At 44.1% G+C, this 71,639-nt stretch overlaps 3 protein-coding genes and 2 non-coding genes across 6 annotated transcripts in view; 3 read left to right on the top strand and 2 right to left on the bottom strand.

Moving 5' to 3' along the window:
• The window catches only part of COG3 (component of oligomeric golgi complex 3), a 48,791-nt gene extending 43,335 nt beyond the window's left edge, over positions 1-5,456 (bottom strand). Inside the window, exon 1 of one of the 2 annotated variants that reach the window (XM_034758458.1) lies at positions 5,205-5,456. In XM_034758458.1, the coding sequence (XP_034614349.1) occupies positions 5,205-5,363 (159 nt within the window). In that variant the 5' untranslated portion in view covers positions 5,364-5,456. The remainder of the gene's footprint in view (positions 1-5,204) is intronic. The other variant, XM_034758457.1, reaches the window with a different exon arrangement.
• A 6,428-nt stretch (positions 5,457-11,884) lies between these two features.
• SLC25A30 (solute carrier family 25 member 30) lies at positions 11,885-35,982 on the bottom strand. The gene is made up of 10 exons (XM_034758456.1): positions 35,823-35,982; positions 33,717-33,798; positions 32,120-32,267; positions 30,563-30,657; positions 30,120-30,205; positions 27,665-27,760; positions 18,567-18,691; positions 17,843-17,978; positions 15,376-15,456; positions 11,885-14,364 (listed from the first exon to the last, which is right to left on the bottom strand). The coding sequence occupies exons 2-10, from the start codon at positions 33,778-33,780 to the stop codon at positions 14,323-14,325; spliced, it is 873 nt and encodes a 290-aa protein (XP_034614347.1). The 5' UTR covers positions 33,781-33,798; positions 35,823-35,982; the 3' UTR covers positions 11,885-14,322.
• A 17,441-nt stretch (positions 35,983-53,423) lies between these two features.
• TPT1 (tumor protein, translationally-controlled 1) lies at positions 53,424-58,684 on the top strand. The gene is made up of 6 exons (XM_034758455.1): positions 53,424-53,585; positions 53,867-53,940; positions 54,865-55,052; positions 56,042-56,147; positions 56,679-56,795; positions 58,452-58,684. The coding sequence occupies exons 1-6, from the start codon at positions 53,558-53,560 to the stop codon at positions 58,452-58,454; spliced, it is 516 nt and encodes a 171-aa protein (XP_034614346.1). The 5' UTR covers positions 53,424-53,557; the 3' UTR covers positions 58,455-58,684.
• Positions 58,260-58,391, top strand: LOC117871452. Its single transcript, XR_004644248.1, has one exon. It is a non-coding gene; the product is annotated as a small nucleolar RNA SNORA31 (small nucleolar RNA).
• A 796-nt stretch (positions 58,685-59,480) lies between the features above and the next one.
• On the top strand, positions 59,481-59,615 carry LOC117871453. The gene has a single exon (XR_004644249.1). It is a non-coding gene; the product is annotated as a small nucleolar RNA SNORA31 (small nucleolar RNA).
• Positions 59,616-71,639: the final 12,024 nt, after the last annotated feature.

Raw genomic sequence — 71,639 nt, 5'->3', positions numbered from 1 at the left:
AATAATTTAATTTAAGTATTTTTAGACTGGAGACTGCCTTGGAATTAGATGCTGTATGTTATCCTTGAATAAAATTTCACAGCTAACGAGGCTGTTCTCACTAACTATTCTAACATAACCTCCTCCTCTTTGACACATTTGCACAATTAAAGCTTACAACCAGGAACATAACAAAAGAGCACTGTACACAATTAAAAAAAATCATATTACAACTCTACACAGAACAAGTTATCTGTGGCAACAAAAGTCACTGTCTGAAAATATTAACCAGGTAAAAAGCCCAGTCTAGGTTTTAAAAGTCTGATAACTAATGAATTCAACAGAACTTCATATCTTTTTGATTTTTGTTAGGGTTTTGGGGAGCTTTTTTTGCAAGAAGCAGTTTTAGTAGTCATAAAAGTAGAGACTGATAATGCCAGATTCCTCAGACAGCTTTGTCAATGCACCTTAATTTTGACATTCAACACCCCTACTATCTAGCGGTCTTAGCAGGACCTGCCCGACCTGCCCAGAGCCCAAGAGGGTTGAGTTATTTTCAGACCTGACCGCAACACTCCCACTCCGAACCTTTGTCAGCACGCCACCGCTTGGGGCTCAGCCTGGTGGGTGCTCCCCATAACCAATGCCCATAATCCATCTCCAGCCACCTCCTACCTGTGGAGTTGGCACAGTGGCAGCTGTATGGCCTGCTCCTGCTGGTTACCACCAGCTGCTGCACTGTGGAATGAAAGGCACTGCAACCCATTGACACAAACACACCTCAGCACATACAGTCCAACAAGGTTGTGGTGGCTGGCAGGAGCAGGGCCCGCAGCTGATGAAGACCCCCACCCCCAAACAAGACACAGTGAACAGGGACAACCCGACCAAACAGGTTCAGGTTGTTTTCTGATCCGACATAAACGTGGCCTTTGTAGTGGGGTCTCGTCGGGATTGGGTCAGGTTTCTGCCACCATTTAATTCTGATCCTTGCTTGGGCAGGGTTTGCCATGCCTGCTAAACAATCTGGTAGTTTTGTAATATGGACAAACTGGATCTAAGGATGGGGAAGCCATTGACTTGAGGTGGAATTTTAACTTAGATTTCCAGAAGTGAAAGCTAGTGGATAGGACACAGGACTGAGAGCTAAGGGACCTGACTTCTATTCTGACTAGCTGCGTGACCTCAAGCAAGTCAGCTAGAGCCCAATTTTCAGAGATGTTGAAGACCCACAATTCCAATTTATTTCTATGGGAGCTAAGAGTGCTCAGCATCTGTGAAAATCAAGCCCATTACTTCTCTGCTCCTCAGTTTTCCCACCTTCTTTTGTAAGACAAATTTAGATCTATGATAGAACAGCATTATAAAAGTGCTAGGTATTATCATGTGCAGTAACTCTTTCGGCCAGTATGCTGTCCAAGAATGAGCAACCCTTCCATAAACATCTGGACTATTAGTCTGCTAACAGCTTATTGCGTTTCAATTAAATACAACTTAAGGAATAGGGAAGTTGGTCATTCATAAATAAGAATTTGTTGTAAAATTCAGCTACAACATAATGGAGCTAGATGGAAATACTTCAATTAACTCACCTAGCATTTCTGAATAGCAACATTTTCGTTCCCTTTTTAAATTCACTATTTTCTTCATAGATATGTCCATATAATAGCATTTAAAAAATACTAGGATTTGTAACAGGTACTATAATTCTGTTCAACTATAAAATCTCTTCTCATTCAAAGGGGAAATTTGAAGAGAGTAACAACATGTTTTTCAGTTTCTAGCTACTTCATGTATACCCAAATTGCCCATCTTAAATATATTAAGGAAACTCCACTAGCACATATCTACTGCTATGTATGTTTTTCCTTCTAGCAAACAAATGAGAAAACTGATTGTGAGACTCCGATTTTCACACAAAGAAATTAAATATGCTCAGAGTGTTGAATAAACTGACCTATACTAACAACAGCTATTGACAAGATACAGACAGGCCTGTCTTCTTAGCAGAAATATGTATTCGGAATGCTAACAACACTATTTATCAAAGTAATCTTAACAGCTTCAAACAATTATATGCAACAGGCAGTATTACAATTTGCAGGTAAGACAAACAAGAGTGATATTGTGCAGAGCTACTAAAACGAAAACCGATACTACCCTAATGTGTTATTGACCACCTTCTCGTTAAAATAATTTAATTCCATTGCTTCTTGTTAAAAATCAATAGGGCATAAACTTTTATGAAGGTAAAAAATGGAAATACTTCATTTTTTAACTGATAGGCTCTACACCAGCACATTTGCTGTCTAAATAATGCGTTCATAACTCAAGTATTCTATATTCGTTGCAGTTCACAACTCCTCAGACATCACATGAGAGCAGAATCAACTTATGTTTTATTAGCGTTTAACATTTTGTGACACTATGGAAGGTTGAGTTCACATAGTTGTATTTTAATGAATATTCTCCCTTTCAGTGCTGATTTTAAATTATGTGGCAACAAAGCATCCTAAAGCCCTTTACAAAATGAAAGCCATACGCAAAGTTTGTATCTGTTTGGATTATTATATTGAAAACATTGGCTTTATTTAGGAGAAAAGAATACTGAGGAGGAACATAATCTTCAAGAACAGAAAAGACTTATCAAGAGGAGGGTGATAAACTGTTCTTATCCACTGAGAAAGGACAAGCAATAATGGGCTTAAATTGCAGCAAGTGTGATTTAGGTTTTCATGAGGAAAATCTTCTAACTTTAAGGGTAGTTAAACAGTGGAACAAATTAGCTAGAAGGTTATGGAATGTCCATCGTTAAAGAATTTTAAGAACAGGTTAGACAAACACCTTTCAGGGATGGGCTAGATTCAGTGGTGGCCAAACTTTCAGATCCTCTGAATTGCATATAATAATCTTCAGAAGTTGAGAGTCAGGCACACCTGTCAGTGCTCGGGCCTTCAGCAAGAGCGGGGCTGAAGTCCTGAGTCCCGGCAGGTGTCTCCCATGGGGCAGAAGCCCCTAACTCACCACTCCTCTGCACTGCAGAAGCCCCAAGCTTCCCTCCCTCCCCCACATCTGGTAGGAGGAGAATGGTGGGGCTCCACGAGCCACACTTTAACTGTAAACAGGGCCGGCTCCAGGCACCAGCCCACCAAGCTTGTGCTTGGGGCGGCGCCTGGAGGGGGGCGGCGCGGTGCTCCGACTCTGGGGAGAGCGGCCCCGGCCGGAGCTCGCCGCCGGGGACAGCGGAGCCCCGGCGGGCTCGCCGCGGCAGGCTCACCGCCCTCCCCCTAGCGCTCTGGCCACCGGGGACAGCGGAGCCACGGCGGGCTCGCCGCCTTCCCCCCCGGCGCTCTGGCCACCGCCTTCCCCCCCGGCGCTCTGGCCACCGGGGAGAGAGGATCCCCGACCGGGAATCGCCGCCCCCCTTCCCCCCCCCGGCGCTCTGGCCGCCGGGGACAGCGGCTGCCCTCCCACCGGGGCTCCGGCCGCCCTCCCCTGCCGCGCTGGGGGGGGGGGGTGCGGGCGGAGGCTTTTTTGCCTGGGGCGGCAAAAAAGCCAGAGCCGGCCCTGACTGTAAAAGAGACGCATGTGGCTCGCGAGCAGCAGTTTGGCCATCCCTAGAAGATAATAGTTAGTCCTGCCTCAGTGCAAGGGACTGGACTAGATGACCTATCGAGGTCCCTATGATTCTAGAATTACTAGAATGGAGCCATTTTTGAGGTGGAACAGCACCGCTATTAACAGTGCCCTGCATCAGTTTAGTACAGGAAGTGGACAGTGAATCCAGGTAAAACCAGAGCAGCACATTAAGATAGCTGAAATGTAGTTATTTGCATCGAGAATAGGGCAGGTACTGGAGCTCACTCTTAGGGAAGATGTGGTTAAGAGGGCCTCTCTGGCATAACTCCTCAAGACTTCGCTCATTTCATCTCCAGGACAGCACTGCAAGCTAGGCTGCGCTGCCTCACCACTGCCCTGCGGGCCCCCTCCTGTACCACAAGCGAGGTCCCTGCCTGCCAGACCCGGGTCCTCCTCCCACCGGGGACAGCTCTGCACAGGATCGATGCGCCCCGGGGCAAAGCACCACCCGGACCAAGGGCCCGTCCTGGGCAGCAGGAGGTGGCCCGATACATTCCCAGCAGGCCCCAGGTAGCAGCCTCCAGCCAGCCCAGACCAGTGCTGTAACAAGGGTGAGGCAAGTGAGGCACTTGCCTCGGGCGCACAAAGCTGAGGGGCACAGAAAAAGACAAAATAAGTTTTTTAATTCTTATTATTTTATGAAAAATTATAATCACATAATATGCACATTGCGTCACGACAAATGTACAATGTAAATGGAAAATAACTAGAATACACCCTACAGTAATTATAAAGCATTGGTTCTCAAACTGAGGATCGCGACCCGGTTATGTGAGAGGGAGCGAGCCCCGACCCCGGCGCGCGGCTACAAGCTGCGAGCCCCGACCGAGATGCATGGCTGCGAGCCCCGACCCGTGTGGAGCTGCAGGACTACGAGCCCCAACCCAGGCGCACGGCCGTGAGCTGCGAGCCCCGACTCCAACCCCTGTGTGGAGCTGCGGGTCTACGAGCCCCGACTGCTGCGCCGGGCTGTGAGCTCCGACCCCGACAGGGACGCGCGGCTGCAAGCCCTGACCTCTGCGCCAGGCTGTGAGCCCCGACCCCAACCCTAGTATGCAGCTACGAGCCCCGACCCCAGGCTGCGAGCCCCGACCCCTGCGTACAGCTACAAGCCCTGACCCCATCATACGGCTGCAAGCCCTGACCCCAGGCTGTGAGCCCTGAGCCCCGACCCTTACCCAGTGTGCGGCTGCGAGGCGAGCCCCGACCCCACCCCCTGCGCCGGGCTGTGAGCCCCGACCCGACAGTTCATGATGCACTATGATGCACCCCTTATATGCATTAGTTGATATTGTACGCAGATCTTATGATTAAAATAAATAAACGTTCTATTATCATTATTATTCTTATTTACTTTTTTTTTTGTACAAAGTAACTACTATACAATTATAAGGAGGGGGGAGGGCGCAATTTTATATTCTTGCCTCGAGTGCAAAAGTAGCTTGTTACGGCTCTGGCCCAGACCAGGATTCCCAGCCTGGCTACGTGGCAGCTGCTCCCGCCCGCCAGACGCCCCGCAACCTCCGGCCCCGCCACAGTCTCCGGCCCCGGCCGCTCCGCGCCACCTGCTGCCCCTCCCCGCTCACCTCGGCCGGGACGGGCGGGTTCTCGGCCACCGCTTTGAGCTCCAGCACCGAGTCCATCTGTCGGTCGGTGAGAGGCGCCATGGGCCGGGGCCTGCGGTCCCACAGGCCGAGCTTGTCCCGGATCTCCCTGTCGCCCAGCTCCGGGGGCGGCTCCGCCATCCTCACGGCCAGCAGCAGCCGGAGCGGGCAGGAGGGGCCACTTCCGGGATCCGGGAGCGTCCAACGCAGCGAGGGGCAGAGAGAGGAGCGGAACCATCTAAACCCAGAAACGCTTCCGGAGGGAACGCGGCACGCGGGAGGGTTCCACGCGCACACAACCAGGGGGAGGAGCTGATCGGGGACAGCAACTTCCGGTGCAGGGAAGGGACTCTTCGAATCCAATAGGGCGGAAGCGCCTTCGCCCTCGTGACGTCATTGCGATGCGTAGCCGGGCACGGGGGCGGGGGCTGCTTGCCCGGCCCGTTATGACCAATGAGCGCAGCAGTCGCAGCTATTGCCCGTGAGAAAAGCCAGCAGCGGCAGCAGCGCCCCTTGCCGGCTCCAGGCATCGCAGCCCGCTGCGCAGCTGGGCTGGGAGCCCCGAGCTCCAATCCCGCTCTGTAATAACAACACTGCAGCCGGGGTCAGCGGCACTGCTTGGCCAATTGTATTCGTCCCCGCAATCCTCCTGCAGCAAAAGGCCCTGGAAGCTACAACCCAAGCACCCCACTGATTTAAAAATAAAGCTTAGTTCTACCCTGATGACAATTAAAACGATGAAACATGAAGTGAGGGTAACTATGGCCAGGGCATATGCCCGAGTCTTCAGCCAGCCTGGAACAAGAGTGCTGATTGGCCAGAGACTGAGCACTCAGACCCATCTAGTCAGCTTCAAGGGGTATTAACTCTAAAACCAGCTAATGAGGGAAAACGGGGGCCACTGGGTGGGACCCCTCACAGCTATCACCCCTTCATGGCTAGGGCACGTGATACCTGCAGGTGTCCTCACACAATTGTGTAGGACCTGCCTCTTCCCTTCACTCAGACAAGGAGGAAGGTATTTAAATCATCATGCTTTGACAGCTAGAATTATGTATCTTCTCTTGGAAATTAAAATTGGTTGTCTTATTCATTGTATAGTCTCTCAAGGAGCCCTTGAGAGAATATTTGTTATTATTTGCTAGATGACCTCCTGAGGTCCCTTCCGACCCTGATATTCTATGAGAAGAGTAAATACAAGTGAAGATGATGGAGTTTAATGTGCCTTGTGGCAATATTGAATAGTAAGGTCCAATAGTGAATAAACCAAATTGAGGAAAAATAACAAATATTTATTTGGTTTATTCACTATTGGACCTTACTATTCAATATTGCCACAAGGCACATTAAACTCCATCATCTTCACTTGTATTTACTCTTCTCATAGAATATCAGGGTCGGAAGGGACCTCAGGAGGTCATCTAGTCCAACCCCCTGCTCAAAACAGGACCTAATTCCCAACTAAATCATCCCAGACAGGGCTTTGTCAAGGCTGACCTTAAAAACCTCTAAGGAAGGAGATTCCACCACCTTCCTAGGTAACCCTTCCAGTGCTTCCTAGTGAAAAAGTTTTTCCTAATATCCAACCTAAACCTCCCCCACTGCAACTTGAGACTTTTACTCCTGGTTCTATCACGGGTCGGCAACCTTTCAGAAGTGATGTGCCAAGTTTTCATTTATTCACTCTGATTTAAGGTTTTGCGTGCCAGTAATACATTTTAACGTTTTTAGAAGGTCTCTTTCTATAAGTCTACAATATATAACTAAACTATTGTATGTAAAGTAAATAAAGTTTTTAAAATGTTTAAGAAGCTTTATTTAAAATTAAATTAAAATGCAGAGCCCCCCGGACCGGTGGCCAGGACCCGGGCAGTATGAGTACCACTGAAAATCAGTTTGCATGCCGCCTTCGGTTCACGTGCCATAGGTTGCCTACCCCTATTCTATCATCTGGTACCACTGAGAACAGTCTAGATCCATCCTCTTTGGAACCCCCGTTCAGGTAATTGAAAGCAGCTATCAAATCCCCCCTCACTCTTCTCTTCTGCAGACTAAATAATCCCAGTTCCCTCAGCCTCTCCTCATAAATCATGTGCTCCAGACCCCTAATCATTTTTATTGCCCTCCGCTGGACTCTTTCCAATTTTTCCAAATCCTTCTTGTAGTGTGGGGCACAAAACTGGACACAGTACTCCAGATGAGGCCTCACCAATGCCAAATAGAGGGGAATGATCACGTCCCTCGAGCTGCTGACAATGCCCCTACTTATACAGCCCAAAATGCCGTTAGCTTTCTTGGCAACAAGGACACACTGCTGACTCATATCCAGCTTCTCGTCCACCGTAACCCCTAGGTCCTTTTCTGCAGAACTGCTGCCTAGCCACTCGGTCCCTGGGCTGTAGCAGTGCATGGGATTCTTCCTTCCTAAGTACAGGACTCTGCACTTGTCCTTGTTGAACCTCATCAGATTTCTTTTGGCCCAATCCTCTAATTAGTCTAGGTCCCTCTGTATCCTGTATCACCTCCTCCCATACTGTGCTGCCCAGTGCAGTAGTCTGGGAGCTGACCTTGTTTGTGAAGACAGGCGAAAAAAAGCATTGAGTACATTAGCTTTTTCCACATCCTCTGTCACTAGGTTGCCTCCCCCATTCACTAAGGGGCCCAAAATTTCACTGACCTTCTTCCTGTTGCTAACATACCTGTAGAAACCGTTCCTGTTACTCTTAACATCCCTTGCTAGCTGCAACTCCAAGTGTGATTTGGCCTTCCTGATTTCACTCCTGCATGCCTGAACAATATTTTTATACTCCTCCCTGGTCGTTTGTCCAATCTTCCACTTCTTGTAAGCTTCTTTTTTGTGTTTTAGATCAGCAAGGATTTCACTGTTAAGCCAAGCTGGTCGCCTGCCATATTTACTATTCTTTCTACACATTGGGATGGTTTGTTCCTGCAACCTCAATAAGGATGCTTTAAAATACAGCCAGCTCTCCTGGACTCCTTTCCCCCTCACGTTATTCTCCCAGGGGATCCTACCCATCAGTTCCCTGACGGAGTCAGTCTGGTTTCCTGAAGTCCAGGGTCCGTATTCTGCTGCTCTCCTTTCTTCCTTGTGTCAGGATCCTGAACTCGACCAGCTCATGATCACTACCTCCCAGGTTCCCATTCACTTTTGCTTCCTCTACTAATTCTTCCCTGTTTGTGAGCAGCAGGTCGAGAACTTCTCTGCCCCTAGTTGGTTCCTCCAGCACTTGCACCAGGAAATTGTCCCCTACACTTTCCAAAAACCTCCCGGGTTGTCTGTGCACCGCTGTATTGCTCTCCCAGCAGATATCAGGGTGATTGAAGTCCGCCATGAGAACCAGGGCCTATGATCTAGTAACTTGTTAGTTGCCTGAAGAAAGTCTCATCCACCTCATCCCCCAGGTCCGGTGGTCTATAGTAGATTCTCACCACAACCCCCTTGTTGCTCACACTTCTACACGTGATCCAGAGACTCTCAGGTTTTTCTGCAGTTTCACTAGTGGAAGAGCTTCAGACTTGCTCTATGTTAATTGTAGCTTTATTTGCTTGTGCAGTAATAAAAGATGCTACATTTTGAACATTAAACCCAACATGAAACAATCTTGCAATTATTTCCCAGTTTATCTTTCAGCTTTGAAACTAGCCTCCTAACTCATTTTTATAGGACTTTTTATACTAAGCACCTTTCTTGCATTAAAAATTGACTTTTTAATTTTACTTTTCCATATTACTTTATGAAGAAAATATACCACTTATCCAGTTAGTTGATTAATCTGGACGTTCTGAAAAGTCAGTGTAACGCATGTGCCTAATAGGGAGATAGCTCTTTAAGAGACCCATTGTGGCGGAGGTAGGAGTGAGTTGTGTCTGGATCATTGTTGCTAGGCAGATTAATCACTCCCCATCCCAAAGCTTCTGGAATTGGGAGTGGTAGTTTTGGGTATGCTCCAATAGGTTCCCTCTTGCCAGGGTCAGACTCCATGAGGGCAAGCAGTCAGGCAGCTGCTTTTCAGAGGGCCAGGTGTGCTGTATGAGTTAGGAGCTGAGCCCAGAAGCATTGTGCAGCAGGATTTTCTTTAACCAATCATTCAGTTAAGTGTATAGATTTAATGAGTTAGCTGACTGGCTAGTAGTGATTTCAGCAGAGGAAGAGTCTGCATAGATTCCAACTGAAGATTCCTACCAGCAAGTGGAGGGAAAATGTTATTTTAGACTCAGCAGACTATAGATTTGCTGATCAAAGACTAACTATGACTTAGATGAACAAAACCTAAGCTTTGGGGAACTTTTTCTTCTCACTATGTTTCTGTGAGGAGTGAACGCTTCAGATTTTAATTTTTTTTTTTATGCTTATGTATAACTGAAGATAACAGCTGTGGATTATAAAACAGGCATGTCATGCTGTTACACCTGCACATATTACTGCAAGCCATACAAAAAGCTATGTAACACTTCAGTTTAATGGAAATTATAACTACAGCTAACTATAAATATAAGATCTTGATATAAAAAGGCATGGTTAGTACTTTTAGAAAACAAATACTTTAAATTTCATCTCTAAGTAATGTATATCAAAATTATCAAGTCTCTAAACATTCCTAAATTGTCTGAGTTCTGGTGCTGTGATCAAGTTTAATCCAGATTGAAAACTGAAGAGGCTTTTTTAAAATACTAATTATCTGTAATAAATCACACTATACTCAGGCTTTGTCTACTTCTATTGTGATGGAATATGCTGCAGAATTGACTCTTTGGTATGGAACTGTACTCCATTATCTGAGCTCTATTGCTCTTAAAAAAAGAAATGTTTCTAGCCCTTGTAGGTATGGAGATAACCTTGAAAATGTAACCACAGTACAAACTGATGCAGTGGTGGCTGCCAGAGCCTAGAAAGAACTTGAAAATAAGTGAGGTGGATCTGCATTATCTATCGTAAGAGGCTCTGCACTCTGCTTCCACAGTTAGAGTTGGACTTTTCTAAAATACAGACTTGGCATTTTTGCTATGGCATTCACCATTTTGCTGTAGCTGGGCACACTATAATTGTTTTTTGCCCTTCCTGTCCTGCATCTTGTGCTCTAGCTTTCCCTACAAGGTGTGGTTAATCTGATTACAGATTAATCTGCATACTTCCTCCTGCACTGTTCCATGGAACCAACCAGCAAAGGTGCAGGGAATGGGAGCTAGAGTTTAGGTTGCAGCCAGGGAGTAACAGGAACCAGAAGCACAGGCTGGCAGTTTAGGCTGTCTGAAGGAGACACTTCTTTGGAATATACAATAGGAATGAGGTTCTGGGGCCAGTTGCTTGGACAGTATTCAAGGAGTATGGCAAAAAACCCTCATCTTCAAAAATGGTCCAAAAATTGCTACATTTTACACTCCACTAAGTGACAGCTGTGTGGAGGTGCAAAATTCATGATAGAATTAACATTGCTACAGAATGTGCTCTGATTGTGCCTGACTTCTAGGTGCTTAAAAAGGTAGTATTTCAGACAGATGCTGGATGTAGTATTTTATTACAGCTTGAGTCCCTCACAAGCACAATGCAAGTTGCTACTAGTCCCTAACAAAGTCTGCAGCAGGTTTGTGGTCCTCCCAGCCTCTCCAAAATATAGGAGGAAGGAGACAGAAAGATGGCATTTACCTTCGGCTGCTGGAGTCTCCCAGCAGAGGAAGGGGGATACTAAAGTCCAGCTTTTTAGGTGCCTAAATATGCAGATTGGCATCCAAGTACATTTAAAAATATGTCCCTACATGCCTGCTTTCTTCTGTCCCAGCCAGTACAGCAGCATCTGCCTACTTCAAGCAGAGTTAGGACATTTTAAAAAAAACAGACAAAAAAAAATGGTTAAACTTTCACGATATTAGGAGGTTGGCAGAATTAAATTACAGTGTTTTACTTCGATCTAGGGGTGAAGAGGATTTACACACAATCTTGATTGTTAATTGGGCAATAAGCATTGTTGAAATGGGAAAATCAAGTCGAGTGAGTTTAGTTTAGTTATTTATTTTATCTCCCCACAGGCCAAAGCATCTTACATTCTCCCCCCACATGTATTTATTATGCTGAAATAAGACACGTTTTCCCATGCAGATAAGGCATGTGAATACAAAGCATAAAAACATTCAGTTTCCCTGTAACATTCCATATGAATAAATAACTTCACTAGCACAATAAATCTATGAGCAGCAGTAACAAATTGGGCTGAATGAAACATGTTCAATATTTCAGAACACAATGATATCATCTAATATGAAAACAAAGTGATGCAATTCTATAAGTCGATGATTTTTGGCACAATAAAGATAGTTGCTTTGGTGATTTTCTTAATATTTGCATATCCCTTTCAATGTGATAAGTTGCAGCATGAAGGGTTAGTAATGTCATTTGACAGGTGGTGCATATTACTGCAAATGAGACAATATACTTGCATATACACTGCCCATAAACTCAACTTTATGGTACAGTGGATTGGGGTAACCTGACCATTCTGCATATCAAGCAGCATTGAGAATTCAGTCATACCAGAAAAATAGAACATTTCTGCAAGAGGCTCATACTATTAATACGAATGTGTAGGTGAAAGTACAATTACAACTGATAATTTCAAACATTTAACTTAGCTTAAATGTCTTTCCCTCCCCCCCCCCCAGACTTTTCCTTAAGAGAAGTTGTTTAAGAGCACCGGCACTGCTGGGCAAGGCTATTTTGATGCCTTCATGCCACTTAGGATTGTAAGCTAGTGTTTTCAATATCTGTGGCATGGGATCCCACTCTGGGAAATTGCAAACATTCCTTTTCTCTCTAGTTAGATGGGAATGTGGTCCCAAGACTTTTCTGTTGTAACATGGAGTCATGGTTTGGAAAAGGTTGGGGAACACAAATTCTTCCTTAACATCAGGGCAGGATAAGAGACACTGAACTGTGAGGACTTCTAAACACTCGTAGTTACGGTCAGGATTTCCATTTTACCCACAGCAACCCTTTGCAAACAAAGGTATTCCAATTGGGATCAAAGATTCTGGTGTTAAGCAGCCAGGGGTACCGAACATCCAAAGGACAGTCTGACCCTTTCTACCATCATGGAGCCCTTGGGTCTACAAGCCTATCAAACTAGAAGTGAATTAGCTCGTCAGACTTTCCACATGATTTGTTACTATTAGCCTATTGAGACTGTCTGAAATGTACATTTTTAGTTACAGGAACCCCATTTTAATGTAGCTAAATGATGAATTACAACATACAGTTTGCAGTACCAGCAGAAAATTCTCTTACTGACCATTCTAATTACACTGTAACCAAATGCCTCAGAACGATTCCTAGGTTCCATTTGTAAGCAAATGTCCATCAACACAGCGACAATGCATTTTACTCATTCTAAAAAGTGTTTAAGTTCTAAAAAGTTTAAATGATATATCCTTAATTTTGTTTTACATTCTGTACAAAAAATATTTTACAAAGTTTTCTACACAAAAATAGAAGAATTGCAGTAATACAGACAGCACACACGAGCATACCTATGCATCATAATTTTTGCCTTAAAAATACTGAAACACTGAAAAGTAATGCTTTTACCTTAACGCTTGGTATTTTCAGAAGAAAAGTGCCTTGTGCATTTAAAAAATACCTACTTTGTGCATCTTGAAACCAACCATTTAAACATTGAAATATTAAGAGTTAAATCCACACTAGAACATGAATTGCTTTAAGTGGAATGTATGAATATGCAGGTATTGTAACAAATGTTTCAAGATGGAATCTCCATACACCACAACTAACTGTACACTTAATAATCCTACACTGCAAGCCACAGTGGATCCAGAATAGGCATTCAATCCCATGCTTTTGTAACTGAATTGCATTCATACAGTAATCCTGATACTAATTTTCTTTAGTTTATGGCAGAAAGTTTTGTTGCATAATTCAAAGAAAAAGTAGAACCTACACAGAAGTCAACTCATACTGCTCTTAAAAGAAGTACTATTAAAGTAATTTCAACTGAACTCGTTTTGCTAAATGAAAGCATCAACACTGATGAGCACAATTCTCCTATAATTCTTGTTTAGCAAGGTAGCAATACATTAGATTGCCTCTTTTGGATGTATGCTCTCCGTATGTAAACATCTGCATTTCTTGAGCTTTCAGTGGTTCAATGGCCTCAATGTGTAGCATGCATCTTTCAGGTGATGTGTGACAGCCACTAACTGCTTAAAGCAGATCCTCTTCATAAGAATCAAACAAGTATTGAAAAATTAATTCCCTCTTGCACAGGAGGCAGATGGGAGAGTAAATGCTCTATTTTTACTACATTTTTAAAAGTCGATAGATATTAATTTCTTGATGAAACATGTTAGAATCCCTTCTATTGAAGACCAAGAATAAGGTATCTTAAAAAATGCCAGACTTTTCTCAAACATGCAAAATGGTGACAGTAACAAGTTATGTTAAACTGAAGCTTCATTGCTCCCAGCGCAAGTTACATATACATTTAAATGATAGACGGCAACAGAAATGTGCTCTAAATCCAGAAGCTCATTTAACAAATATTTTTACAAAGACCTGCAGTCTCTAGGAATAAAATTTTCAGTGTCCTGCACTTGAACTCCAAGGCATCGAAAATTTCAGAACTATTTATGACCACATTAATATATCAAGTTTCATGAGCATGGACGAAAGAGTGAGGCTCTTCCATTACCTACTTACCTCTGGACAAACAGATGTAGCTCTTTTCCTATTAAAATTTCATCCAGAAGTACATTTCAGCAGAAAAACCTTTGGAGTTGTACCATACATTATGTCTAACAGCATTTAAACAGTTGATAGAGGAGTATTGCCAACTTTAGGTTCTATTTCAATAATTGGTGCATAGCATTTGGCATATCAGTTAAGCATCCACAGTTCTGAGATCATTTTATGTATGGTCTTGATTTACAATGTTCTTCTGATGCTCTTCCTGCGTTTTACCAGCAAGTCCTATGCTCCGATGAGAAAACACTGAAGAGCGTTCTTAAAAAGATGCCTTGAGTTCAAATACCACGTCAGCACAGTTTACTGATTTATTACACAATCTAGCATCTTTCAGAAATCCAATTTCTTCAGTTGTTCATATGTCAGAAAGAACTGGTGCAATTAGTCAAGGAAAACAATTGTAGATATCTGCATTTTTTGTTTAACACATTTGTGATGCATAATACCTACCACATTCATTTAACTACTGACTGCAGGCCTGTGGAACTTTGGTCTCCCATTAAATGCCTCCTAACACAACCACCAGTCCACCACAAGACAAGTCACTCCTCTCCATCAGTTGCTATAATGTTCCCTATAGTCCTGGGCACAAAGAACTCTAGGGAACATTATAGCAAACTGCTAAAATGGAGAAACTTGTTTCAGTGCGTATAATTCTCATCAACAGGATCCTCCTCCTACTGCAGCCTAATCCTTCTCCAGAGTCTATCCCAAGCTCCTTCAACATGCAAATTAGAATTGAGGAAAGGTCAGAGAGGCCACAATAGGAAAGGAACCCACAGCCTTTTTGCCTCCTATCTTCTTAGTGGGTGAAACTATGAAGGTGTGTAGATTCTTGTTTGTGGGAAGAGAGAAAGGAATATTACAGCTGCCTCTTAGCTTCTCACAAAACAATGAGAACGTAAGGATAAATAGATAGCAAGTGGTCTACTGTACAAGTTGTATAATATGGTAGAAAATGGTGTGAAAAGATCTTGTGACCACCTGCAAACAGTTTTTTTAATGCAGAAAATAGACTCAAACAGCAACCCCCTGCCCCCCCCCCGAATTGTTAATTGACCTGGTCACTAGTATGTCAACTAAACACTGCAATCTAAAAACAAGCAAATGGGAAATTGCGGGCTAAAGGAAAATGTGTTTTGAAAAAAGATTATATTCAGAGGTTCAACTTTGTATAAATCTTAGGGAATATTAATACAACAGGTGCTGGTAATACTCCATTTATAAAGAGATGGAGAATAAATTTACTTTTATGCTGACAAGTTACACCAAATGTTTTATATGAAGCACAATTCACTAGTCAATTGTCTCTCTACTCAATGCCCACTGCTCATCACAAAAAAAAGTTTAATAAATATTTCCAAACACTTCTGAAAAGGATACGATAATATTCCAAGGACCAAGTCTCAACCAGTTTGGCCAGAATCCTTTATATAAAGCAAAAAAGCCTTCATACCTCCATGTCTGAAACAAATATTTTAAAACCACATATGAATGACAAAAGAGTGACACAAAACTTTCATTGAAAGATTATATCCAAAGAACAGCTAATACTTTACATAATGAACGCCATTACAAGGTGCTCTGTGCTACCACAGGAGGAAGACACTTGGTTCAATTCACAGTAATAGTCTCTTGCCTCATAGCAACTCAGACTGGGAATGTTGCAGAATTACTGCCCATCCAGTTTTTGGACAAAGACAAGAATCATGACTCTCCCTCTCCAAAACCTTTCGGGGGAGTTTGGCATTTAAACCTGCTGATCAGTGACCTTCTTGTGGAATCAGCAATAGGACGGCAGGAGTTTCCAACATCAGACTGAGTAAGTTAAGATCTTACTTTAACCACAACAATTTTCACTGCTCTATATTTAAATTAAATCCACATTGACAGCAACATTATAGTACTATAACTTTACTAGTAAAGAGGTATTACAAACTAAATTGAAGCCCAGTGAGGGTTATTTTTGTCCAGTAAAGGAACATGAAATATTAGACATAATATTAAGAATCAGACCTAGTCAAAAAAAGTTTAAGATTGTTTTTTGAAAATCTTTCCCCACATTTTTGAAGTTTGAAAAGTTTCAGCTGCTCTCACAAACGTTGAACATACAACTTTCATTTAGACTCAAACAGAGCAGATGAACATGGGACTATAGGCAAAAACTCGAGTCTTCTTGAAGAAATAATTTCCATTTTCAAAGATAATTTTATGTTGTGTTATTTTAAAAAGGGATCTTTCATTTACACTGGGCCCACAATTTTCCCTTCCCAGTCATCCATTACATACAAAGAATAATTAGGTTTTATGAATTATGGGGAAAGATTGGTATATTTTTAAAACAGCTTGCACTGCAAAGTTTTTGGAGGGAGATTTAACTTCCCATGCAGCATTGTGAACCCAAACAGCAAGTTGGTTCCCCATTGCTCTGTTTAAACTTCCTCAGTGAAGACTAGGAAACCCACACCTGAAATCTGTCACACAGGGTATGTCCACACCACAAATTAAGGACTAAATGTAGCAGGGCTAGGCATACCCACACTGGCTTTGATTTAGCTAGTGAGGGTAACAGTTAAAATGTGACAGTATGGGCTAGCCATCCCAGCACAAGCCCACTGGGGATCCTAGGTATGTACTCCAGCAGCTAGCCCGCACGAAGGTCCATGCTACCATATCTTCATTGCCACTGTTACCAGTACTAAATTAAAGTTATAGCATAGATAGGCATACCAACACTAATTGCCCCTTAATTTGCAGCACAAACATATCCATGTTTCCTGTTGCTATTTGGGCTACATAAAGGTGATTTTTTTTTAGCATGAACCTTTACAAATAAATGTTGCTTTGTGTTTTTAAAATGTAACGACAAGACATCAAACCCTAAGAACAGCCATATTGGGTCAGAGCAATGGCCTATCCAACCCAGCATCCTGTCTCTGACAATGGCCAGTGCTAGACTCTTCAGAGGGAATGAAGACAACAGGGCAATTTTAAGTGATCCAGCCTATAGTCCAGTCCCAGGCTCTGGCAGTTGCATGCTTAGGGACACCCAGAGAGTGTGGTTACATCCCTGATCATCTTGTCTAATAGCCATTGATGGACCTACCCTCCATGACCTTATCTGATTCTTTTTGAACCCAGTTTTACTTTTAGCCTTCACAACATCCTCTGGCAATGAGTTCCACAGGTTGACTTTGCATTGTGTGAAGTACTTATGTTTTTTTTAATCCTGCTGTCTAGGAATTTCACTCAGAGACCCCTAGTTTTTGTGTTATGTGAAGGGGTAAATCACACTTCCCTATTCACTTTCTCCGTATCATTCATGATTTTAGACCTCTATCATATCCCCCTTAGTTGTCTCTTTTCTAAGCTGAACAGTCCCAGTTTTTTTAATGTCTCCTTGTATGGAAAAACTGTTCCATACTCCTAATTATTTTTATTTTCATGGTAAGTTTTTCATTACCTTTTTAAAAAGTGTGCTCATATCAGAAGAATTCCCCGTTAGTATACCTGACCTAAATACCAGAAGGAACAAATGCATATATGTTCCTCCATGCTGCAGACAGACCTTGCTTTCCATCAACACAGAATAGTTTTTACACAGCAGAAGGTGGGAGAGGTGGGGCATGATTGGAGTCCAACATTTTAAAAGATGCACATGGCACAGCAAGTTCAAAAGTTAAAATGGATTATTCCCAGAGTTCTCTCTAAAATAATTCCTACACCACAGAAGTGGCTTTCTAGAACAGCTAACAATTTCTATCCACAATGCAGAAAACCCTCTAATTCATGTTTGATATCACATGATTGTATAAAAGTTATCACTAGTTGCTATACACTTTGTACTTACTTGTAACAAGCAATCCAAAGTACCCTTGTACCCTGAATGTGTTCCATCTTGAAATCTCTGATTCATCATCCGTGTCCTCACAACATCAACTGGATTTGATGCAAGTGCTCCAGCTAATCCACAGGTGAAGCTTGAGCTAATGAAAGATAAACCATTATCAAAATATGACCTACTACTAGCAACTTAGAAGTATACAGAAACACGCCCCCCCCCTTATGGAAAATTAAAAATATCTATGCTATAGCTAGAAGTTGCATTTGCATTTCTATTAATAAACTACTTTCAGTTAGTTTACCTGAAAAAAAAAAATATCACAAGCTAAGACTTGTTTTATATACACACACACACTCAGGAAGAAGTTTCACACTTTAAAAATCCATCCTGATATTTTCAGAGTAGTAAATGCATTTTAGTTTCAGCCTTTATATACACACCTAATTTAGGTATTTTGAACAATAAAAATATCTACACGTCAAAAAATACATAAATAGCACAAAAACTATTAGCTTCCATGGCATGAAATAGCATTTGAAATACTACAAGTAAACATTTAAATACACTAGAAGTATATTTACATCTCAACTGATAGTGAGAAAAAAAGTGAGATCCAATTATATTCTCTGAAGAGTCCAACATTAAGAGATTACTGTGTAACCTCTGAAAGGGGATTTAATCATACAAATAAATCTTTGTAAACTTAACTCTTCTGCATGTTCAAACTTACAGAAAGTGAGTATACACAGTGTCTCCCATGAGTCCAGACATAATTATGTGCTTCTTGGTGAGATCATAGACCGGCAGCTCCACTCCCACAACAATAGCAGCTCTCTGAGCTGTTAGGGACACCCCCTGGCAAAACAAATGTATAATGTTTGAGATATTTTAAAAACTGCATCATTTTTATGTCTGGTTGAAGATAACTCAGAAATACCATTACATTTCAGATTAAAAGCACCTAGGAAATATTCATAAAACAAGTTTTGTATACTGAGGCCTGGTCTACACTAGGCGTTTATGTCGAAGTTAGCGCCGTTACATCGAATTAACCCTGCACCCGTCCACACCGCGAAGGTATTTAGTTCGACATAGAGGTCTCTTTAATTCGACTTCTGTACTCCTCCCCGACGAGGGGAGTAGCGCTAAATTCGACATGGCCATGTCGAATTAGGCTAGGTGTGGATGGAAATCGACGTTAATAGCTCCGGGAGCTATCCCACAGTGCACCACTCTGTTGACGCTCTGGACAGCAGTACGAGCTCGGATGCTCTGACCAGCCACACAGGAAAAGCCCCGGGAAAATTTGAATTTGAATTCCTTTTCCTGTCTGGCCAGTTTGAATCTCATTTCCTGTCTGGACATCGTGGCGAGCTCAGCAGCACTGGCAACGATGCAGAGCTCTCCAGCACTGATGGCAGTGCAAGCTCAGAATAGAAAGAGGGCCCCAGCATGGACTGATCGGGAAGTCTTGGATCTCATCGCTGTGTGGGGCGATGAGTCCGTGCTTTCCGAGCTGCGATCCAAAAGACGGAATGCAAAGATCTATGAGAAGATCTCTAAAGACATGGCAGAGAGAGGATACAGCCGGGATGTAACGCAGTGCCGCGTGAAAATCAAGGAGCTGAGGCAAGGCTACCAGAAGACCAAAGAGGCAAACGGACGCTCCGGATCCCATCCCCAGACATCCCGTTTCTACGAGGCACTGCATTCCATCCTCGGTGCGGCCGCCACCACTACCCCACCACTGACTGTGGACTCTGAGGATGGGATAGTGTCCACGGCCGGATCCTCGGACATGTTAGCGGACGGGGAAGATGAGGAAGGAGATGAGGAGGACGAGGCAGTCGACAGCGCTCACAACGCTGATTTCCCCGACAGCCAGGATCTCTTCATCACCCTTACAGAGATCCCCTACCAACCCTCCCCAGCCGTTACCCCGGACACAGAATCTGGTGAAGGATCATCCAGTAAGTGTTGTAAACATCTAAACATTTATTTGTAACAGAACATGATTATTAACAATGTAAAAAATGGGTTTCTCATGATTACTTTGAATAACTTAACGGTTCAGTCATGGGCAGTGCAAGTATTTCAAAAAAATCTAGCAATGTCCGGTTTTGCATGATTGTCCTGCCCAAGCCGCTCTACTGTGTAGTCCCTGCTACTGCAGCTACAGTAAGATGCGGTCTATATGTCCGGGGATGGAGCAGAAATCCTCCTGGGACATCTCAAGGAAGCTCTCCTGCAGGTAATTTGAAATCCGCTGCATTAGGTTCTTGGGGAGAGCGGCCTTATTGGGTCCTCCGTAGTAGGACACGTTGCCGCGCCACGAGACTAGCAAGTACTCCGGAATCATTGCTTGGCACAGCATGGCGGCATACGGCCCTGGTCTTTGGAGGCTTTCCCGGAGCATTCTCTGTCTGTCGCTCTCAGAGATCCTCATGAGGGTGATGTCGCTCATGAAGACCTGCTTTGAATGAGGTAGGGGAATGTTATTAGTGTTGGCTGGTTTGCAGCCACGCGGTGGAGGCGGGAAAGGGTCAGCCGAAAGGGATCGTTCCCGGGGACAGCCGCGAGGGTGTGGGACAGGAGCAAACTTCCTGCTTGCCGGATTGCTGGCAGCAGGGACCGACATTGATTTCAATGTGAAATGAGGCCATTGCTAATATTAAAGTTTTAAGCTGCCACGAATCTACGGCTTACCATGTCTGCCTGCAACAGAAATTCCGTTGTCCTGACAGGGTTCTCAAAAGTGCTCTGCAAAACCACAGACAGTGAATGCGAAGGCCGAGAATTCGACCTTGTGCTGAGTGCGCATGTGATAGGTGCTGTGCATGGTCCTGTTCACAGAGAAAGACTATGTTCTTTGTTCACAACTACATTTATGTTTCTGAGGAATTCACTCCCTTTTTCCCATTCCCACAGCCCCATCTGCGACTGTCTCACAACCTAGCCTGTCATCACACTCCCAGAGGCTAGGGAGGATTAGGCATAAGAAGAAGAGGACACGGGAGGACATGTTCTCCGAGCTTATAGCCTGCTCCAGAGCACAGGCAGCACAGCAGACCCAGTGGCGGGAGAACTTGTCCCAAATGCACCAAGCCAACATGGATCGGGAGGAGAGGTGGCGTCAGGAAGACCAGCAGGCGACTCAAACCCTGCTTGGACTACTGAGGGAGCAAACGGACACGCTCCGGCGCCTTGTGGATGTTCTGCAGGAACGGAGGCAGGAGGACAGAGCCCCGCTGCAGTCCATCTCTAACCGCCCTCCCCCGCCACCAAGTCCCATACTCCCTTCACCCAAAGTGCACAGAAGGAGAGGCGGCAGAGTCCCTGCTAACTCTCACTGCACCCCTGCAGAGAGCTCGAGCAGCAGAAGGCTCTCAGTCCCCAAAGTTTGACAAGTTCTTTCCTTCCCGCCTGACACAAGCCCCCGTCCAAGTTTCACTTCCCAGTCCCCTGTGTAGTTGTTAATAAAAAATATGTTTCTGTTAACTACTGTTTCCATCATGTTCTTTTGGAGGAGGGGGGGAAAGGGGGTTGGTAATTGGACAGGACAGTCACCTTTGGCAGGGTACATAGTCGGGGGCAGGCACAGCAGCAGGGCACATACATAGTGCAGTGATGCAGTGACTACTTACCCTGGTTAGTCTGGGAGGTTCTTTTCATGTTATGTGGTGGGAGGTGGGTTGCTCTGTGACTTTGTGGCACGGGAGGGCAGTTAGAGATCTGAAGCGGCGGTCCTTAGGCAGGATCACAGAGCCACACAGCAGGGGATCTGTAAGCGTCCCCCCCCGCCACAAAGTCACATAGTACCCCCATACACACAGTCCCTATCAGGAGGGGTGACAGGCTCCGTTGAAAGAACCATCCCACCGCACCGGAGCCTGTCAGTCCTTCAGTTTAGAAGCTGCATTCGCGCGACTACACTACACCCGCTCCGCACCACAGTCTGCGTCCCAGTTTTAAAAAATTCCCGCGAAAACAGTATTACAGAAAACGGTGTGCTTTAACAAAGTAGAACTATTTTTATTTTGAAACGTGTGTTGGAAGTGGGGTGAAGGCTTCTCTGTACACAAAATTAGAAAGTCACAGGTTACCCTGCTCACTCAGGAACTTTGCTTTCAAAGCCTCCCGGATGCACAGCGCTTCCCGCTGGTCTCTTCTAATCGCCCGGCTGTCTGGCTGTGAGTAATCAGCAGCCAGGCTAATTTCCTCAACCTCCCACCCCGCCATAAAGGTCTCCCCCTTGCTCTCACAGAGATTGTGGAGCACACAGCAAGCTGCTATAACAATGGGGATATTGGTTTCGCTGAGATCACAGCGAGTCATCAAGCTTCTCCATCTCCCCTTGAGACGTCCAAAAGCACACTCCACCACCATTCTGCACTTGCTCAGCCGGTAGTTGAAGAGTTCTTTTTCAGTGTCCAGGGCACCTGTATAGGGCTTCATGAGCCAGGGCATTAGCGGGTAGGCTGGGTCCCCGAGGATGACTATAGGCATCTGCACATCCCCAACAGTTATTTTGTGGTCCGGGAAGTAAATACCTTGCTGCAGCCGTCTAAACAGACCAGAGTTCCTGAAAACACGAGCGTCATGAACCTTGCCCGGCCATCCCACGTAGATGTTGGTAAAACGTCCCCTGTGGTCCACCAGTGCTTGCAGCACCATGGAAAAGTAGCCCTTTCTGTTAATGTACTGGCTGGCCTGGTGGTCCGGTGCCAGGATAGGGATGTGAGTTCCATCTATGGCCCCACCGCAGTTTGGGAATCCCATCGCTGCGAAGCCATCTATGATCGCCTCCACGTTTCCCAGGGTCACTACCTTTGGCAGCAGTACATCAACGATTGCCTTGGCTACTTGCATCACAACAACCCCCACGGTAGATTTGCCCACCCCAAACTGGCTCGCGACTGACCGGTAGCTGTCAGGCGTTTCAAGCTTCCAGAGGGCTATGGCCACTCGCTTATGGACAGTCAGGGCTGGTCGCATCCGGGTGTCATTGCGCTTCAGGGCAGGGGACAGCAACTCACAAAGTTCAAGGAAAGTTCCCTTCCGCATGCGGAAGTTTCGCAGCCACTGTGATTCATCCCAGACCTGCAGCACTATGCGGTCCCACCACTCAGTGCTTGTTTCCCGTGCCCAGAATCGCCGTTCCACGGCATCAACATGACCCATTGCCACCGTGATGTCCTCGGCGCTGGGTCCCCTGCTTTCTGAGAGGTCTGTGCTACTCTCACACTTCAGGCCATCACCGCGTTGACGTAGCCTCCTCGCCTGACTTTTCTGCATCTGCCTCAGGGCAACCTGTATGATAAGCTGCGAGGCGTTGAGAGCGGCCACAACTGCAGCGATGGTTGCAGCGGGCTCCATGCTCACAGTGCTGTGGCGTCCGCGCTGTCAATGACTTGAAAAGTGCGCGAAATGATTTCCCGCCGGCGCTTTCAGGGAGGGATGGAGGGCGGGAGTGAGTGATGGATGGATGACGACAGTTACCCAAAAGCACCCTCGACACATTTTTTTACCCAGAAGGCATTGGTGGCTCGACCCAGAATTCCAATGGGCAGCGGGGACTGCGGGAACTGTGGGATAGCTGCCCACAGTGCACCGCTTCCAATGTCGACGCTTTCCCCGTTAGTGTGGACTCACAAAGTCGAATTACTGTCCTTAGTGTGGACACACACGTTCGACTTTGCAATATCGATTCCAAATATTCGATTTAAGTAAAATCGAACTACTCTCGTAGTGTAGACAAGGCCTCAGAAAATACAGTGGTGTATGGTATAAAGATGTGTAAATGTACTGCTTGTAAAAGATCCCAGACAGACCAACCTAGTGACTGGAGTTAATTTGCGAACAGATAACGCACAGTGGCAATCCAAGCTTCCCCATACTGATCTCAGCCATGACCTACAGCAGATGTTCTCAAACTGAAGTCTATGGACTGCTGCTGGTAGTCTGCTGAGAGCTGGCAGGCTGGTGCTGGCCCGTCTTACAGTCAGCTGAGAGAAACCAAGAATATTGAGGGGGGGGGGAAGATGAAATGGAAAGCAAAAGTAGACTGACTGCATTTTTCAAAGACTAACCTAGCTGAGAACTAGCGGTTCTCAACAGGTGGAAATGCAAATATTTTTCATGCATAGAATTTCAGTAGTGGCTACAGAGATTTTCTGTAATCATGAATGGCTTACGAGGCAGTCCATGACACACTAAGATACAAGTTCATTAAATATTATTTAATGCCAAGTAGAGTTTATTTTAAACACTGTCGTGCTTTTCATCAGCGGATCATAACATGTTTTACAGAGGGCTTCCCACACCATTTAAATGGCTAATACCCAATTCCTCCAAACTGCAGAAATTATTCCAATTTTGCAGATGGGAAAAAGATGTCCACAGCTTAAGTAACTACTTCAAGTTCATATGGTTCTCAGTAGAACTTGGAATAAAATCCCATTCTCCTAGACCAGAGGTCGGCAATCTTTCAGAAGTGGTGCGCCGAGTCTTCATTTATTCACTCTAATTTAAGGTTTCGGGTGCCAGTAATACATTTTAACGTTTTTAGAAGATCTCTTTCTATAAGTCTATAATATATAACTAAACTACTGTTGTTTGTAAAGTAAATAAGGTTTTTAAAATGTTTAAGAAACTTAATTTAAAATTAAATTGCAGAGCCCCTGGACCAGTGGCCAGGCAGTGTGAGTGCCACTGAAAATCAGCTCGCGTGCCGCCTTCGGCATGCGTGCCATAGGTTGCCTACCCCTGTCCTAGACCCATGCCTTAACCCACGGGATCACAAGAAACGGACCACTGAACAACTCCTCTACCACCCTGGGCTAAGTTTGAACCAGAAAACTATAAATCAAGAGACTATTCAAATTACCAATCCCCAGAACCAGCTGGTCCCTGCTTTCACAGACATTCATCTAACGATGTGAGCTGCCCCATACTGAAGCTATTTAACAAAACCAGCCCTGCTCTTGAACCAGGCTGTAATATATTTAAAGACGTCTTTCAATTTTAAGTCAGCAAGTAAAGGTATATACAGTTAAAATAAATTCTATATACAGTTAAGAGAGACCTAGATAAATTCATGGAGGTTAAGTCCATTAATGGCTATTAGCCAGGATGGGTAAGGAATGGTGTCCCTAGCCTCTGTTTGTCAGAGGATGGAGATGATGGCAGGAGAGAGATCACTTGATCATTATCTGTTAGGTTCACTCCCTTTGGGGCACCTGGCATTGGCCACTGTCGGCAGACAGGATACTGGGCTGGATGGACCTTTGGTCTGACCCAGTATGGCCATTCTTATGTTCTTATTGTCGCAATACTCCTTGTAAGTATTATAACTTGAGATTAATTTGTTAGAATTAATGGAAGAGTTCTATTCCCTGTGCCAAGGAAATTTTTTATCGTCACCAATATAAGTAACAGTTTTCAGCTAGAGAGGATAACTTTTGTCAATAACTTATAACAGAGCTAAGGTTGAAAAGCCCCATTTAAAGGCTAACACCAAGTGTTCTAATATCCACATACTTATTCCGATTGCCTTGAAATTAGCTGTCCTTCAAAGAGTGAGCTGAGTTAAGTATCCAAATTTGGGGTTATTTGAGCAAAGGAGTCCCTGAGAAAAAAAGGAGATCCTTAAAAAAAATAAAAAATAGAAAAAGAAAGACAGTTTAATGTTAACACATTCTACATGTGTTTTGTGCAGATATGGGGCTTAATCATTGCTCTGATAATACCCCAGATTTCTCCCAGGTAGTGCATGGCAGGCACTACCTCTTTGGGGAAATAATATTGAAAATGTTGATCAAAGAAGAGAAACTTTCTACCGAGGTCTGCACTCCATGTTCATGTGCCAAATAGATTACAAGGTACACGTGCAGAAAATCTAGCCAAGAGGTTTCTAGTCAGCCAGTTTCCACATGACTTGGGTGGCTCACGGGGACATGCTCCGTCCGGTCATTGAACTTGAGCTACACACAGCAATAAGTTTGAAACCTACACTTGGCAGAAATCTTTGAAACATCCATTTGCATATTTTGAACAATCCCCTTGTACCAGGGTATTGGGGGGGGGGGGGGGGGGGGAGGAGGAGGAGATATATATTCCGAGTACAGCAGGTAATTCAGAAGGTGCTCAAACTATTTCTGAGGAGAAAATAAGTTACACATGCAAACAATTGCTGGGAGGATTAGAGGCAGAGGAGTGGGGGAGGGGCTGAGGTAAGGGAAGGGGAGAGGAAGCGGTTGGGGGCTCAAGTCAGAGGGAGTGGGAGCCTGTCAGCTCCCCATTTTCCCCTCCTGTGTGCCAGGATCTGGGAAAGTTCTACCCGTTTGGGGATAGAAGCCCCCTCTGCTCTCCTTGTGAACTAGGATCAAGGTAAAGCACATTGAAACCTCTAAAAACCAGGAAATGCGTCAAGGTAACTCCCCTGCATGGGGTAGACCAGACAGGTTTGGGGAAAGCTGGGGAAACCCGCCTGAAGCAGGGGCAAAGGGGGCCCAGTCTATCTAACCAAGGAAGTGTGCAATCCTCCAGTAAGCTGCTGCCCATCACATGTATGCAGCAGAGGGTGCCACATCATATTTATGCAGCAAGGAACAACCTTCTATGTACTAATGGCTAAATGGGACTGGAAAGGGAGGGTGAGCTAGATGCTGGCTTGGGGCTAGATGTTGCAGGGAATGGTGGGGAAAGAGTGGTGAAGGACAGAGACACCAGTCTTCTCTCACTTGCTTAGTTACTGAAAATACCATGTAATAGACAGTTTGTCCCAAACTCCTGATAGTTTTGAGTCCTCTCACCAGTCCTGTCAGCAGTTATACCCTCAAACATTTCAAAGCATGACCACTGTCCCCATTCCACTATAACTGTGCACAGGAAGGTGGAAGCGTAAATAGGAATCACATACCATGTAGCCTAGTAGAGAGCACAGAACTGGGACTCAGACCTGGGATCTACACCTCTACCCTGATATAACGCTGTCCTCGGGAGCCAAAAAAATCTTACCGCGTTATAGGTGAAACGGCGTTATATTGAACTTGCTTTGATCCACCGGAGTGCGCAACCCCGCCCCCCCCAGAGCACTGCTTTACCGCGTTATATCCGAATTCTGTTATATCGGGTCACGTTATATCAAGGTAGAGGTGTATTTCTGGCTATGTCACTGACCCGCTGGGTGAATAATATAATGATGTTAACCTCCTTTGTAAAGTGTTTCGTAATCTACTGATGAAAAATGCTATGAGCTAGACATCACCACTAGCCATGGTAGCATCTCAACTGCAAACCTATGAAATAACTACAACTGCATAAATGACAACTAACTCCTACAAAAAATATATCTCAAATTAGGAAGCTCACTGACAAGAAACACCATTAACCTGGTGTTAACTTTGCTCAGTGATGTCTTGAACCCTTCCACAATGTCAAGTTTAGTGACATTCAAACCTCTGAAAACCAGGAATTGAAGAGGTAAAAGGGTCATGCCAACATAATCTGAACTCTGCCCTAGTATGTCCATAAACTCTCTCGTACACTATACTCCTTTTGTAAAATGGAGATAATACTCCAAAGAGATGATGAGTCTATCTACAGACATTAATACTTCTCAACTGCTTTTGAAATCCTTGAATGGCAAGCAATATAGCAGTAAAAAATAGACACATACATACAATTTCTGGTGTAACATGTACCTATATTTTGGCCGACATTGCAGAACTACATGCAACAATATGTACAATAGTAAATGGATATTTTTTTAATGCACTATTACAAGAACGACCTCAGAAGAGTTAGTGTAATCGTTGAAGAACTTACTTTCCATAGTCCTCTAGTGCCTTCTTTTTGGTAAATTTGTATGAAATTGCCCATCATTCCTCCTTGAATCACACTGCCTTGGGCCTGCATTCTGATCTAAGGCAGCCCAAAACAAAAAGCAGTTATCAGTTTTCAAACACTAAAAAGGTTAATTTAGTCGAGTTTCTCAACCTTACAAAGAGGCGCTGCAAAATAACAGTTTAAAACATTTTCAAAATATGATCTCTGCTTCTTAACTATACAAGTAATACCAGCTATCTGTAGATATGTATCAGCTATCCTTCGACTACAGCTACTATATTTGGAACAGTTGAATTTGAACTAGTACTTGGTGTAGCTTTTAAATTAGTTACCACAAATCACTGCTATTTTTGAATTGGTGCATTAATATGTAGATTAGATTGACAGAAGACTTCTGCATGGTGTCCATTACAGCATTCTCCCTTGAACTCACCAGCTACATCTTAACACAAAAGGTCAATATGATGAGAGTTTCAGCTGGGAAGGACTATGTACTTAACTTTTTCAATTTGAAATTAAAGACTGATTTTTCAAGGACAAATGGCTGGATTCATGGTAAGTGTGACAAGCAAATGAGTATTCACCCTTAATTTTGGGAGTTAATAGCGTCACCCAGCCCAGAATGCATACCATCACTATGGAATGCAGCCTGTCACAAGTTCAGGGCAACTGCAGCTGTATTCTCCCTCTATGTTCCAGCAAGGGCACCCCCCTCTAGGCTTCCAGCTCCACAACCATTGCCTCTTCGGTGGAGACATGCATCTCTGTCCCTTCTGACTGGGGTATTTATAGGCTGCATACACTCCTGACCATGTGATTTTCCCAGCAAAAGAGAGACTGTCTAAGCAGGCACGATTCAAGTCTCTCCTCTGAGACAGTACACAGTGTGATTGTCAGTTATGAGTTACCACACTGCTATTTCTTAGCAAGCAGATTTATTCTTAAGGTAGAAAGCATTACAGAGAAAACACCTGAAACATTAAAACCTACATACATGCTAATAAGCTTGCCAGAGATCACCCCCACGATACAACAAGGACTCTGACTGATGATTAGCCCTTCAAACCCCACCCACATAGCAGTGCTCCCTATGGTCGTAAGTTCATCACACCTTCAACTCAGAACAAGTGCTCAGTCTTATGTGGCCTCAGTAGGCCACATTCTTTTCAACTCTTCCCTAAAGATTGGGGCCCACCTTGGACCAGAAGTCCTGTCCATTTTCAGATTAGAATGGCCCTGAACCTGTTTAAAACCAGGCTCTTCATCCAAAAATCCTTTCTTTGTCCATTGGTTCCTGGAGAAACCAGTTTGACCTAGGTTATATGAAGCTCTGCAGAGGTAGCTTCAAAGGGCCAATAACCAGAAGAATTATGTTAGCATCACCCTTCTTCTAAAAAAAGTTATACACAATCTCATAATACAAACAATTGCATTTTTAATACAATGAACTCCAGTGACATTTAACTTCATTCATTAAAGTCTGTCCAGGGTATTGTCCTCTGTCACATAGTATACTATAATTCCAGAATGGAGCCGATAAAGGCTTACCTCTGTTGATACTTCCACTACCCCTTCTATGAAATGGGAAATTGTAAACAATTTGTTTTCATTCTATTTTATTTGAGAGGAAGGACGACTAAAATTAGGCACTATGTAAAAAGCAAAAAGATTTTTTTCCCCCTCAATTCTCAGGAAACTGCATGTGCAGAAGCAGCCAAGTAATCTCAGGCCATGATCTTGTAAGTTAAATAGGATCAACTTTACCAGTACTTGGACAGGAGATACCCACAAATTTTAAAACTGTTGCTGAAAATGTGGTGTTGGTGATTTCACCAGGTGGCACTCTGCTCAAGTCATTAATGCACCATGCAGCGGCATTGTTTCAAAGGGGCATTGTGCTACTAGTTTTTCCATAGGAGACAATGGAGATCCTAACCTACTGGATTTTTTTTCTAGAACCCTGATACTTCTTCCAACCTAGAGATTTCTGGATGCCCGTGATGGGTAAGTGGTCCTTTACATACTTCCAAATGAACAGCATTGTAAGCAGTGTAGGTCAACTCAGAGATTTTTTTAAATTTAGAGTACAGCTTCAGCACATGTCAAGTTTGGGGCAAGGGGAGGGCAAGAGCAACTTTAGTAGTTCATTGTGCTCTGAACCAATAAAAAAAGTAATCAAGTGGTTTTCCTTGCCTCCAAGGACACTGATTTCATCTAATTGCATTCCTCCAGCTGACCAGCATGCCAGGAGGGAAATTTCTACAGTTCAGTTCTTCCCCTGGAACCTGTCTGAACTATTAAGTAATTTGCAGAAAGTGAGTATATTTAAAGCAACACAACACCGCATGCAATGATCATCAGTAGACTGTTCTCATCTCAAGAATACAAAGGAACCTATACCGAAAATAAAAACTCGATAAAAAACACCACTTACCTTCAAAACATCTGTAGGGTTGGCAATAGATGATGAAATCACCCCCGAAAGAATGCCACATAATACATTTATCACCAGGGTTTCATCTATTCCAGAAGCAAAAACAAATTCTCAGCCACAGGCTTTTACACTGTGATAAGACATCAAGTGCAAGTCAATGCTTTACCTTCTTTAATGAAAGTCAGTTGAAAGTAAGGAGCTAAACCCTCGAAGTCAACTTTTTTTTTTTTTTTTTTTTTTTTTTAAGATAGCTCAATTTTTATTGGAATTTCATCTGCAGAACCATTTTTACAATGAATAAATATGAAGCTGATGCATACATACATTTCATTGATACAATACAATGTATGTATGCATCATATGACCGATATGGAAACAATACAAACAGCTCTAGATGAACTATATTAACAAGGAGTGGTAACAAAGCTGAAAAACCCACTCACCTTCTGGTTGCTCAACAAACATTCTCTTCAAGCTTTGGTAAGTGCCTATTTTTATTGTTCCATATGAAGCCTGGCGTAACATTGCAGGGGCAATCCTATAAAAATAGGAAGAAGCGGTTAACTTGTATCTTTAAAGCTTCCTGAAGTCTCAGTAACCACAAATAAGGTTTATTCAACACATTTTTAGAGTAGAATAGGCTGAACTCAGGTTATGCACAAAAAGTGAAAGGTTTGTTCATTTAAACCAGATTATTTCAGAACCAGTACAGATAGGGGGAAGGCTTTCAGTAAAGATTATATTCAAGTATGAAAGAAATGAAGGTGCGGTGGTACTACCAACCCTTTTAAAAGGGTGGAGGAAAAAAACCTGACCACAGTGACTGCCATAATGAATACTGGTACTGATTTAGCAATCATTTCCTACTTGGCCACTAGCTGAAAATCTAAAAATCGATGTATACAGAACAAAAGATACTCTTTGAATAATGTTTTAAAACAGTATTTAAGATTTCCTGTAACTTGATGTGGTACTTTGAAAGCATCGCCTGACATTAACAGTGGGAGTTTAAAACTTGATATCACTAAAGTATAAAAGCTACATTTGAATACAAATATGCACAGCACATTTATGTTTCAATATTATGTCAGCTACAATGAGAGAATACCAGTTTTTCACTTTTGTGTAGGAAAACAAATCTCTTAAAAATATGGTCACCACTGATTTAATAAGAAACAGGATTTTTTTAAATCTAATGACCTATAAAAATCACAACAGTGAAGCCAAATGGATTTTTACTGCTATTGTGATAGTTGACGCATTGCATGTGCAACGATATACTATGACATAAGATGATTTTGCTACTACAAGTTTACTACACCTAAGCTCTAATACAAACGTATCACACTCATTCTTCATTTCTATGCTAGTTCATGCTTGTATTAATCATCAGTTCAGTAGAGATATTTACCCTACAAATGGACTCCCCAGGATACCACACAAATGAAGTTGGCTATCACTTGGCAAATGAAGTTGGGATTTAAATTTACTTTTGCCATCACGAATATGAAATGATATACCTGACTTACATTAGCGGATGGAGGGTTTCTCATACAATATAGTAGTAAAAACGACTTCTCAATAACTTACATGGAAGTTATATGGTATCTTATTGGTCTATTTGGATGAATTTTCCAAAAATATAACACATTGTGAAATACAGTTATAACAGTACACCTACAATCTCAAAGTGAACTATGAAAAACCTCCCTTCTACTACAGTGGGTAAGTTTTATTAAAGATAAGATGCCATTCACACGTAGCAATTACCATGATGTAAAAATATTGTACTTTGAAATTATGCACTATTTTCTGAACCATTTCTATTCAAATACTTTGTCCGATGTGGCCTGCCTCTCCCCCACGATCTTTTTTAAGTGGGGCTAACTAAAAAAAAACATTTATAAAATCCAATACTATTGTATGCAATCGTATTTTTTCATAAACGGTCCCAAAATTCACAAATGCAAACTGGTTACATAAAGTATATTTTATTTTACCCAGAATATAGTGCTTTCAACCCTTCTTCTCTCCATATCCTCACTAGTGCATGCACCATTCCTCTGTAACGGATCTCTTTAAATTTGGCATCATTAGTTTGACCTTGAACCTGGAGACGTGTTTTGGTCAGATCAATTGGGAAAGTACCTTAAAGTCAGGGGAGGAAAATGTATATTAATTTAACATGAAACATTTGTCTAGCCAAAGCAGATACATAGTAAATGAAAACGTTAACACAATGCAGAACCTCTGTTTTCTAAAGACAAAAGAAAATATATAATTAGTTGCAGGCTAACAGAGCTAATCATTTGTACTCAAATGAAGAACCATAATAGATGGCTTTATAGAGAGCTCTGCAGTAGCAGCCTGTGCTTTAATATCAAGTTAGAGAGAGACAAAACAGGAATTTCAGTTTATGTGGTTTGTAGCAGAAGGCCTGGACCTGCAAATCCCCTTGATCATGTGATTAGTTCCCACTGACATCAGTGCAACTATGGACATGAACAAGAATTACTTATATGAGAAAAGGTATTCAGAATTTGGCTCTAAATGGGTCCAGCTTAAAAGCAGACTCTCAAAGTTAATTTTCTGTGAGATTATACATCAATAGCTATACTGTGTTACTTGTAGTTAGTGAAAAATTTGATTCGGCCGATTTAGACTGCGCGCGCTAAATTATACTCATGATGTTAAGTGAATTGAAAGGCTATCATGATTTTACTTTGCTGTTAGATGTTTCAAGCTGTACACAAGGGCAAAAATTTTGGGAATCAAACTGTACAGGCACTTATTGTCTACAAATTTAAGAAAATTATTTCTTCCAAAAAAAATTGCTCCTGATAATGTTACACAAATTCTCTCAAGGCCTGAGGAAGAAATGGCTGCTTCTTCACATCTACCCCCATAATCTCTATTTGCGTTTTAACCCCTGTTATGAGATCACTACCATATTTTAGCATAATACTCTATTGGACAGCTATAAATAACCATGAAAATTCTCATATAAATAAGTGTAGATGCAGTACTCTAGTTCACCATTTACTTGACTGCTGTTATTTCTATTTTCTATATCTCTACCATCTGTAAAATTCTGTTCAAAGATTCGACAGACTAAATTGAAATTGTTTGTCACATGAGACCTAAAGCCAATAAGATCAGTACTATTTCCAATACCACATTTCCAGATCTCAATGCCACAAATTCACACACAAAAATCCAGTATTCAAGACTTCCCCCTTTAATAAAAATTTAAGGGGCCCTCAAGGATATCTTGGAGCAAACAATTCCTCAATTCTTTTTTCTTAAAAAAAACCAAGTTAACATGACAAACTTTTATTTGGCAATATGAAAGAACACTTGAGTATCATCAATTGGGTTGGTGACTATTTTTCTCCTTTACTTCAAAAATACACATTTTAGACAAAAAGCAACAATAGCCCTTCAAAATTTAAGTTCTTCTGGCCGCACTTTTAAATATAAATTAGTAATCTATTGCAGTAGCTATTTTATTTTTCACACTAGATACATTTGTGAGTTGAAACTGAACCTCCTAATGTAGAATAAGTTATGCAAACAGTTAGAAGATTAACTACTTACCACATTCTGCAGTGATTGAAGCTAAGCCTCCATAAACAAATGGCTTCCAGTTCAGTGCTGACATTCTTCTGGATTCTTCTTTCTATAAGAAGCAGCAACAGCTTTTAATAGGTATTTGAAAGATACAAAATATTAATATTTTTAGGAGAGCTATATTGCCCAATATTCTGAACTTGTTACTAATATTCCTCCCGCAAATGCATTTTTTTTTTTACTACAGCAGCAAGAGATCTAGACTATAATGTGTGTCACTGTACAGTAAACTGATACAGCAAAGCACTGTATTATAAGCATGCCAATCTTCCTAATGTGTAATAGAACATTTTAAAATAAACTCAAATGCATTATCAATTAAAACATTAACCTTCAGAAAATTTAAAAGAATAATGTGATATTTAATTGACTTTCTGGTTACCAGTTAACAATGCTGTCACACATCTAGATTTGAATCAGGATATTCAACAAGTGTTCTGACTACCAATACCTTGATTGTAAAAGGCTAGGACAAATACTTATCAGGGATCATTTTAGGAGTATATAACTCAATACTATTATGATTGACTATTAAGATCAAAAAAGTGCCTCCCCACCTATGTTCCTACAATTCTAGCTGAGCTAATATTAATCTGACTATGGCTTCATATCCAGTGTGATTTTTAAGTTAGTCATTACTGAATTTTTTGGGTCTGTTCTTTTACAATTAAAAAGTTAACTGTACAATCAAGAAGCAGGTTAGCATTAGCTTACTACTACATTTGCATACAAATATCTAGATATTTGCATTTACGTTTCACTGAATGCCCTTGTTCTTTTATTATGAGAAATGTTGGGTACAATACATGACCTATCTTCTCTATAGACAACATTCATTTTATAAATCTGACGGCAGAGCAACATGTAGACACTAATGTTGGTATCTTCTATATTTGCCAAAGAAAAAAAAAAGCCTTCTTAATCTTGGGCCTTATGTTCAGAAGTGCGGAGAATCCAGAACTTCAAATGAAGTTAATGGAAGTAGCAGACCCTCAGCAAATCTGAAGGCAGACCCAAAGTAACTCAATTTCCCTCCTATCACATTATTTTATGCAGGAATTATTTGTAATGCCAGTTTTCCAACTGTCACAGTACAAGAAAAAGCCACTAGACACAGATTTCAAATATTTTACCCAATGCCCAAATCCACATGGGAATTCATCCTGTTCTCACCATCACTGTAGTTTTTAATAGAACTGACAGCACACGTTAGTAGTTTTCCAAAGACCAATGTTTTTTGTGGTACAAAAGTAAGCCATCTTTGTTCCCTATACTTGTCAGCCCAGAGCAGGGGGTCTCAAACGTTTGTACTGGTGATCCCTTTCACATGGTAAGCCTCTGAGTGTGACCCCCTTATAATTTAAAACCCCTTATAAATTAAAACCACTTTTTTATATATTTAACATTATAAATGCTGGCTGTAAAGCAGGGTTTGGGGTGGAGGCTGACCGCTCACAACCCCCCAATGTAATAACCTTGTGACCCCGAGGGGTTCCGACCCCCAGTTTGAGAACCCCTGGCCTATTCCTCTCCCTTGAGCTGGGAAGGCACTGGAGGAGATGAGCAAGGCCGAGCAGCAGCAGCTTCTTGACGTATGCCATGAAGCAGGGCACCGAGGCAAGGACACAGCCCTCTGAGGCAGTTTTCACTTTCACCCAAGAAAGCCGAGCTGACGCTTTTAAGGAGGGGGAGGGGGCGCGCAACAGGAATGTCAATCACCCCGCTTTCCACGCTAACATGTAAAGACAAATGTGACCCCTGCGCGGGCGCCTGCCGTCCCGGGACTGCCGGGCTCAGGAGAGGGAAGAAGGCCGGCCGGAGGCGCGCACCGGGCACTGTCCAGCACCCGGGTCTCCGGCCAGTGGCTATTACGCGCTGCGGCTGCGCCCCAGTGACCTCCCCAGGAACTGAACGAGCCGCCCCCGGGCGCGTTTCCCTCGGCGCCGCCAGCCGCGCGCTCGCACGGGACGTTCTGCAGACGCCGGCGCAGCGGCCCCCGCGAGCAGCCGGGAGCGATGCCCACAGCAGGGCCCCGCCGCGGGGTGACGCGTCCAGAGCCCCCCACGCGCTTACCGGCGGCGGCTCCTCGCTCCCGCCCCGCTGGGTCCCAGCCAACTCGCCGCCCCGCCAAGGACTCGGGACCGAACCGCGCAGCAGCGCTTTGCTCCGGGGATTTATAACCACCGGCCCAGCCCTCGCCCTGCGTAGGCCGGGCCGCGCGCCACCGCCAACCCCCGAGCCTCCGCGAGCCACGCCCCGTCCTCCCATTGGTGGAGCGGGGCGGGGCTGCCCGTCAGTGCCGGCTCACGCTGAGTCGGAGGGCGGGGCGAAGCGCGGCCGAGCTGAGGCGGCCTCTGCCCCCAGGGTAACTTTAGATCTACACCCCTCCCACCCCCCACAGGCCTGTCTACACTCAGCCATGTGCACACTAGGCTCTTCGAGGGGAGACCCCGGGCCCTGGGTGTCCAAGCAAATGACGCCCTTCTTCAGGAGAGCGGGGTTCTATGGCACTGGTGGGAGACCTCTGTGTGTGCCTCAGTTTCCCCATCTGTAGAATGGGGATAATGGTACTGACCTTGGTAAAACACTTTAAGATTTACTGATGAAAAGCAGTGGGCTCCTGCCGCTGAACCCTCTTTTATACACACAGCTTAGCTGTACCCACTAGCAAATCCCAAGTGAAACCTGGTTGATAAAGTGAGGACCAAGCCCACCCCTTTGTGCTTACACCCCATGACGATGGGTGCTGACTGAACACTTAGGGCACTGGTGTTAGCTCCTGGGCTCAGGACCACTTAGACCACTAACCCCAGGAGCCAATGGGCCCCACAACAGGTAGATGGCCAGGCTATAAGCTAGTCTTCAGAACAGTTTTAAATAAGTCCTGCCCCATCCACTCCAGCCAACACAGCTGCATGCACACAGATGATTTTTGAGAAGCAGGAGGAATGGTAGTGATGACAGAGCCCTACCCTTTCTACTGCTAGAAACCACCTTCATTCAGGCTTCCTTTCATTATTACAGGCAGGGCTGGTACCTCTTTGGTGCCAAACAATAACTGTTTGGGCTGAAATTTTCCATGTGGAAGTCTGTCTCAGGATGAATTTTTTGGAAATTTCAGCCAAAACAATGTAGCCATTTCCAAGAATCAGTAGGGAACATGGGTGGCGGTGAAACCCCCCTTCAGGGAGGCTAGCACCCCAGCCCTGCCCACCCCCACCCGCTGGAGTTCTGAGAGTCCCTAACAGCCGGAGGAGCCCCCACCGGCCTGCTGGAGGATAGGGCCCCGGGGCGGAGCATGGGCTGCAACACAGCCTGGGTTAGGGGAGGCCTAGCCTCCCCTGGCCTTTTATATCTGCCGCCCATGGTAGGGAAAAAACATTTGGCCCAAGTTAAAAAACTCTGGTGACCATTTCTTTGAACAGCTCTAGCACTCCCATGCTCTGGAATAGGGACTTGAAATTTGGAAGTGGAGTGGCCTTTGTGTCAGCGACGTGCCTTTTTGCATCCCCATGAAAATCCACCTACATTTGGCCAACTTATACGCCTTTAAAAAAATCTGAGTAGAGACAGAGCTAAAAAACATCTAAACCTCTGAAGATTCAGTCCTTACTGAGTATCCTCAAGCCACTCACAGCTCCTAGTACTGACCAAACTGCATATGCCAACCCCTCACAGCTTGTGCATGGGACAGGACTGTGCATGTGCCATCCTCAGAGTGACCGAACATGCTTCTATATGTGAACTGACTGCACATACACCATCCCCACAGAGAGACTGGTGCATGCTCCCTCCTTTCCCCCTGGTTACACAGGAGCAAAACCAGATTTTCCCTGTAATGGCTGCTCTGGAGTAGGGTGGGGCAAGCAGGCACTGGAACAGAGAGAAGGGAACCTGTCTTTCTTGTGCTCTCAATGACCTTATTGCTGGGACCCACTCGATGTGGAGGAGGAGGAAGCTTCCCGATTCAAATACAGAGGGGACTAAAGCTGGGGGAGGAGTGGGAGGAGTACACTGAGACAAACCTGCTGCTGAGACTGGGACTGGAGTAGTAGAGAGGAAAAAACTGGGACTGGCTGCTCAAGGAGGCTGTGACTGGGAGCCTGAGAGAGACTGAGATCAGATGAGGAGCTGGGGAGCTTGGGACTACCTGGACAAGGACACGGAGTAGGAACCATGTGGACTGAATGAGTCAAGGTTCCTATGGAAAAAAATTAGTATGTGATCATATACAGTAGTTTAGATTGTATCCTAATGTATATGCACAAGGGGGCTGAAATAAGGTTGCATAGCCAACCTTAATTCTGGCATTTGACTGCTTGACTTTGCAACCTCAATAATGTCCTTGTAGTGCAGTTTTTTGGGTGTATTGTTTATTAAGGGTCAGCAATGTACTTGGCCCTGCACAAGAGCGAAAACTAAAACAGACCTGGCTGAGTAAAGAAATGTACAATTGAAAACCTTACAGCTTGTGTCAAGAATTCCTGGAGCAGAGGTAAAATGAAATTCATTCCTATATTACCTTAGACAAAAATTAACCTCCCATGTCACTATTGCGAGAGGTCTATTTCAAGAGGTTACTAGACTGGTATTTTACCTTGCGCAATTAAGATTTGTTTTCTGATACTGTTCCACATGATGGAAGCCGGTCTGTCAGGTATTTAAACTCTACCCTGTTGAGGAGCAGTCTCGCTCCTCCTTCCACCTCTATCCCCACCACCAACTATAGGTACATAGATTCTGTTCCACATATTAAAGTTGGAGGACCATGATCCCTGCAGCCCCCCCGAACTGCACTGTACATAAGGATGTGTATTCTGTTTCTTTAAATCTGTCACAGGAAGTCAGGCATGTGTGGGTTGGGGAAGGTTCTGCACAGATGCTCTACACACAGTGAAGCGGAGAGAGAGAGAGAGAGAGAGAGCGCGCGCGAGCGAAGCTTTAAGGATCAATTTTTTATTATTATTATTCTAGTAAAGAACCTTTTTCAGTGTTAGAACAGAGCAACTCTATAGGATTCTTTATCACTGTCACATGACACTGATTCCAAATAAATATGCTTCTTTGCATATGGCCACTGACATTATGGCATGCAACATATTGCTATATATGGTATTAAGCAACAGTACATATAGTGCCTTCATCCTGAAGGTCCCAACATGTTTTACAAATAGGAATTACTTTAGCACAACTCAAAAGCAACAACAACTGGGGAGGAATTCAGAAGTTATTTAGGAACGCTGCACAGCAGTTTAGGACAGGAAGTTAAGTAGCTTATTATAGCCAACTGAATCTGCTGGCGTAATGTAGGGAGGCAGGCTGTAATTACTTGAACTGGAATTTGGTAAGGACACAGGTTAACTACTCACCTCTCATGAAAAGGGCAAAGTGATATTTAATGACTCCAAGTGGTAGGGAGATTGGTTTTACATCTCCAAAGAAAGGGGCTTTTACAGTATTCAGAGGAAATTACATTACATTAAACTGTACTCCATGTGAATCTACAATAATAATCTTCCAGAAGAAACCCCAAGCAATCAGAACCCTCCAGCTGTAGTCTGTAAACAAATACATTGCATACAGAGGAACTCTTCCAACTATGGTGATAGGTCATTCAACCTTTATCCCATTTTAGGTCATGCCTGTACTACAAAATTATGTCGACCTAAGTTACATTGGCATACAGCTGCCACAGCTATTACATGGCTCATGCCCATCCACACTACGGTCCTTGTGTCAATGGTGCGCATCCTCACCAGGAGCACTTGTATTGATGCAGAGAGCAGTGCACCATGGATAGGTGTCCCACTCTGGAACTCGCCCCCATTCTGCACAATGTAAGCATGTGGGACTCACCCCTGCAGCACCTCCTGCTGGTTGTCTCTGGGAATTAGCTCTGCCAGCCTTGGAGCACCCTCTGCAGGCCAGTGGCCCGCTGCCGCTTGGCCCCCCATGTCCCTCCCAGACCCAGTCCCCTGTTATCTGGAGTGCTGCCCCCTGGCAGTAACCCCTTTCTCTCAGGGTCTCCCCTCCCCAGGGAACTCCTACCCACTATCCCCACCTTGCCTCAGTATAAGGCTACTGCCAGTCACCATCTAGCCCCCATGCCCTGGGGCAGACTGCAGTATCAGCCTACTTATCACCAGCAAGGTTGGGTTTGGACCTGCTACCTTTGCCTACCCCTGGGCTGTCCTCTGCAACCCCCAGTACCCATTGGCCTTCTGCTAGGCCACAGCCTGGGGCTTTCCAAGCTGGAGCCTCCCCAGCTCCTCTGCCTTTCCCCAGCCCTGCTCCGCTCAGGTCCCAAACAGCCAGGCCCATCTCCATCTACCGCTAGAGAAAGACTAATGAGGTTCTGTCTTCCCTGCCTTTTATAGGGCCAGCTGGGTCTGTTTGGGGCGTGGCCACAGCTGAGGCTGCCTCCCCAATCAGCCCAGCCTAAGGCTCCCAGCCCCAGCCCTCTCCAAGGGCTGGCTTTTAACCCCTTTCAGGCCAGGAGTGGGTGACCACCCCGCTACAACAGAGTGTTTTGGAAATTTTTGCAGTGCCTCATGGGGCTAAAAAGAGTTACTCAGGGGTGATTGGAGCACGGGTTCATAGGCGCTGGGGGGAGAGGGAGGAGTGGGAGTGGGAAGAGGCAGAGCAAGGGTGGGGCATGCTCAAGGGAGGGGGCAGAAAGAGGCGGGGTGGGGGTGCAGCCTCAGGGAGAGGGTGGAGCAGTGGCAGGAAGAGGTGGAGCCAGGGTGGGGCCTTCAGGGAAGGGGCGGAGTGGGGCAGGGCCAAGTGGGGGTGGAGCACCCCTGGGGAAAGCTGAAAGTTGGCACCTGTGATTCAAAGTTGTTGTTGACATCCATAGAGCAGCTGCAAACAGTGGAGCACCAGTTCTGGACTCAAGAAACATGCAGTGACTGGTGTGATCACATTGTTATGCAGGTTTGGGATGACAATCAGTGGCTGTAGAACTTTTGGATGTGCAAGGCCACATTCCTGGATCGGTGCACAGAGCTCACCCCCAACCCTCCAGTTTAGCAATACCAAAATGAGATCCACACTGACAGTTGAGAAGTGAGTAGCAATTGCACTGTAGAAACTTGCAACACCAGATTGCTACCGGTCAGTCAGGAATCAATTTGGAGTTGGGATATTCACCACAGGTTTGGGTGACCATATGTCCCATTTTGGCCAGGACAGTCCCTTTTTTAAGCCCTGTCCTGGCTGTCCTGACTTTTTTGGCAAAAGTGGGCATTTGCCCCATTTGCTTTTGCTAACCTGATCGGTTGGTAAAAGCAAACGGGACAAATGCCCACTTTTGCCAAAAAGTGGGGTGCAGTGAGGAGGAATGTGGGGGGGGGCAAGTGGAGATGCCAGCCCCGTGCGGGGGGAGGCAGGGCTCTGGTGGGGGAGGAAGAGGAAGGAAGGGTTTCAGCGTGCAGGGGGCAGGTAGGTTTTGAGCGACCAGCTAGAGCCTAGAGCGTGAGGCCAGCAGAGTTTAAGTGACCAGCGACAGCCTTGTGGGGGGAGGGGGAAGTGGGGAGCACTTGAGCAAACAGTGACAGTCCCTGTCAAGGCGGCTTCCCTACTTTGAACTTTAGGGTACAAATGTGGGGGCCTGCATGAAAACTTCTAAGCTTAGATCTGGTCCGCTGCCACCACTCCCAAAATGCTAATTCCCTTCCCTGGGTAGCCTTGAGAGACTCTTCACCAATTCCCTGGTGAATACAGATCCAAACCCCTTGGATCTTAAAACAAGGAGAAATTAACCATCCCCCTTCTTTCTCCCACCAACTCCTGGTGGATCAAGATCCAACCCCCTTGGATCTTAAAAACAAGGAAAAATCAATCAGGTTCTTAAAAAGAAGGCTTTTAATTAAAGAAAAAGGTAAAAATCATCTCTGTAAAATCAGGATGGAAAATAACTTTACAGGGTAATCAAACTTAAAGAGCCCAGAGGAATCCCCTCTAGCCTTAGGTTCAAAGTTACAGCAAACAGAGATAAACACTCTAGCAAAAAGGTACATTTTTGTGAGGATGGGGTCTCCTCCAAGGATGGCATGCAGCTCTTTGTAAAAGCAGCAGGTCTGTGGCTCTGCACCAGATCAATTGTTGGCCTCTTGGCGTTCTGGTGTGCCTGCCATAGCTCCTTGGCTTTCACACAGTATTGCTGCTGGTCCCTTTTGGAGCCCTTCTCCTCCATGTCCCAAGCAATCTGCTTGTAGATGTCAACATTTCTACAGCTGGATCGGAGCTGGGAGATCCACCACCTTCTGTGTACTTCAGACAGGAATGTGTCTGCAGTGTGTAGCTGGCATGGGCAGCTGGACAGTTGCTAGGTATGCTTAAGAGTTGCTAGGTGTTCTTGACAAGCTGGGCAACCAGGAAAAGGAATTTAAAAAATTCATGGGGCTTTAAATGGGAGGGCAGTTCCCTCACCACCTGGGCAGCAGAATTCAAAACGGTGACCAGAGCAGTCAGAATGGAGCATTATGGGAAAGCTCCTGGAGGCCAGCAACACTCGATGTAAGTAATGCAGTGTCTACAGTGACACTGCATTGACCTGACTATATCGACCTTGACTCTATGCTGCTCAGGGAGGTGGTTTTATTAAGTCAGCGTAGCAAGACAGTTACATTGACGAGAGCGAAATTTAAGTGTTGGCACATCCATAGGTAGGTTGACATAAGCTGCCTTGCGTTGACTTAACCGTTTAGTGTAGACCAGGCCTTAGCAAAAGCAGCACTTCCTCTACCACAAAGCACTAGACGTTTAAAACTAAAAACTCACCAAAAACACACTCCACTCATACATAGTAGTTCTCTCAGGCTTTAGCTATGCTAACCTCCAGAACAATGGGGTAAATAACTTCAGCAAAAATCTAACAGCACTCAAAATGCTGGCCAAAAAACAAAGAATACAATATAAGCTCTGAGAAGAACAGATAAAAGTAACCATCTGCAGACTACTTTGCCTTAGCGAAATATGCAAAACCCAAGCAGAACCTCTTCAGATATTGAAACAGAAAATAGAAACCGGGAGACACAAAGCACAATGGAAACCCAGAGAGGAAAACCATAAAATCAGTGGGGACACAGGTGAGATTGAAGCCAAAAGATATTTTCCTTCCCAAAATGCCCTGTGATGCTTGCAATAGCATTAGCAATATACACTGCTGATCTGCCTTCCCCAGGGGACCCCTTGGGCCATTGGGGTGTGATACTGATATCTAAAGATACTTCCTGATATTATCAGATTTAGTAAAAGACTGAACTGTACATAACTCCAGGGAGAAAGGAAAGAGACAGCAGAAATAGCATCATGTTACAAACCCAACTCCAAGGAAATGGAATATATTGCCAAATGGATACAGGCTAAAATCCTGCATAGAATCATAGAATATCAGGGTTGGAAGGGACCTCAAGAGGTCATATAGTACAACCCCCTGCTCAAAGCAGGACCAATTCCCAACTAAATCATCCCAGCCAGGGCTTTGTCAAGCTGGGCCTTAAAAACCTCCAAGGAAGGAGACTCCACCACCTCACTAGGTAACGCATTCCAGTGCTTCACCACCTTCCTAGTGAAATAGTGTTTCCTAATATCCAACCTGGACCTCCCCCACTGCATTGAGACCATTGCTCCTTATTCTGTCATCTGCCACCACTGAGAACAGCCAAGCTCCATCCTCTTTGGAACCCCCCTTCAGGTAGTTGAAGGCTGCTATCAAATCCCCCCTCATTCTTCTCTTCTGGAGACTAAACAATCCCAGTTCCCTCAGCCTCTCCTCATAAGTCATGTGCTCCAGACCCCTAATCATTTTTGTTGCCCTCCGCTGGACTCTTTCCAATTTTTCCACATCCTTCTTGTAGTGTGGGGCCCAAAACTGGACACAGTATTCCAGATGAGGCCTCACCAATGTCAAATAAAGGGGAATGATCACGTTCCTCAATCTGCTGGCAATGCCCCTACTTATACAGCCCAAAATGCCATTAGCCTTCTTGGCAACAAGAGCACACTGTTGACTCATATCCAGCTTCTTGTCCACTGTGACTCCTAGGTCCTTTTCTGCAGAACTGCTACCTAGCCATTCGGTCCCTAGTCTGTAGCAGTGCATGGGATTCTTCCTTCCTAAGTGCAGGAATCTGCACTTGTCCTTGTTGAACCTCATCAGCTTTTTTTTGGCCCAATCCTCTAATTTGTCTAGGCCCCTCTGTATCCGATCCCTACCCTCTAGTGTATCTACCACGCCTCCTAGTTTAGTGTCATCTGCAAACTTGCTGAGAGTGCAGTCCACACCATCCTCCAGATCATTAATAAAGATATTAAACAAAACCGGCCCCAGGACCGACCCTTGGGGCACTCCGCTTGAAACCAGCTGCCAACTAGACATGGAGCCATTGATCACTACCCGTTGAGCCCGACGATCTAGACAGCATTCTGTCCACCTTACAGTCCATTCATCCAGCCCATACTTCTTTAACTTGGCGGCAAGAATACTGTGGGAGACCGTATCAAAAGCTTTGCTAAAGTCAAGGAATAACACATCCACTGCTTTCCCCTCATCCACAGAGCCAGTTATTTCATCATAGAAGGCAATTATAGTTAGGCACGACTTCCCCTTGGTGAATCCATGCTGACTGTTCCTGATCACTTTCCTCTCCTCTAAGTGTTTCATAATTGATTCCTTGAGGATCTGGTCCATGATTTTTCCAGGGACTGAGGGGAGGCTGACTGGCCTGTAGTTCCCCGGATCCTCCTTCTTCCCTTTTTTAAAGATGGGCACTACATTAGCCTTTTTCCAGTCATCTGGGACCTCCCCCGATCACCATGAGTTTTCAAAAATAATGGCTAATGGCTCTGCAATCTCATCCGCCAACTCTTTTAGCACCCTCGGATGCAGCGCATCCGGCCCCATGGACTTGTGCACGTCCAGTTTTTCTAAATAGTCCCGAACCACTTCTTTCTCCACAGAGGGCTGGTCACCTTCTCCCCATACTGTGTTGCCCAGTGCAGCAGTCTGGGAGCTGACCTTGTTCGTGAAGACAGAGGCAAAAAAAGCACTGAGTACATTAGCATATTTATTATTATGAAGCTCTAGTCTGGGCTGATGTTTGATGTGTTGAGTTACTTCCTGACAGACACTCAATGTAACTGCATAGCTTTTTATGCCTATACATATTTTGATTATTTGATCTCACCCATGAGACTTTTGTGTTGGAGAAGTTTTTATCAAGTACTGGTTTTGTAGGTATATCATTAGAATAAGCATGGTACTCAGAAAATGTTCCTTTGTATTGTTTATAGAGAGAAAGGTAGGATAGTGTTGTGTTCAGAGTGCAGGAGTGAGAGTCAAAAGTCCTGGGTTCTTTTTGAGTTAGCCTCAGTCAATGTAAATCTGTAATCTAAACAAACCCTTTCTGTCAATGTCTCAGCTTTCCTACATAGATTTAGGCTAATCACTTCCCTCGGTTTCCTCATCTCTAAATACCGATATTAATTCCTCCCTAGTTCACAGGGTGCTGGATTTATGAGGTTTAATGAATGAATGTATGAAAAGACTTTAAGAGTCTCAGATGGAGAGTGCTATAGAAGTACTATGTACTACTGAATAATACTTTTCAACAATGACAAGAGATTTGAAAAGTAGGCTGTTATCTTTTGACTGTCTGCCAAATATTCATAACAATTGCATCACAGAAGCTTTCAACCAACATGGTATTTCAGATAAATGTGTAGCAGTTGGAGGAGAAAAAGCCAACGTCAGTCTTGGCAGACTGTAAACAAAGAAAAGCAGTCATGTGTTTCTGCATTTGCTAACTTTATTAAAGGCTAGAGAGCATGTGATAGGTAGTGGGCGCTCTCATGACATGCTGCGTAATACAAAATGATTTTATGCAATATTTTAACAATATATTCAGAAGTCAATGTTACTCAGAAAAGTTTATGTGGCAGATATCCTCAGCCTTTTGGCAAATCTAAGGACACCTGATTTCTTCTTACTCAGCAGTACTCAATAGTGTGTGGGATAATACAAAGCTTCTGCTGGGTAAGATACATATTGTGATTGACAGTCCACTTCCTCATTAAAGCAGTGTTACAGGTGGAGAAGTTCTGTAATTGGGGTAATGCTGCTCTTACAGTGAAGTGAAATGTTAAGAATGTAGGGGTCATAACACAAAGCTACGTTGTCCACAACATAGGACTTGACAAGATCCAAAAAATGAACATATGTTTGTGAAACACTCGAAAATTCAAAATTGTTTTCATTTAAAAGTGCTCAAAATGCACCAATTTTTGATTTTTCCCCAGATTTTTTTTCCAAATTGTTAAAGATCATCCACATGATTATCAATTGATTTTGTTTGCTGAAAACCTGGTTTGAATAATATTTTTGATAATGATTTGTGATTAAAAATGTATTTAAAAATACTAAAAAAAAAGTTTATTTTTGAAAACAAGGTTATTTTTCAACAGAAAAAACGTTTCTTTCAAAAAAAATATTGACCTTCTCTACATCTGACAACATCACTGTCACAAAACTAACCCAGTGCTTGGCCAACATGAGCTCATGGATGAGGAACAGCTACCTGAAGTTCAAACCTGAGCAAGACATGGTATGCTGGATAGCTGAAGAAAACACTTGGCGGAGTTTGCCACCACAATACAGTCACCTGTGATCGAAGATGCACACCTATTATTGGGGAAGTCATCCAGCAGTTTAGGATTGCTCCTGGATTCCTCAATGATGCCAGACTCACATAGCAGCATCCCAAGTAGCACTTTATAGTATCTATGCGGCTGCCTAAGTGACTGCACTTCATCATGGTGGATGATGACCAGGCCTCAGTAATACATGCCTTTGTTACCTTCTCACTGGACTACAGCAATGGAATCTACCTGGGTGTGAAACTGTCAGAGCTCAGGAAATTAAACTAGTACAGAATGCCACAACACACCTCCTCAGTGACATGGGCTACCATGAGCACATCAAAACTGACCAAGCTTCTCAAAACTCTTTACACTTTCCACAGAATAGTATGTCAAATTCAAGGTTTCAGTCCTCATCTGCAAGACGCCCAATGGTCTGATCCTGGAATTTCTAAAAAAAAGAAAAATCACATAAAGTTCTGGGACAAGGACCATTGTTGACAATTCTACTTCTGTGGAACAATGGGATATCTACAGAAAGGATAAAGTTTATTTGTGCAGGAGATACAGCTTTCTCTGGGGCCAGTCCAAGGCTATATAATGAACTCCTACAGGATCAAAGAACGAGTACAAACTAGGGCTGTCAAGAGATTAAAACAATTAATTGCAATTAATTGCGCGATTAAAAAAATCAATCACAATTAATCGTGCGATTAATTGCACTGTTAGACAATGGAATATATTTATTTAAATATTTTTGGATGTTTTCTACATTTTCAAATATATTGATTTCAATTACAACACAGAATACAAAGTGTACAGTGCTCACTTTATATTTTTTATTACAAATATTTGCACTGTAATAAACAAAAGAAATACTATTTTTCAATTCCCCCAGTGCAAGTACTGTAGTGCAATCGCTTTATCATGAAAGTTTAATTTACAAATGTAGAATTATGTTTAAAAAAACCTGCATTCAAAAATAAAACAATGTAAAACTTTAGAGCCTACAAGTCCACTCAGTCCTACTTCTTGTTCAGCCAATTGGGAAGACAAACAAGTTTGTTTAAATTTATGGGACATAATGCTATCTGCTTATTATGTACAATGTCACCTGAAAGTGAGAACAGGCGTTCACATGGCACTGTTGTAGCCAGCATCACAAGATATTTATGTGCTAAATGCCCTAAAGATTTTATGTCCATTCATGCTTCAACCACCATTCCAGAGGACATGCGTCCATGCTGATGACAGGTTCTGCTTGATAACAATCCAAAGCAGTGAGGACCGATGCATGTTCATTTTAATCATCTGAGTCAGATGCCACCAGCAGAAGGTTGATTTTCTTTTTTGGTGGTTTGGGTTCTGTAGTTTCCGCATCAGAGTGTTGCTCTTTTAAGAATTCTGAAAGCATGCTCCACACTTCATCCCTTTCAGATTTTGGAAGGCACTTCAGATTCTTAAACCTTGGGTCGAGTGCTGTAGCTATCTTTAGAAATCTCACATTGATATCTTCTTTGCACTAATCACTTTGTCAAATCTGCAGCGAAAGTGTTCTTAAAGCAAAGAACATGTGCTGGGTCATCATCTGAAATTGCTATAATATGAAATATATGGCAGAACGCGGGTAAAACAGAATGGAATACATACAATTCTCCCCCAAGGATTTCAGTCATAAATTTAATTAATGCATTATTTTTTTAACGAGCGTTATCAGCATGGAAGCATGTCCTCTGGAATGGTGGCTGAAGTATGAAGGGGCATATGAACGTTTAGTATATCTGGCATGTAAATACCTTGCAATGCCGGCTACAAACGTGCGAACGCCTGTTCTCACTTACAGTTAACATTGTATATAATAAGCAGGCAGCATTATGTCCTGTAAATGTAAACAAACTTGTTTGTCTTCCCGACTGGCTGAACAAGAAGTAGGACTGATTGGACTTTTAGTTTTTAATTGTTTTAAATTGTTTTGTTTTTGAGTGTAGTTACGTAACAAAAAAAAATCTCCATTTGTAAGTTGCACTTTCATGATAAAGAGATGATAAAGAGATTGCACTACAGTACTTGAAAAATACTATTTCTTTTGTTATCATTTTTAGAGTGCAAATATTAGTAATCAAAATAATAATATAAAGTGAGCACTGTACACTTTGTATTCTGTGTTGTAATTGAAATCAATATATTTGAAAATGTAGAAGAACATCCAAAAATATTTAATAAATTTCACTTGCTATTCTATTGCTTAACAGTGTGATTAAAACTGTGATTAATTGCTATTAATTTTTTTCAGTTAATCGCATGAGTTAACTGCAATTAATCGACAGCCCTAGTACAAACCTCACCGCTTTCCATTCTGAGTATAAAGCAAGGGTAGGAAACAACAGGGGGAAGAGAGACAAGAAAATCAATGAGGAGAGACAGAGAAACTAATGAAAGAAGATGATGCGAGTGAGGGAGAGGACAGAAAAACAGACATGTAATTGCAGCAGCTCCTTCTGCAGCTAGACTGGCCGATACGACAAAACAAGAATCTTTTTAAATGAAAAGAAATCTCTTCAGTAGTAAGTCTCCTTTTAAGAGGCAGGAGAGCTGTTGGTTCCATAGTAGCTGATGTGAGAATGAAGGCATTTGGAAAAGCCTGTTCCATTCTGGCCATCTCTGGGGCTTGGACAGAAGAACAGGTACAGGCAGCCAGAGGAAACTGCTGCAGTTGAAAATTGCTTCCACTAACACAGTGGTTCTCAACCTTTTTTTACTCAAGAACCCCTAAACTTAAATAGACGAACCTGCAGACGACCACCAGCGTTGACAGGGGGGCGCGGCACACCAGAAGCAGTGGTGTGTTTCCTTGGCTAGCTGTGCCTGTTCATGGAGTCAATGGCTGTGAGGCAACCTCTTCTGATGGCAGGGAGAGATCTCTTCTCTGCAGTGATGCTGCAATTTTTGGTTGTGTCCCACCCCCACACCAGTGTTCCCTCTAATTTTTCCCACATGTGTGCAGAATGAATGTTGTTATGTGCATCAATATGGAGGTGATGTGTGACTGTGGAGTTGAGTGGCCCATCTGGCCTCTATTAACTCCTTCTACTTCTGTGAGGGGTGGACACCAGATCACAAGATGCCACTTATCAGATGAGTTCAGTGTGAAAGACCTATAAACGTAGCCCAAAGATTGTATTGGACACTAGCCATGAAATGTTTTAAAGAATTTACTTAACCTAATGTAGCCTCTCTAGCAATTCCACTTTGTGCTGTGATTCCTGCCAGATTGCGCAAGAAAAGTAAGGCAAGGCAAAGTTTGGAATAGTAATTGGATACCTCCAAAGAAAAACTCCTAGGTGTAGCAGGAAGACCCTGTTAGAGATTAAGTAGATGGATCTCTAGTATTAATGTGGTTTTGCTTCTTCTTTACAGGAAAGGTTTGACACACATCCAAATCAGAATACATGCCAATAATAGATGAACATTATGGCCTAGGTCATTCCGCCCTCCAGTGCCACAGGTTTTTAGTTTGCTCTTTTGCATAAGCAGCAATCAAAATATTCTCACACTTTTATAGAACAAAGTTCCCTTCCAAAATCTGCTTAATCAGACTGAAGAACTATACTAGCTTTCTCTTCTACTTCCTATGAAACAACCTCCAGTTTCTTCTCCCCGCATCCACTATCTTCTATCTCTATTTTTCTAGCAAGTCCAAAGTGAATTCATCAGGTTCTGAGGTATCTACATGGTCCTTCACATGTACAATAATGGTGAAATCAGACTCTGGACTCTGTTAATTTAGACACTGGCTTCATTAAATAGTTGTTTCCCCTTCCCCTCTGTTCTTTGTTTGAGGGAAACAAACATCACCATTTTATTTATTACAATTGCATCTACACTGGCAAAATTGGAACCTGCAATTCACTACTCTCAGGTTTTAAATAGAGTAGGATTTAAAGGTGTTTTTCTATAAGGTATAAGCTATCACCATTCTAACAAACATGTTCTGAAAGTCTGGAGATGACAGGCAATGTAGACAGTAACATGTACTAAGCTGATCAAGTTAAAGCGTAGGCTTGCCTCTAGGCTCTAACATATGCTAAGATGGTTGAAGGAAGTATAAACTACCTTGTCTACACTAGAATTTTAGAACACATTAGCTACCACAACCTAACACACCTTTTATCCTAGTCACTCTAGTCAAAGCCTAAATTACGTTAGAAGACATAGTGTAAAACACACCTGTCTACATTGCTACTGCCACTCATGGAGTTGCACCAATGTTGAATTATGTGTCCAATTTGTACAGCACGCCTAATTGTGGCTCAATTTTAAAATCTTCTCAAGCTTACACTGAAATTTTTGCCATTGGCCCTATAATTCTTCCAGTCTCCTAAACTCTTTTTATCAGATATAGCTGAATGTTTCACACAGAGAGCCCTAAGACTTGAAAAAGTGCTTCAGAACATTAATGTTGAAAGGTTCAGGACTCAAGGGACAGTCAACAGCTCTGTGGGACAGGTATAAAATGAAACATTATACAATAATTCTCATCTCTTAGGAGTAAATCTAAGTTCTGCTGTTCCCTTGCATTTCAAAATCACGTTTAAAACTTGAACTTTTCCCCATGTAGCACATGACAGATCAATTTTGTGCCAATTCTAAAACCTGATTCCAAAATGCCTCTCCTGACCAGAGACTGAAGCCAGCTCAAATAGTTTGACTTTATTTTGGCATACTCTGTACTGGTATGTTAAAAATAAGCGTCTTGTTTTCTGCTTTACACCTCAGTGCTTACATTAATTGATTAATGTGTCGGTTATTGCTGATAATAACCAAACAAAAAATACAAACAAAGGTCACAAGAAATTTGTGGAAAGTATTAGTGAAGTTTACAAAGATTTTTGCCTCTGTTTGCAGAGCAAATATAGGATTCTGTAAAGATGTTTCTGTGTTTGTCTCTAATTTTAATTTGTTTCATTTCAAGTTAACTGTGTAATTCCCACACACAACTTCGTTAACGTAGACCTTGTCTATACAGTAAAAATTTACAGTGTCTTAACAGGTATCAGAGGGGTAGCCGTGATAGTCTGTATCCACAAAAACAACGAGGATTTGTTTTAGTGTCTTAACAGATTAGCTGACACAATGCTGAACAAGGTTTTGCTGTCAATACTGACCAACACAAGCCATGTTTAGCATTACATCAGCTAATGCAGTTGTTAAGTTCAGAAATAGTAAGATGTCATATAGCAGTAGACCATGCTTAGTGTTAAGCAAGCTCAAGTGTGTTTCCTCACAAAGCAAACATGGACAAGCTAGGAAATCATACATTAAAACAACATTTACACAGAATGAAATGTGATTCCTCAACCATTAGTCCATTAAGCATTAGTCCAAAAGTACAGAGAAAGGCAACAAAAATGATTAGGAATATGGAACAGCTGCCGTAAGAGGAAAGATTAAAAAGTCTGTTCAGCTTAGAAAAAAAGACAACTAAAGGGGATATGATAGAGATCTAAACAATCATGAATGGTGTGGAGAAAGTGGTCATCTCTTTTCCAAGCTGAACAGTCTCAGTCTTTTTAATCTCTTCATATGGAAGCTCATGGATGGAGCATAATGGAGGCTGCAGGAGGCTAAGCCTCCCCAAACCCCCCATTGCCGGGGGGGGAGGGAGAGGTATTTGGGGGCACCAAAAAAATCTCCTCCCACCACGGGCCCGGGAGCACAGAGCTTTTCCGATCTCAGAGTCACAGCAGGCAGTGGGATCTCAGGGGGAAGTGGTGGAGTGGGGGCGGAACAGGGGTGGGGCTGCAGGGGAAAGGGCAGAATAGGGGAGGGGCTTCAGGCTCAGAGCTCCAGCCAGGGCCGAGAGCTCCACCACAATCCTGGCCAAGGCTGAGAACTTGATTTGGGCCGGGGCTGAGCTCTCAGCTCCCTCCTCCCATGGCCCCAACCGAGCTCTGAGGCTCCCCCACTCTGGCTGTGAGAGGGAGGGGCCGAGCTCCCAGTCCCACCCTGCCCTGGCAAGAGCCACTGGGGGGCTGAGAACAGCGAGCGGAGGCATGGCTTTGGCAGGAAGAGGTGGGACCTGGGCCGGAAGAGGTGGGGAAGGGGGCTAGCCTCCCCAAGAGGAAGTTTCACCCACCACCAATGTGGAAGTTGTTCCATACCCATAATCATTTTTCAAAGGGGTAGCCGTATTAGTCTGGATCTGTAAAAGCAGCAAAGAGTCCTGTGGCACCTTATAGACTAACAGACGTATTGGAGCATGAGCTTTCGTGGGTGAATACCCACTTCTACGGGGGTGTAGATAAGGGTTGGGGCAGTCAGGGGACAGGTAGGGGGTAGGGTCCTAGGGGGCCAGTTAGGATGTGGGGAAGGTCTCAGGAGGGGGCAGTCAGGGGACAAGGAGCAGGGAGGCTTAGGTAGGGGGTGGAGTCCTGGGGGGCAGTTAGGGGCGGGGTCCCAGGAGGGGGCAGTCAGGGGACAAGGAGTGGGGGAGAGGGTTTGGGGTTCTGAGGGGGCGGGAAGTGGGAGGGAGTGGAAGGGGCAGGGCTAGGGCAGGATGGGGGCGGGGCTAGGGCGGGGCTCCTCCCGTCCTCTTTTTTGATTGTTGAAATATGGTAACCCTAGTTTTGGTGCTCAGTGTGCAGCCCCAGCCCCAGCCCGGAGATGATGCCTAGCACAGGCTGCAGGGCAGGCGGCAGCCAGGAGGGCTCACACTGCTGTCAGTGCCAACACCGAGCCCCTTCCCGGGGCGCAGCGCTGAGGGGCAGGGCTGGATCGTGCCCACTGAACTCAGGGCCAGCTTTGCCCATTGCCACTGGCAGCAACGCTACTGGAGACTCCTTGGGTCAGAGAGCCGCGCAGTCGCAGTGCGGCGCGGGGCTTCCCCTTCTCGCTGGAGCCAACGCCAGGCCGCCGCCGGCTCCGATTTGGCCGCAAGGTGGCGCCGCGCTGCAGGGTGTGTGTGCTACGTCACTGTTTTCGGCGCTGCGAAGAGCGCAGGGATTGGTGACGCGCCAGGGACGTGCCCGCTATATGAGCTCTGGAAGCCGCTGACTCGGCCCTTTCCGCCTCGCTCCCTCCCGCTCTCGGGTCGCTCGCCGCGCACAGATCGAGCCGCGCCGCCGCCTCCCCCCTTCCCCCCGCCGCCGCCCAGCAGCGCCGCCGCCGCCATGATCATCTACCGGGACTGCATCAGCCGTGAGCGCCGGGCGGCGGGGAGGGGCGAGCGGGCGGCGGGGCGCTGCGCTGCGGGACCGGCCGGGCCGCCAGGGCCCCGCGCATGAGCAGGCCGGGCGGGGAATGCGGAGCTCTGCGGCGGGGGAGCGTTCCGCGGCCCGGCTGGGAGCGGCCGGGGGCGGTGCCTGGGCCGCGGGGAGGAGCGGCCGGGTTGGGGGGGTGCGGGGCTGGGCTGGAGGCGTGGGGGGTGCCGGGCTGGAGGGGGGCAGCCGGGCCGGGCTGACGCCGCGCTCTCCCCGCAGAGGATGAGATGTTCTCCGATATCTACAGCATCCGGGAGGTCGCCGACGGGCTCTGCTTGGAAGTGGAGGGGAAGGTGAGTCACCGGGGCAGGGCCCGCCCGGGGCTGGGGGACACGTGTCCCGGCAGCTGCTGGGGACGCTGCTCCCTGCCCAGGGCGCGCGCCGGCCCCGAGCGCTTCCCCGGGACGCAGGCCGCGGAGCTGGGAACTACCCCCACCCTCGGGTGGCTCTGTGGCCCGAGCCCCCGGCCCATTTCTGGCCTGTTGCTCCCCAGAGGCCCAGCCTCTCCGCGGGTGTAACCAGCAAGCCTGTCTGGTAACTGATCGGCGCCGGCCGGTAACCTCAGCTGCTCGCTCCGGTCTGCTCGGGGCCAACAGGCAGTGTCGGGAGCGAAGCTGCTATGGTGTGGGGGCAGCTTTGGCCAAGCCCTGTTGGCCCTCCCCAGGGTATCCACGCTTAGAGTAACAAGGGCGAGGGGTTAACTTGGAGACCAGCACAGTTAAAGGTAACTCACCTTATTTTGGTCCCTCCTGCTAGCAGATCAGTTAACTATGGTTTTTAGCCCTTTCCTGAAATAGGTACCAACTTGATTTATTGCCAGTGACTAAAAGGAAGCAAACCACAGAGGTGACTGGCATGTCTGAGAATATCCCAGCTAGAGGATTGACATATCTGAGAATAGTTTGTATAGCTTTTGGTGGTGGTTTATCATTCGTATCAGGACTTGGCACAGAAATAGTATACTAGTACTGACTGATATCTTTAATCTGTATGGAAGTCCTAGCCCTATTTACCTGATAGGACAGTCGAAGAATTCAGGCTGTTGTTAAATAATGGGGTAGTTCTATAGTCCACTTCAGCTTTAAAATGAGCAGTTCCTGAATTGACTGACAGCAGCAGTAGGACTGAGTTGATGGTGCTTTTCTAAACAATGTAAGTGTCATTTGATTCTGGGGAGCTCTTCTCTAATGAGCTTTTGGTGTTCTCTTTAAATCTAGATGGTCACCAGGACTGAGGGTCAGATTGCTGATGCTTTAATTGGTGGCAATGCCTCCTCTGAAGCTATTGAAGAAGGAACAGATCCCACAGTTATCACTGGTGTTGATATAGTAATGAATCACCATCTTCAGGAAACTAGCTTTACAAAAGAGTCCTACAAGAAGTATATCAAGGACTACATGAAAGCGTAAGTGAAAATTGGTGTTACCCTTGAACTCACCTGTGAGTGGTACCTCACAAATTTCACCTCCTTGGGTATCCTCTTCCCAAAAGCAAGTGTGAGTCATGGTAGATGCTGATGTGTGGTGTGGTCATTTTGACACTTTAATAACTTCAGTGTATTTGATGAAGTGGATTTTAGCCCACAAAGGCTTATGCCCAAACAAATTTTAGTCTCTAAGGTGCCACCAAGGATTCCTCATTGTTAGTGTTCCAATAGTTTGCCATCATTTGAGACTCGTGCTCCCCTATACTCCATCCTTGTTTCAGAGAATGGTCTTAACTAAGGTACAGGACTTGTTCATGAGGTGTAGGTCTTACCCTTGCTTTCCTGTTCCATTGAGTATTGCAGGCTTTTTATGTATAAAACAGGAATGTTTCCTCTACCCCACACAGCGAGGCTTGATGCACTAACATTTATTAGCCTCATCACCTTAGATGAGAGGCATTCTAGAACTAGTGTAAGTCTAGAATATTTGTAGGTAAATGCTTGTGTGTTATAAACTGTAATCTAGATTTCCAGGAAGCTGTTTAATTTGACACAACAGAAAATGTTTCATTGCCTAAACTTATGCATGTAAATAGAATTCTGATCTAATTATCCAACTGACCAGCATCCAGACTCATAACTCTTTCCTCCAAGTGAAAGGTACTCCCTCTAACTTGGGAGTCCCATCTTGGGCCCCTTCTATCTACATACTTTTTTTGCTTGGAACAGTGCTCTTGCTGCTATGGAACTCTACCTACTCTCCACACATCCATGAAAGTACTGTTAGTAGCTTTTTTTAGCAGCCAGAGCATTTTGCCTTGCAGGTGTCAATAGTCAGGGAGCTGGGGGTATTAGGAATGCTGGTTCAGCAACAGCAGGCAAACTTCTTCACCGTTGGCATGAAGTGACCCCAGTCTGCTGAACATCTTTGTTAGATTCTAGTTAAGAGCTTGTTTTTTTCTTTTTAGAATCAAAGCCAGACTGGAGGAACACAAGCCAGACAGAGTAAAGCCTTTCATGACAGGGGCTGCAGAACAAGTCAAACACATCCTTGCGAACTTCAAAAATTATCAGGTAAGCTTAAATAGCTTTAACTATTGTAGTATAAAACAAAGGATATAACTGTGGTGATTGGGGGGTGCCTTCAATCTACCTTTTTCCAGGCTGTCTAGTCATACTCTATAAATGGCTCTAGTGTGCTGCTTGTTCATGGCTTTCCTGAGCAGTAACAGAATGGAGTTGACCTGACTCTTGACTTTCAAACTGCCTACAAGGCTCTGAATAGAAATAGTACAGTTGACCAAAGTCTAAATATCACAGCTTTGCCCCGCTGTTGAACGTACAGTGGAGGCCTTGAAACTGGCTTACTTATTTGGAAGGCTGTAATCCTAAAAGAGCTAAAACTCCTCCAAAATGGGCTTAGATTCATTAGAAGTTGATGGCACTTGCCCAAGAAAACTTTCTAGATCTGGATGAGTTGGTTGTATGGTGTAGTTTTTTTCCTCTCTTAAAAAAACACTGTCCATAGCGTATTTTGGTTACTCATAGTTAGTCTTTACCTCATAGTACATTCATGATTGTAGTAACACCAATTCTTTTTCCAAGTTCTTTGTAGGTGAGAACATGAATCCAGATGGCATGGTGGCTCTCCTGGACTTCCGTGAGGATGGAGTAACTCCATATATGATTTTCTTTAAAGATGGTTTAGAAACTGAGAAGTGTGTAAGTACTGAGTTCTTGAGTCAAATTATTAACATATTTAAGTATGTGGCTAACTTTCCTGGTGTCTAAAATGTCCACTGTTGCAATATAAATGTTGCAAGTTACTAATTCAGAGTAGCTTTGGGACTAGAATCACCTGTCAAAATGTCGGTGACTGCACTGATTTTTGGGCTCCATACTGGTGGGTAGGTGGTGAAATTTAATAGCCTCTGATTGATCGCTAGTCTGACCTCCTATCTATATCTAATGGTCCCTTCTGGCATTAAACTGTGAATTGTACTGAAACAGTACTAGAAGGCATCTATTATCAAAGATGTAGTCCCACTACAGAGACTAAATCAGAGCAGTGGTGGCATATTTCATGGCGTGGTGTTCCCCATATAGATTCCATCCTTTTCTCTGGTAATCCTGGTGGTTCTTGCCTAACCGTATACTAGGGCAGTATTAAGACAAGATAAAACCTCTAATGCAGGTGATGTGGTTTCTTGGGTTACATTCCAGTACATAAACTCTAGATTGCTGCAGCCCCCATTATACTCTAACTGTCCATCTTGGCTCACGCCTTCCCTTCAAATTCAATTGGCCTCAAACTTAGTGAATTACACAACTTGACAAAAGCAAGTTAAATGCCTTCAGGTTCTAGAAGTGCTCTTTGAAGAGTCCTGGACTGGGCCACAACCCATTAAAAGAATTGCTGTTGATCATAGTGATGAAACTGATGCAAATATTGACTCTGTTCTCTAGTCATCAAGTATCCAGGATGGAATTAATTTGATTATAATCAGCCACAGCAAACCCCTTCCTTTAGATTACTTTGATGGGGCCAGTACTGCAGTTAAAGTAGCTGTGAACAATATTAATCCAGGAAAACCAGATGCAAGGCATTAAACTTGCACTGAAGTCTATTGTAAATTTTCTGGTATGTAAGTGTTTTAAAGGTGGCCAGCTAATCTTTTCCCTACTCTTGTAGGATATCAGACAAATTTCATACAGCACTAACTATGCTTGACTACTGCAGCTCTGATTTCTCAGGGACATGTAGTTTTCACACTTAGAATAAAGTAGTGAACAATGGGAATATCTTCCCCACTTGGGCTGAGCAGAAATGTTTTTTATGCATCACTTTCTCAATCTACCAGTGCACTGAAGGTCTAATACTATTGATTCCAGGGGTGGGTAGCAGGAAAATTGTTTGTTCTCTTAGAATGCTCTACCTTGAAACTGTCACACAACTCCTCTTGATTTTATCAGATTTGTACCATATTCTATAAAGCTTAATCAGTCTTGTCCCCTGTGAACCTGAACTTGTATTCAGGAGGTGGCATAAGATGAACCCAGTCACATTGCCCTGCCAGCAATGGAGGTGGGGGGGTGGGGAGGGAAGAAATCTAGGTGGCCATTGTTCTGTTTGGTATCTTTAGAAAGCTCAGAGCATCAGTAGCTCTGAAAGCTTGTAGAGATGTTATGCATCCTCTGATAGACCTTGAGCAATTCTCCTGCTGCTCCTGGGTTTGCACTGTGATGCAAAAGGAACTTCCTTGTGCTTTCTGCCTGCCTGGTCATGTGGCAGCTCAGACTGAATTGGGGAACACATGCAGAGTTTAGAGACACCATTGCTTGGCTGAACCTGAAATAACCATTGTATTCTTGTTACAGTAACAAAACCGAGCAACTATTTTGGATCACTTGTCGTCATAACTTGCTGCTGCTCTTTCCTCATCAACACAACACCAGGACTCAGCAGTGTCGACCAACTGGACTGATACCATCTTGAGCTTTATTCACTTATTTTTGACCCTGATTTGGAGTGGAGGCATTGTTTTAAAAAAAAAAAAAAACTTGTCATGTAGGTTGTCTAAAATAAAACTCATTAAACCCATTCTAGGTAATGCCTGTTGGTCTAATGTGTTTCTTAAGCTGAACTACTACAGTAAGCTTGCTGCAAGTCTTGTGCCCAAGGACCTTTATACTTGTTGGTAATATAGCCTGATCCTAGTACACTGCAACTTAAGACTGTCTTCAGATAGACTTCATGCAAGTCACTACTTGAGACACTGGAATGCGAGCGCAGGCTCCTAACTTCTGCCTGCCTAGCAGTCTGAGGTGAATAAGGGAAATGTCCTAAGAAGTGCCATCATGATGAAGTGGACCCTCTGCATCTCTTACAGTTCTACAAACTGAAGTAATTAACTCTCTGGAAGAGATACCAAAAAACCAATAAAACAAAACTGAATTTAAAGCTATTAATATGGAGTATTGGCTGAGCTTCTTGATCAGGCAAGGATATTTGGTTTCTTTACATTGCACAGCAAGCTTAAAGCAGGGGCAGAAGATCTCAGTAACAATGGGGATGTTGAGCTAGTGCATGTGTACGGGGGAGGGTGTGGGAATGCAGTTAATATAAAATTACAGTATTGCTTTATGGACTGTCTACAGCTCCTACCAAACCATGGAGCAGTATTCTCACAGTGAGCAGCAGTGCGTAAGTGATCAGTGATAGGATTAAGTAGACTTCCAACTGGCTTGATAGGTGGGACACTGGATATACCTGAACTAGCTTAACTATTCCCAATGAAAATATGAAGTAGGTTGTGACAGGAAAATAAGTGTTGGAGAAAGGCAATAGAGACCGCCTTGCTACTTAGGTAAAGAATGCAGGGCTGGGGTTATAATTTGGTGTTAGTAATGCATCTACTTGACAGACCTGGAGCATGTGACCATTGCTTCTCTGGTCCTCACTAGGATGCAAGAGTAAAACCGTTCCTTGCGCTTTCTGCCTGTCAGCCTGTGGCAGTCCAGATTGAATAAAGGAATATAACTAGCCTAGAGTAATTACTGTTAAACTAAAATAGCTTGACATTAACAAGCGTGGCAATAGGTGGAAGGATTGAGTATACCTTTCCAATCACAATAGCCTCTTCAAAGGGTTTCTGCTACCTGTGACCAGTTTAGGGTGGGTTTCAGGGCAGGTTGCTGTTAGATCAGAATAGAGCTGTTACAGTAAACAGTGATGGAAATAAGATTTAATCTTTTCCCCACCGTGGACTTATGGTCAGCAAGAAAAGTAAATCACTTACAGACTAAAGTAAGTGGCAGTCTTGTCATTATGGGTTCAACTTCCAGTCTAGCATAGAGTCCCATCTCATTTCTCTCCCCCTGCACTATCTAGCCTACAATTACCAGCTTTATTCTTGGGGGAAGGCTGTTACCTTAGATTTGCACCCTTCCCCTACACTGGAAAGTTATGTTACTCCTTGACACTGTAGCAGCCCTTTCAGGGAGAGAAGGAATGAGATGCTAGCCCCATGCACTGTCATGGGCTTCTTGCCTCCTTCCCTTTTGGAGGGATGGCTTTAATCTGTTCTCATTGGAGCATTGTTGTGTTGGGCTGGGTGATAGGTTGAGCCCAGAGGTCTATTATTTTTCTAGTTTACATACCCAAGATGGAGTTTGAAGCTGCACTGTGGCCTAGTACACCTGGGGTGGGTTGTACAGAAGGACTTCCTAATGCTTCATGTAATGTCTATAGCCATGTATCTTATTCTTTTGGCTGTCTTCTTCCCCACTTAGCATGTAGTCAGATTTAAGTGACCTCAGTGATGAATAATGAAAGCCTAAGGGCTTGTCTGTCCTTGAAAGTTTTGCAGCTTCAGTTGTATCCACTATGTGAAACAGCAGCTCCCTCATGTGGATACAGTTAAATAGGTATAAAAGTTCATAGTTTAGTCCTCATCTTGAACTACAATAATCTCATCTGCTATAAATTACCTTTATAACAGTGTGGGTTTCTATAATTACAGTGGTAGTAAATCACAAAGTGCCAATTACCATAGTGTACATTCAGTCTAAACTCTGCTTACAAAAATGAGTCCTGTGGCACCTTAAAAACTAAGATTTATTTGGGCATGAGCTTTTGTGGGTAAAAAACCTGCTGCTTCAGCTGTATCTGAAGAAGTGGTTTTTTTTACCCACAAAAGCTTATGCCTAAATAAATCTGTTAGTCTTTAAGATGCCACCGAACTCCTTGTTTTTGTGAATACAGACTAACACAGCTACCCCCTCTGCTTACAAACACATTTTTGGTCCTGTTCTAAAATGTGGGATAGCAAGTGTGATGCTTTGGTGAAGGATTCATTAGACAACGTGACCCTTGATTGAAGGGGTTTTTCTCGTAAGTCTTTATCAAAAGTTTGAATAAAAGAGGTTGGGCAGCTGAACTGAAATTCTATTTTCTTGCACTTGTTTGTGTTAGTTAAAAAAATGCATTATCAGCCCTGCAGTCATAGCCACACCCTCCCCAACTTAAGTTTTATTCTTGGTTATAGACCTAGGAATGATTCCATCATCCAACTTTGGTTATTAAAAAATTAATGCAAAAAAGTGATGTCAATCCCCACCAAGCGCTGATGCCTGGCTTACTGATACAGCTGATCACTTGCAGTAAGTAAACCCTGGCATGCCCCAGAAGGTGAATGCCCAGAAAATTCAAAGTAATTTGGACTGACTTATTAGAGGTCTTTGATTCATGTAGACCCTGAATCTATGTCCCTTCCCCTCCCTTTATCTTAATCCTCTTTACATCATGATATATAATTAACATGATATTTTGGGGGGAAATTACTCTTAAAAAGGGCTATAGGAAGAGAAACTGCTGCACATGTAGTGTCAGCATCATGTCTTTCTGGTATTTCTCAGTGCTATGGGGGGGGAGGGGCATGGATCAGTGTTCACATTGCACTCTATCAGTGCCTCCTGGGCCAGGGAAACTAATGACCCAACCACCAGACCAAATTCTGTGATGAATCCTAGTCATGTGCCATCTGATACATGTTGTGCATAGACTAAGAATTCTATTTTCTCCCTTTCAGTGAATAGTTTGCATTTCTCTAAGCAGCCTAACTGCTTTCTACCACAGCTGTCTCTCTTTGTCTTAACTCAATGCTAACTACCACTTGATAGTATTGTTGCGCTCATCTCCCAGCCCTACTAATTATGCTCAGTGGTTTGCAGTTCCTTTAGCATTTAGTGCTTCAGTCAGTTAAAATCCAAGTGCCAATTACTCAGTGTACTAAGATCCAAATGCCACAGCACCTGCTAGCTTCATCCCATGCAATCCTGTTTTGTAAAAGAAAGCAAGATTTGGGTTGTAATAAACTGCTGTAGGATAGTTGTTCCATTATGTTGTAGCTTTTTAGTTATAGAGAAAACAAGAGGTGCTAGAGAAGAACTAGATTCTTGGGAGCTGTGGCCACATGGCTCCTTTCTGGTTATAGAGATCCAGGCTTTGTTTCATAGGGTTGGAAGGGACCTCAGGAGGTCATCTAGTCCAAGCCCCAACTAAATCATCCTAGCCAGGGCTTTGTCAATCCTGACCTTAAAAACCTCTAATGAAGGAGATTCCACCACCTTCCTAGGTAACCCATTCCAGTGATTTACCACCCTCCTAGTGAAAAAGTTTTTCTTAATATCCAATTTAAACCTCCGCCGCTGCATCTTGAGACCATTACTCCTTGTTCTGTCATTTGGTACCACTGAGAACAGTCTAGATCCATCCTCTTTGGAATCTTTCAGGTAGTTGAAAGCAGCTATCAACCCCCCCCCCATTCTTCTGCAGACTAAATAATCCCAGTTCCCTCAGCCTTTCCTTATAAGCCATGTGCTCCTGCCCCCTAATCATTTTTGTTGCCCTCCACTGGACTCTTTCCAATTTTTACACATCCTTGTTGTAGTGTGGAGCCCAAACCTGGACACAGTACTCCAGATGAGGCCTCACCAACGTCAAATAGAGGAGAATGATTACGTCCCTCGATCTGTTGGCAATGCTACTTATACAGCCCAAAATGCTGTTAGCTTTCTTGGCAACAAGGGCACACTGTTGACTTATATCCAGCTTCTCATCCACTGTAACGCCTAGGTCCTTTTCTACAGAACTGCTGCCTAGCCATTCAGTCCCTAGTCTCTAGCAGTGCATGGAATTCTTCCATCCTAAATGCGGGACTCTGCACTTGTCCTTGTTGAACCTCATCAGATTTCTTTTGGCCCAATCCTCTAATTTGTCTTGGTCCCTCTCTATACTATCCCTACCCTCCAGCATATCTACCACGCCTCCCAGTTTAGTGTCATCTGCAAACTTGCTGAGTGCAGTCCACGCCATCCTCCAGATCAGTAATGAAGATATTGGACAAAACTGGCCCCAAGACTGACCTTTGGGGCACTCTGCTTGATACTTGATCACTTCCTGTTGAGCTCGATGATCTAGCCAGCTTTCTGCTTTTCGCTAGTCTGCTTTTGTCCCTTTGAAAAAAACAGTTGTTACATATGTTTCAGTTCGTTCCTGTTATCTGGACTCTGTAACATCTAACTAAACTGAAGTGTGTAACTGTAGCTATTCCCAGTGCTATGAATTTTAGGGTCTTGTTACTTTATTCCTCCATAGAAACTAGAAAAATCTAGGTGTTTAGTACTTCTAAATAGTTACAAACCTTTTTTTTCTGTACTGACCCTGGTACTACGGGAGTGGAAGGTGGAGGCCTAGGACAATCAGTCTTGGAACATAGAAATGACCATCCCATCTGTGTACTTGGCTAAAGCCAAAGGCTGCTGCATTAGCCAAGAGCATTAACAAGGACCTGCAAAGGAAGAAATAAAGGTTGTGCTGAGGGGTTTGGATTCTTTAGGACACAGAAAATAGTCCTGGAAGTTTAGACTGTGGCCAGCTGATGCCCCAGGAAGATTAGGGTGGGGCAAGTGCCAAGGAAGTGAGGAAAACGCAAGAAAAGGGTTTTTTTTTTTTAATAAAGTTCAGGGAGGTGAGTCACCTTTCACAGAGCCTGTTCTACTCTAGCTCTGCTTTTATATTTATTTTTTGATCTATGGCTTCCTATAGCAGACCCTTTTAAAAATATAAACCATGCCAGCTGCAATATAAACAAGGAGTCCAGTGTCATCTTAAAGACTAACAGATTTTTTTGGGCATAAGCTTTTGTGGGTAAAAAAACCCACTTCTTCAGATGGTGTCACCGGACTCCTTGTTGTTTTTGTGGATACAGACTAACATGGCTACCCCGATACTTGACAGCTGCACTATAGTGACCCTTTGTTTTCCCATGTTGCCACTGAGCATCTTTACAAAATGTAATTCGGCATCTCGGTGACCTAGTAACGCTATAGGCTCCACCTCTTCCACTACTGCTCATCACTTTGAGCAAACACAATAAGCCTTCAGAACTCCATTGCGTTGTCACCATCCCTTAGTGCAGGGGTCCCCAACGTGGTGCTCGGGGCGTCTAAGTGCGCCCGCATACTAGCCGGCAGATGAGCATCCACCGAAATGCCGACAAGCAGCGTCATCCAGAGGCGTCGCCACCAAAATGCCGACGATTTTCAGCGGCGACCGCCTCTGGATGACGCTGCTTGTCGGTGGCATTTCGGCGGCGACACCTATTGACACTGCCACTTGTCAGCAGCATTTCGGCGGATGCTCGTCTGCCGCCACGGTCCTCTGTGGCTCGTCGTCTGGCGCATGCCAGACAAAAAAGGTTGGGGACCACTGCCTTAGTGTTTTGGCTACATGGGAACACTTGGGAAAGTTAGGGCAAATCAGCTAAATTAAGTCAATGCATGTTCAAGCACATTAAACCCTTGTGTGGATGGTCTCATTCAGGAGTGAAGTGAGCTTAGCTGTAGAGACAGAAGGTGGGTGAGGTAATATCTTTTACTGGACCAATTTCTGTTGGAGAGTGAGACCAGCTTTTGAGCTCTTGTTCAGGTCTGGGAAACTGTCAGAGCTTATCAAAGTTAAGTGGCCTGTTAACACCTGTCCAGTCATTCAGGGGAGGAGGGGTTGTTGTTAGTGGGTTAGGGATTGTTGTAATAAGCCATAAATCCAAGATATCTCTTCAGTCCCTGTTTTTTAGTGTGTACCAAAGTTCTGAATTTAAGCTCTCAGGTCCATCAGTTGAACATGTTGCATAGGTTTCCTTTGAGACTGAGGTCTGGTAGGTCAGATATCAAGTGGTCGCTTTGTGAAAAGTGTTTGCCCGCAGGTGATAGGATTTTTTTGGAAGGGGGTCTGATTTTTTTCTGGGTGAATTCCCTTGAAAGCATAGTGAGTGTCTGGTTTCATGTGCATAGTTGTTACTAGGGCATTTAATGCAGTGGCTGAGGTACATCCCATCTTGTGATAGTTCTCTGCAACAATGCTCTGAGGGTACTTGACTCCTGAATGAGAGCATCCACACCCTGCTTTAACACACTTGAATGTGCACTGGACTTCGGTTGATTAGTCTTAACTGTCCTGGGGCCTGGTCTATACTGAAAAATTATATCAGCATAGCTGCAGCTGCCTCAGTCAGGGAGTGTGAAACAACCACACCCCTCATTAACATAACTGCATCTACGCTGGGAGCTATGTCAGGGGGAGAGGACTTCTGTTGCCATAGTTAAGATTGTTTGGGGAGGGAGTGTTCCTATGCTAATGGGAAAAAACGCTCCTGCCAATAGACTGAGGCTATGTCTACATTACAGATTTTAAGAGGTCCTGTGAGATGTGCCTGGAATCTACAAACTAGGGTTCTTAATCCTACACTAGCCACCAAATAAATCAGCATACCTTACAATAGGATATGTGCATTTAAGCCCTTTGTTCTACCTATGATGTAAATGTCTCAAGAGAAGAAGAAGAAGAAAATCTCTGCGGGTCTGGGTAAAAAATCTTGCTAAATTAGTCCTAAATTATTTAATTTTCACCTTGACAATCCCACTGACTGGCAGCTATCCTGATGCTTCTGTAGCTCCCATCACTGATAGCAGAGTCAGATACCTCTATTTAGAGTGTTCTGTGAGTAAAAACCAAAAAGCTTAAGGGACACAAGAAACGCTCAGAAGAAAGTGATCGAAGCCCAAAAAATCCTGTGTGGGATTTGTCAAAAACGCTCAGCATTGGCCTGACTACTCCTGTTGAAGTACCATTGACTTTACTGGGCAGAGTGTGAGGTGGATGCTAAAGAGCTTTGCAACACCTACCCCATATGAACAGTGAGGAGCACCAAGTTATTGTTGATGAAGAACTATAAACGTGACTAATGCCTTACATATAGAAGCCAGCCTGTGCCATGTACCATTCAAGCTAATGGCCCAATCCTGCTAATCCTTAAGCATGTGAATAATTTTACTCACGAGTAGTCTGAGCCTCTGATCATTGCAACTTTCCCAGTGTTCCCGTTCAGGTGCTCTGACCAAGGCAAGGTTTAATTCAAGACTTCAATCTCTTTGGCCTTGTCTACACTACAAAAGCAGCCATGTTAGGAATCTCACTAGGATTACATGAGTAAAGTTACTCCTGTAGTAAGTATTTGCTGGTTGAGGCCCTACATTAAGATGGTTCTTGAAGAGTAATGATCACAAACATGGGAAGTGAAAAAATATGGGTAACAGCAATACAAGGGTAGTTCTTTGAAGATTAGCGTATAGGCTGCCAAGAGCTGTGGTGTAAATTGGTAGGAGCTCTTCATCTAGCAACTAACAAATTATCAGGTTCATAGATCTCCATTGAGCCAAGAGAAGTTGAGCCTAATTTCAACTGGTGTTATAAAGGGTGATTTTTTTTAAATCATTACTTTAATATCCAGTATTAGTTGAGTATTGACTGGCAAGCATCTATAATGCTATTAGAACCATTGAACAGCAGACAGCACAGATTGGGTTGCAGCTTCTAACGCAGCGTTATTGCATCAGCACACTTGGAAATACCACTTCTGACATCAGTTCCAAGTGAACCTGAGTAAGCAGTTGCGCACATTGAGGAAAGAGATGAGTAACCTCTTCACGCCCTCCTCCTTGTACTCAAAGCCAATAACTGACTCAGAACATTGTGTGAGCACAGAGACTTGCAAACTAAGAGAAAAGAGAGACCTGACTCCATTCGGAGGGCAACTGTTTTTTTCTTTTCAAGTCTTAGTTCATCATCCCCCTGCCTGCCCTCACATCAAGACCCTGCAAATTCTCTGGCATTGTGTCATGGACAGGTCGCAAGGACCCAAAAGCTGAACATACCAAAGGAACATTGGGGGGGGGGGGGGGGAAGGGTGGTTACGTACAGAAAGAATATTTAATGAATTAGGCTGCCAGCAAAGAACCTTCTTTCATTTATGATTTAGCTCCCTGACACCTTTGTGATACAGTAACTATTCAAGAAGAACAGGAGTACTTGTGGCACCTTAAATACTAACAAATTTATTAGAGCATAAGCTTTCGTGGGCTACAGTAACTATTCAAGAGTAATCATAATTGACTGCTTTCACACCTCCTTAATTACTGGCAATTTACCAGAATGTTACTGTTTATATATTGCATTTCTAAGATTTTACAATACACTATAATGATATAAGATAAAGGTGAAGAATGCTATAATATAAATAGGCTGAAACAGGTAGGGGAAATTACAAACGTTTATTTTTAAGCATAGCATAAAACACTCTGGCGTTCTATTCTCCCCATAAGGGGGGTTATTAACATACCTGTTAAATTACTTACATATGGCAGAAGAAGGGAGTATTAAAAAAATTCATTTATTACTAGTCTTTAAAGATTTGCGTACAAAGACTTAGGGTCAGACTCTGAAGGGTATTTAGGTGCTTGACTCCCTTTGAAATCAATGGGATCCAGGTGCATAAATACCTTTAAAATCTGGGCTTTATTTACCAGGAGAGTGACCCCAATTCAGTCGTCAGTGGCTGGCAGCTGACATAGGTACACCAGTGATGCCTCTTGTGGCTGATTTATGCCAGTGTAAACATGTTAAACCAGTTTAAGTGCATCTATTAGGGATTTGCACCAATTAAACTAGACTGATTTTTAAACAGATGTAATTAAACTGGTAGGAAAGTACTTTGGAAGTAAAGGCAAGGCCTTGTCTATATTCTCCTCTATACTTGCATGTCTTCTGCCTAGGAGGTGATGAGACAAGAACAACTGTCCTCCAGTGTCTAATTTCCTGTGGAATTTGGCTTCTCCCCTCCCCCATGCTATGCCTCAACAGACAACTCTCACTCAAGAGACAAGTTGGGTGAGGTCAGATCTTTTATTGGATCAGCTTCTGTTGGTGGTAAAAATACAAACTTTTGAGCTACACAGAGATCTTCTTCAGGTGACTGCGTAGCGTGAAAGATTGTTGCCAAAAGAAGTTGGTCCAGTAAAAGATATTACTTCACCCACCTTGTCTCTGAGGCTTTGTCTACACTAGCACTTTCAATCAGTCAAACTTTTGTCGGTCAGGGGTATGAAAAAAAAAAAAAAAAAACCACCCCGACCAACAAAAGCGCCCGTGTTGACAGCACTATATCAGTGGGAGACACTCTTCTGCCAACATAGCTACCGCTGCCTGTTAGGGGTGTCTTAATTATACTGGCCAAAGAGCAGTCTCCTGATGGCAGAGAGCGGCTACTCGGGAGACCTTGCAGTGGCACAGCTGCAGTGGTACAGCTGTGCCACTGTAAGGTCTGTAGTGTAGACATAGCCTAATCCTGGAATCAACATGGCTACAACACCACTGCAAACAACTATAATTGGAGTCATTTTGTTCCACTCATTCATTATTTACATAAATCTATTCTGCCCCCACCCAATAGTCTGGAAATAGTATCAACCAATATGGGAAACATGCAGGAATTCTTTATTTCAGCAGTTCCCATTCTGGTCCATGGGCCATTGAGGGCAGGGAGGTCACATACTGCTGGTTCTTCCTCCATTTCCAGCAGCTTCTAGAGTCAGCTAGGTTCTTCATTGCAAGGTATGGCTTGGAGAAGCAGCTGGAAACATGGGGGGGTGGGAGGGAGAGGGAACCAGCCTTATAATCTGTGGTATGGCCATTAGTAGATAACAGGAAGGGAGGTGATAGGAGCTTCACACAGGGACTGCAGCTGTCAGCTGGAGAATATCACCAGGTAAAAGGGAAGGTGGCTGCCCTCTGAACATTCCATCCATGTGCTGATTAGGGGACAGGCTGCTGTCATAGCTTGGGAGGAAGCCAGCTGATAACTCACACACTTCCACTTTTAACATTACAGCAAAAACCCAGCCACGCAGTGACAACTCCCAGCAGCCACCACCGATTTCCAGTCTGAAGCTCAGTGGAACTGGATTAAAATGGCTGCATGGAGTTCTAATGCACACCTCTGATTCGGGGAATAGCAGCTAGAATGGCAGAGGCCTCGCCAAAGGGCCAGATAGGATTCAGGGTAATGTTGGGTTCTGTCCAGGGAAGCTTGGGCCTTGTACAGTTTTCCAGCCATCTAAGGGAACGAACTTATTAGCAAACAGACTTTTGGACTATTGGGAAAGCCTTTTGTTCATTTTTAAACCAAGAGGGCATTTTTGCCTTCCACTCCTGTTTGTAAGATAACCCCACTAGCTTAGCCACCGTTTCCTTCTCACCCTGTACTGAAGACTCTCTTTCCCATAATGCTGTATTTTTACCCGGCCCACCCCACATCACAAATGGCTTCATTTTACTCCGTTTCCTCTCCCAAGAGATGGCTGGGGAAATGTCACCTCCCTCCAGCAGTGGGATACAATCCTGCAGTCACATCAATTGTGCTTATCACATCTCTCACATCCCATTCTGCACCTTCGATAGAGCCAACATGTGTGTCACACAGATTTCTGATCAGGCCTTTTGTGAGGCTTTCAAACAGTGGAAGAAGTTGGATAGGGAAACCCTGCAAATAAGATGACAAGAACCCAGCCTGTCATCCAATTCACAGGTTGAGGCGGAGTCACTTAACTCTTACAATGCTGAAAGGGAGGAGGATTGTCCTCTGTACTACACACTTACACACATCAGAGTGGCCATACTGGTTCACCGCCTCTGAAGCACCTGGCACTGGCCCAGTATCCTGTTTTCCGACAGTGGCCAGTGCCAGGTGCTTCAGAGGCGGTGAACAGAACAGGCAATCATCAAGTGATCCATCCTGTCGTCCATTCCCAGTTTCTGGTAAACAGTCTGGTAAAACACTCAGAGCACGGGGTTACAGAACTTGGGTTATGAAGAGGAGTACGCTTGTTCTTAATACCTCCTCAATCCCTCTTCTCTCCACAAGGATGGGTGTGCTCCTGCATGATCGAGGCTGCCTGGCTGCCTCTTTTTGGCCACTAGCCTTCACGGCCTAGACACAGATATGCATTGGGCTGCCTGCCTCTTCCTGAAAGCTCCAGTTCAAATTCCTCACTTTCACCCTGTTATCTTCCTGGCCTAACTGGGAAGACATAAGCTGACAGTAGGGAAACAGGTGATGTCAGGCACAAAGGTCAGAGGCAAAAGTACTGGTTCCACTCCAATCTCATCAGCCAAGCCCTTCCCTTTTTCCTGCACATCAAATAACCCCCGCCGCCCCTCCTTCACCCCATACACACACCCAAATACCTGGCAATTATCCAGTTTTCCTAAGAATTAAAATAGCCAGAATGTCATTTCATGATTGAGGTGTGTTAATATTTCTACTGTTCAGCTGCTTTGGGGATGATTGTTACATTACCTCAAAAAGTCCCCTACATATGGCAGGCAGAACCTCATGTTAACAGCTGCATTGTGACCACCTCAATACTGATATAGCATGGCAGTTTTATATCTTAGTCATCAGAGGCAATTAGAAAAATAACCAATAAGGAGGCTATGCCTGGGGGCAGTGGAGTATTGTGTTAACTTACACAAGAGGATGACAGGATGTCCAGATGATTCAAAAAATACAAGTTATCCCATACAAATTAGCTTGTAGCCATTTAGCCTTTCACTGGGATCCTGTCAGATCTCACAGCTGGTTGACCCAGATCAATGCTTGAGTATGACTCTTCTAAGGCATTGTCTACCTAGGGGAAATTAACCAGCATCACTATTCCTGTGTGGATGCTATTCAAGAATAGGAGAGATTTTATGCCAGAATAATTACTTCCCTTCCAATGCAGAATTACACTAAATTTCTTCTGGAATAGAGAATGCAGAGTGTCCACATGGGGAGCTATTGCAACATAGTTAGTCCGGAATAGCTCTGCTGGTTAATTTTCCTGATGTCGACAAGTCCTAAGGAACACTTACATGCAGCAAGTAAGGCTCGTAAGTCACTTCCTTCTGAGTCAGTACAGAGCCAATGACTTTGCCTACTGTTAGGGTTTGTCAGATGAGACATACAATCAAGTACTTGACCCCTTGAAAGATCATGCATGAGATGAGTGAAGTGTTAACACTGTTGGCCAAATCCCCGTATGGGTAATAACAGAGTCTACCTATGTTAGAGGAAGAAGAATTGCCATAGCGTTAAAGTAGGGGAACTGGCAATAAAGAGATCTGGACTCTATTCTGTCTTCAGCTGTTGGCTTGGTGTGTCACCTTGTACAGTTCATGCACCATTCCTGTGTTTCAGTTTCCCCATCTGTATGATGTGGATAACACCTATTCCCCTGTGCTGCTTTGCCATATACCTGACAGAAGAGGCGACGGGGAGATATAGGGCCATATTGTTGCATCGGGGGAGCCAACTGACAATTGTGGCACTGGAAACATGCCAGCTGGCTGGCTGGACTACAATTCCCAACAATAGAGACAACTGCATAAGTGACCTGTAAAAGAAACCAGTGATTACTCTACCCCTCCCCCCTTCCATCTGTCCCTCCCACACACCGTTTTTCATTTAGTTTGTTTGTTTTTGGTTCTTTATAATGTATAAGAAGTCTTCATTCCTCCCACTTCCCCTTCCTCCCTCCCCACTGCCCTTTCCCCCCAAATAATTTTTTTGGATACTCCCCCTCTCTGTAAGAAATATCATATATTGACTTCTCTTTTGCTGGAAAACA

Source organism: Trachemys scripta, chromosome 1 (assembly GCF_013100865.1).
Source record: "Trachemys scripta elegans isolate TJP31775 chromosome 1, CAS_Tse_1.0, whole genome shotgun sequence".
Lineage (NCBI taxonomy): Eukaryota > Metazoa > Chordata > Testudines > Emydidae > Trachemys > Trachemys scripta.
This window is presented reverse-complemented; position numbering and strand designations above follow the sequence as displayed.

Coding starts and splice junctions, on each gene's coding strand:
- SLC25A30 (XM_034758456.1), bottom strand. CDS start 33,780: ATGTCAGCACTGAACTGGAAGCCATTTGTTTATGGAGGCTTAGCTTCA. Junction 30,658..32,119: donor TTGAAAGCACTATATTCTGG/GTAAAATAAAAT, acceptor CTATTTTTATAG/GATTGCCCCTGCAATGTTAC. Junction 15,457..17,842: donor CTTTGGATTGCTTGTTACAA/GTAAGTACAAAG, acceptor TATTTGTTTCAG/ACATGGAGGTATGAAGGCTT.
- TPT1 (XM_034758455.1), top strand. CDS start 53,558: ATGATCATCTACCGGGACTGCATCAGCC. Junction 53,586..53,866: donor CTACCGGGACTGCATCAGCC/GTGAGCGCCGGG, acceptor CTCTCCCCGCAG/AGGATGAGATGTTCTCCGAT. Junction 53,941..54,864: donor GCTTGGAAGTGGAGGGGAAG/GTGAGTCACCGG, acceptor CTTTAAATCTAG/ATGGTCACCAGGACTGAGGG.